The 72,089-nt window shown below is 37.7% G+C and overlaps 1 pseudogene across 1 annotated transcript; it reads right to left on the bottom strand.

The window, feature by feature from the left end:
• Positions 1-44,276: 44,276 nt before the first annotated feature.
• Positions 44,277-60,176, bottom strand: LOC309592481 (cytosolic beta-glucosidase-like; annotated as a pseudogene). Its single transcript has 5 exons — positions 60,039-60,176; positions 55,680-55,752; positions 50,807-51,034; positions 45,073-45,827; positions 44,277-44,411 (listed from the first exon to the last, which is right to left on the bottom strand). The product of its transcript is annotated as a cytosolic beta-glucosidase-like (transcript).
• Between the last annotated feature and the right edge of the window lie 11,913 nt (positions 60,177-72,089).

Consider the following 72,089-nt stretch of genomic DNA (forward strand, 5'->3'; position numbering starts at 1 on the left):
CTCAAGGATAGAGAAGTTATTATTTGCATATAAATATATATTTGCACATATACCAGTGAACAGATATTTGGTTAACAAAGTGAAATTCAAACCCTTTTCATCAGACTGCATAGTTCTCCTAGACTGGTCTGTGAAGTGTCTAGCTCTGTATAAAGTGTTACAAGGAGCATACGAACTGCCAAGAAATCAGACCAGAAACACAGTCAATATCAATGAGACATCTGCTTTCCAAAAGACTGACAGTTTTCTCTGTCAAGGAGATTTAGGCAGGTATTTAGTTAAATGTAATTATCGGCATCTCCTTTTGGTGTAGAAAACCAGAAAGCTTCCCTGTACATAGTTTCTCACGTTATTTTCTGATCCTATTCTAATTTGCAGTATCTAAACAGCTTAGGAGCTCGCTCTTCATTGTTCAAAAGTGAAGTTGCCTGTTACCATGCTTGTAACTTACTATAATGCCATTTAAAAGACGTGAGCTAATCTTTTCAAATATTCAGATGCTCTGTCTGAAGGACCTGGGGACACCAAATCAGGTGAGATCATCTACTGAATACTACTGATGGATTGACTGTGATTTCTTTCTTTCCCTATCACACTTAGGATCTTCTTCTGGAGAGAAGTTATCTGGAATTTTTAAATTTTTTTAGGTGTATTTTTCCACTTCAGTGGATACCAAAGCAGATAGTACTTTGTCACTGAGATCACAATATATCAAAACACCCTTTCCCCGCATAGTTCATGTTTGTTATTTTTAATTGTGATTTCTTTGATGCCTACCCTCCTAACCACAGAGGGAGCAATCAACCTGCTTTACAAATAAGGAGCTTGCTCCAGTCATTGGACTAGTGACCAAAAGTGGTGGGCATCCAAATAGCTCAAAGCAAAGCTACAAGGATCTTTCCTGGAAGCAAAGGAAGAGACCTGGAAACTACGTTGATCCTACTGAAAGTAAAAAGCTAAAAAAAAAAGAAGTTGTGAGATGGAAGAGACAAGACTGAGCTTATTGGTTACAAAGCGATGTGAAGCCACAGACTTTTGATAAAGGAAACTGCTTGCGGTTTCTCTCTCTCCCATTCTCGGAAAACAGATGGGATGTGCATTTTTTTGAGGGTGACTGGGGCTAAATAAACTAGATTATACAAGAATGTATTTGAGTTTTAGCACTGATTTCTTAGCAGAGCAAAAATAAACCAGAAAACCACAAATCCACAAGACCCTGGAAATTGGTAGATGGGAGCAAAAATATTAGAAACATTATTTTTATTGTAATGTATAATACCATCTGCCATCTTTTCACTGGTGTAGCCAGGACCTAGCAAGCCTCAGACTCCATTTTACTAAAAGCCTCAATAGAGATGTAGTATAGTAAAAATAAATGGAATGCAGAATAAAATTCAGTAAAGTGAGGCCGTTGTTGTTTGCTTGCCATTGGTACATAATGATGTTAATACAAAAGCCTGAAGTTTTGAGAGAGTTGACAGAATACATAGATTTGTATCTGAGGATACCTCTCCTCTCCTTTCCTCCGAGTCTCAGAATTAATGGTGAAGGTGGTTAAATGCAGAGGAGCTCATTAATCTGTCTGCGTCTGGAGCGTTTTACATAGATACCAAGCAAATCAATGCCTGCAAGGTAGTTAGCATTGTGCTTATGTAAGCAGCATTATACAGGCACAAAATCTACTGTTCTTTAGCTGCACAACATTTGAACTAATATTTATTTAATTTTGTGTAATAGTGTCAGTAGGCAGTCTGAAAGTGTTAGCCTTTTTCTGACGGAGCGAAGTGATTTGAAATCATAAAACAGCACTGTTAGCTGAAGATTTTTTTTTCTCTGAAAATTTCTCACTCTGAATGGAGTTTAAATTCTGAAAAGCATGTACACCGAAAATAAATACTGCACTTTTCCTCTGTTTCTCTGTGGCTACTGGAAACCCATGTGCAGGAGGCAAACTCTTACTGTCGCCCTTAATATGATTAAATGTTTTCTAGCCTTCCAGTTTATAAGGCAGGAAACTGTCAGTGCATTTTTCATGGCATCAAATAAATGCTGTACATCTTTAATTAGCAATGTATATCAGTGTTGAGGCTAATAGAGACATAAATAAAAGCTATGAATGCTGTTACACACTCAGTATAAAGCAAGGCATAGATGTAAAGATTAATAAACAAAGGAAATCAAAAAGTTTCTGTTGAGTGCCACGAACGGATACACTGAGAACAGCCAGTCTTTCTCTGAGGCATTAAGCTCAAAGCATTACAAACATGTCAAAAAATGAAAGATTTTTATACAGAACTAAATATTGTTCAGTGATAAAAATAGCTTTCTTCATTCTTGGTTAAACAGAAGAGAAGTACCTTAAGGGTAGTAGAGGGCCTTATCAGCAGAGAATAATAAAAAACTGATGGAGGCAAGTAATCTTTCTCATCTCAGAGAGACTACTATAGTTGTTACATTACACTTGTTGCAGTTTATCTATATGCAAGACTTTGCAGTATCTTTCAGCTTAATTTAGCATCTTAGGAATCCATTGTATCTTTTGGGGAAGTGACTCAATTTGGAGATTCCTCGTGGGTGTAAAAGAAGGCAGCAGCTTTCATTTCAGAACAGCCTGCATGCAGTAAACGTTTGAATGATGTGATGCAGTTGTGAGGCTTTTACAAATATTTGACAGCAGCAGTTGTACAAATCTCCAAGATGATTTTGATTAAAAAAATATTAAAAACATAAAAGGGTTGAATTTCATATTTGGGGAAGTGAAGGACTGCGAATATCTCTCTGTTTACTAGAATCTGTTTACATGGCTCCTATTGCCACAGACAGGCACAGGGAGCTTACTTTGCACCTCAGACGGGGTTCAGAGTCCCATCGCCTTTGAAGTCTGTGGTGCAGGCTGCACTGATTGTATCGAATCAGGGTGAGGCAGCAGCTCCTGAGAGGCTGAGAAAGCAAGGCTTTCCTGCTCCAAACAGAACTGGGCTCCTCTGTGTCAGGGCCCTTTGCAAATTTCTGCACACAACCATACGAGTTCATCTTACACGTAGCTGCCATCACTTCCACTCTCTAATCCAGAATAAGTCCTTTTAAGGCATCATGTACTGCTTTTGGTTGCTTATCGAATGCCATAGTTCAGCTGAAACACAGAAGTCCAGCTGTTTATGCCTCTCTCCAAGAAACTTTTGAGATTAACTTTACCATCTTTGCTCTTAGCCCAAAACCTGATGCCCCTAAAAGTGATGGTAAGAATAACATATTTATTGTGCTGTAGGCAGACTTTAGGACACCTTTGCCATATATACTCCAAAATGAAAGGTCTGTGACATTTATAAATGTAATCTCTCCCAGCGGGCAAACCTCACTGAGGAACAGATCTAGACTAAATGTGCTACAATTATTATTAAGACAAAGAATAAGAATGATTGTGAGATGGAGACTTAGTCTGAGTATGCGGAGGATGAATTTTCTGTGAAGTTATTTAGAGAAAGAGGCAACTATCTAAGGAGACAATGCAAATGCTTTAATTGCATAGTGTACAGTGTTTTGCCTAAGGTTTAGCCCCACAGTCAGATATCAGACCAATTGGTGAAATTTAAATACAGAAACCAAATACCACTATAGCTTGTGAGAAATAATTCCCTAACTAAAGGAAGAGAGGCATTCAGGGAGTCACTTTAAAAGCCAAAGCTATCAGTTATAAACAGGCAGGCAAACTATGGCATTTCCTCAGTAATAATGAAAGCACTTACCTCTCTTTCAACTACATGGACTTCTCTTTGCTCTGGACCCATGCATACTTCTCAGGAGAAGATAAATTCACATGTAATATAACACTGGTTTTCAATTTCATTGTGATGAACCCACAGGGTGGATTACATAGTCCATCCTGTTTTTTACAGAAGAGCTAAATTACACCATGCTCTCTATGTGGCCCAGGTGATATTGATTAGACCGCTTCAGAGTTCGAAGAAGAAGAAAAAAGAAAATGTAGTGAGTTTCCTCATCTACATATTTTCTTTTCATCTTCCCATTTTCTGGCAATAATTAGTTTGCAGAAGTCAACAAGACTTATTTATTTTCTGACTTGAAATACCACACTTGCATTTTTATAAGATACTTTGGGAGATCTAGGAGTGTATTCTTCACATAGAAAATCAACAAAAAGTCTTTGGGAACTCTCATTCCTTACTCTTTTGTTAGCTTGAATAACAGACATCATTGTCTTAATGCCTGTTGGCTTGCAACTTGCACGTACACAGTTATGTGAAAAAAGAAAGACCACAGAGCTATACTCCAATATTACAGGGCAAGCTGGAGTGAGAAATACTTAATACCATTCCAGAGATTCACTGGTAAAAAGCTGCAAATGAAAATTATTACAATGAGTATAAAATTATTATAAAACTGTCACATTTCTAATATTTCATATCACTTCTGACCATAAGCTCCACAGCTATAAAAGCAATATCTTTTACTCTTCAATGTGCACAGATGATGGTTTGCATTCTTCAGGGCTTATCATGCTAAAATGCCTTTAATTATGTCCCAGATAGCTTTTCAGAACACACTCTTAAACCTCTTCAAGGTCAAAACCTTCCTTCTTGCTGATCCTCAGATCATCATTCTATGATTTCTGTTTCACTGACATAATATCTCCACTATTCTTGGGAATCACTACACTACTGTGTAGGCCACGCCGGCATATGATTACATCAACTGTCCCTAAAGGTTCAGATGCTGTTTAGTGATGTCTGTTTCTCCTTCACTAATCCTTAAAGGTCAGATAGATTGAAAACTAATGTATGTTCTTACTTCATATTTGAAAAAGGTAGTAATATTGCTAAGTTACTCTTTCTTTTTTTTTCCCTGCAGATGGGGAGATGAATATCAAATATATGGTAAACAGAAGAAGCATCTTACAAACTTGTGTTTCTGATGACATATTGTAATGAAAATGAGAAAGAAATGATTGGTTGCCAATCACAACCATAACTAGGCACCTTGAGAACCCCAGTCTGTGTGTAGTTTGTGTTGAATTTAAACGATTGCTAGCTATATTGCACACAGTAATAGACTCTACTCCCAAACCATTAATTTAATCTCAGACACAAAAACTCAAAGAAGAATCTTCTTCATGGATCACTGCCCTTGTTAACAAGTATCAAATAGGATAAATTGTATATTATAGCACTGTCCACTAGCTCTGCTATATTTAAGTCTTCCAGTGTTTCTATTATTATAACACCCCTTTCTAAGGGAATGATAACATCCATCAGTTAAAAGAAAACTGAAATAAATTGAAATTTTGCCTTTTAGTACATATGCTCTTCATAAAATATTCTGGACAGTGTATATGCTGGGAACATTAAAGAAACAAACTTCAGCAATCTAAAGCAATTCCAAACTTCCCCAATCTTTATGACTTCTCATGCAGAGTCCTTCTCAAATACACACAAACACAAGAGGCCCATTGTGAATAAATTACTGCAAATATGCTTCAGTTCATTAAATGAATCCATAATACAATGTGCTTCTTAAAAAGTGCAACCTACCATACACAGTAAGATAAACAAATATAACACTGTTAAATATAAAATTAAGGACTATCTTCAAAACCAATCTGAACATATGTCTATATTTCATTCACATAACTATGAGTCAGAAAAGGAGCAGTCCTTTTGAAATGAATAACAGTCAGCATAACACTGAAATAAAATGCAGTCGACAGAAAAAATGACCTTAACTTTCATTTAAGACAATAGCTGTTTAACACACTTCCCAGTCCAAACAAATTTTCCAGTATTGATATCTTATCAAATAAATAACCAGTCATGTCTTATTAAATCCATATTATACAGGCTTTATATCATTATTCAATATTTTATTCTTCTGGTCACTTATAGGACAGTTTTGCTTACCAGCAATTTAAACAGTCTAGTAAATCTTAGTTAGAAACTGAGAGGAAATAATAATATATATTTTTGTAGTCTTTAGAAAATAGAAGTTAAAAACTCCCTTTCTTGGCAATAGAGTTACGTACTTAATTCTCTGTCCATTCTACTAAAAATTGAGTGCTCTGTAAAATACAATGTCAGTTTAAGTGTTACCTTCGACAGATAGATCTTGTCCAAAATGAAAAATATAAACAGTTTGCAAGATGCAATGTCAAGAAGAAAGCATAATGGGTCACACTGGATAGTATAATAAATCATTACTGAATTGGTATATATGGATGGAGAAACACACACCAACTCACTATACTTGCAAACTACTCTCTTCCTAACTTGACTATGACTTGCCTTGACTATATCTTATATTTTCATATATTTTCCTTTGAAACCTTCATGGTCAGGAGCGAGTGAATCACTGGTCCCCATCTACTAATCAATTCTAGAGATAAATCTACAAAATGAATGAGTAAGATTTTTTAAAACCCTGATCATAGGGGTTTTGTTCATTTGGATTTTTGAAGTGTCAAGTTGAAAGGGACAGATTTTTACATAGGAATTGTGCAGCTCATTACTCAAAAGTAAGTAGTCTATTTCTATGAGAATTCCCCTTTTTCTTCCTGACCTGCAGTAATATTAAATAATTAGATTTTAAATGTCCTTTGTGCTATATATTTCTATATGATATGGTGCCCTTTAAAACCAAATATTATTTATAGGATGAAAAGCACAATGATTCCTGACCCAGAACTATATCATTAGAGGAGCCTGAAAGAAGCTAGTCCATCAACGTGTAGGATATTAAACTGGTTTGTTTGTCTAGAAAATACATAATCAGCCCTTCAAACTTTTGTTGTGTTACCTGTAATTAATACTAATTAAGGCTGAAGCTCTCAAATATGAAATGGTTGAGAAAATCTGCAGGGTTTGGTTTCCTATTTCTCAACTTTTATTTGAAAACAGCAGGTTAAATTCCGATCTGAGGAACATTTAGCCTCAAACTATCATGCAGATTGTTTTGTATCTATGTAATTGCCAAAGACGACTTTGGTCAAAACTCCTGAACACTTTTTATTGCTAATTTTGGCAATAAACCTGTTAATTAGTTAATTGTAAAGCATTAGTGAATCAAGTAAAAAGGATCCATCTGTTTATAAAATAAGATTTCTTCTGGGCATAACATTTACAAACCACAATGGTAGACACCATACCACCTATTTATTGATAAAGTCTCTCACTCCTTTTAGGGCTGGAATATGACTCTGAATGAGATTGGTAATATATCATGCACAGTTAATACCATCACAGTTTTAATATCATCAGGGGGGCTTGAGAGAGCAGCAAAGATCTATACCCCCTCTATTCTCTATGTCACTGATGTGAATCTGGCATAGACTGAGAGCAGCCAGAGATGTAACCATATGAAAGGCATTCAGTTTCCAGAGCAAATTCACAGTATCTCCAGTTGGAGAAGAATTTTAAGAACACAGCACATCTACCATTGCCATAAGGATTATTTCCATGGGCAGACTCAGAAGCCAAATGAAGCACCAGGTTTGAGGGAATTTTACCATTGACTTGAATAGGAGCAGGATCGTAGATTTTTCCAGGTGAATGCATAAGCGGTCTAGGAAGCTTACACTGCTGCTACTTATCTTTTCCATGACCAATTAAATAGGCTTCTTTTCTCAGAGCTGTCAGTGTGGCAGCTTTCATGAGCACTAAATTCATCCTTTAAGGAGAAAACTTGTTAAAAAAAATGTAATGTCTTTTCTGATTTAAAGATACTGTTAAAAAAGACCTCTTTTCAACACAAAAAATAAATCTCTTGTATATTCATGTGGATTACAGAGTAGTTTCCATATCAAAATATTACATTTCTTTTATCAGAGCAAAGTAAAGATGATACAATATTCTTGTCTGAGATTAAAAAATATATAAGAATGGAGTATTGATAGCAACATACAATATAAAATAAAGGAGGATTGGATGATGTACTATCGGAGCTGATAAGAATTATATGGCTTGTAGCAGAGAAGTAAAATGACAAAAAAAAGATAGAGACTGATGGCAATAGGAAATACATCTATAAAGGGGATCATGGGAGTAAACAGGGAATAAGTCTGGATAACAGCAGACAGGCATTTAAGGGATAATGTTAATTGAATTATGCATTGTAGCCAGGTATACTGATGCTTCTAACTGCTAAAAAAAAGCTGAAGCATCTTAGCCTGCAGTGGTAGCCTCCATTGCACCAGTCTTTCCCCAAGAGTTCAAAATCTGCATATAATGGGTTGTTAACAGCTGTTTTATTGGTGACCATTGGGGCCCACTTATTCCACTTCGGGTGCAAGGGAGCTACAAATGGGTCTCTCAAAAGATAGGGAATTAGACGAAGTTCAGAATGGGAAATCATATGAGACCTGCTCCAGAAGCTGTGAAGAGAACTATTGCACATGGAGAGAGAAAATGTTGTCTTTTCTTAGTGTGTGACTCATATAAATCTCATCATCTAAAATCAGACATCTAATCAAAGCTATTCAGCTAGACTGCCTCTAAGGTTAAAGGAGAGATATGGGGACACTTCCAAAGCATTATTTAGCCTTTCCATCTTTCCTTTCTGTCCTGGGTTGGAAACAGTCTGAAGGCCACTATTAATGTTGAGGTAGAAACCAAGCACAACATCAGTGGAGGAACCAGGGACCACATTTAAGAAGCAACTGGCAGGCTTTGAAATTAAGAAGAAGGTACTGCTACCACTGCGGCTCAGGCCCCTAATGCCGGCAGCTCACCCACGCTGGATGTGGCTCTGCCTTGGCAAGTGGTTAGACAAGGTTCGCTGATGCAGCCCGGGAGCCATCTCACTTCCTCTCCTGGAGGAGGCCAACCATTAACACCGACTGAAGAGCTGATAATTAAAGTGCCTACATTTGGGAGATCTTAGTACTTGCCACAATGCCTGCTTTCCAGATGTCTGACCTCTGCAGTGACATTCAGAGCCTGGAGCAAGACGCCTGGGTTGAAAGAGGGGGATCTGCAAAAGGGGATGTTATTTGGGGAGGGAGGCTACTGGAAGCCCCAGTCAGGTAGTCAGAGAGCTCAGAGCTTGCCTCCACCTGTGATTCCTCACAGCAGATCCTGTTGCAGGAATTAGGCCTCTGGGGATGTACAAGGGTCATATTTCCCTGTTGAGAAGCTGGATTAGCAATACATTTCTGCAGACCATGAAGGAGGTAGAGGTGGTGGGAACACCCAGCAGCACACCAAGCTGTGCACAGTTCTGCAGTGGGAACTGTGGCCAGACTTTGAGGCCACTAGCAAAATACAGCAAGACCAGGCTGTGACCTCACAGCAACTGGCATGAAATGAACCCACAGAGTGAGAGGTAAACACCTTCCTGGCAGAAGTTTCTTTACAAACATTTAATCAGCGAGGCTGCTAGTCAGGTATGACCAGTCTGTGTCTGATCTTGGATGCTAGACCCACCGTCAGGTATCTGCTGAGGAGCAATGACAAAATAAATTATTTGTTAGAAGGGGTAAGGAACAACTCACAGCAGTAATCTTCAGTTGGAAAAATGTCCTTTTCACAGTGTCAATATTTTAAATGGGGAAATATTAATTTCATCTTAAAACACTGATACACTTTTGACGCAGCCTGTGGAAGGCTGCAGTCAACTGGTGGAGCTGCACTGCTATGGATGGTTTGGGGAGTAAGGGCATGGACACATATACAGAAAACATGGGTGGCAGGATGAAACTGAGAGGCTCATTTTCAAAATCCTAACTCTGGGAAGGCATAGTCAGGAATATGCTTCACTGACATTTGAAGTCAGCTTTAGTTCCTTGTGCTTCCTTGAACAACAGCTCTCAGTCCAGGTTTGGTAAGAAGGGGGTACAGCATGCTGCTTTATTGCAGCCACCTGGAATGGAAACTCTTGTTTAAAAACAAAAGAAACAACACCCCACTCCAAAACACACACCAAAAAAACCCATTACATGACAGACCTGTTTCACAGTGGAAGACCAAACCATGCTGCATCCATCAGAAAAACTGATTTCAACTGATTTTACAAGTCACCTTAGGCGCCATAATTTGGAAGAACAATGAGTAATACTTCTCAAAATGTCGTTTTTTGTAGGCTTGAAATGCAAATGTTTTACTAGGTACTTTTCCTCCAAATCCTGTTGCACTACTTTATAATTATATAGTTTCTTATAAATGTTGGTGACTGAGAATCTTAATTTTCAATATAAGCATCATTTAGAACATTTATTTTAAAATATATTGGCTGTGATTTTTAAACAAGTTAGCGATATTTTAGGACAGGTTGGGAAGCTACCATCCTTGACATGACTAATTTAATACTGATCATAAAATTGGTAACAGGGTAAAAAGTATGGAATTACAGGGGGAAATCCACCAATGAGAGCTTTAACCTATTCAGAACAGTACTAATATAATAGACTGAACAAATCAGCTCTATAAATTTCCGTCAATGCAGAGTACCTGTACAAGGTCTCATGCATCAGCTAAACTTAAATGAGGTCCTTGTACAGACCCTGTGAACAGGAGTGAATCTCTCCCTAAACAGTTGAAAAACTACCTTTCATTCTGATTGCATCAGAAAATTAATTCTCTCCATGCTCCAGCAAAACTGAAACTTGTTCAGTCATCAACACAGTATTTTGAATAACACAGTTTACACTACATTCACAAATAATCTGGTTTCAGGCTAGGTAGAGGATTTTTGCTGTTTCCTTGGTAAAATCTGGTTAATAAAAATATTGACATGTGCAGTGTATCAACTGATGTAAGTAGGAGTTATATAATGAAATAAGACCTTGACAATAACATTTTTGAGGCACATGAAGATATACTAGTACAGAAGAAAATGAAGAAAAATTACTGAAACCAAGAAAGCAGAGCTTTAGTAAAACGCTAAGGAACAGGAAGGGAGACTGAATGAATATGGAAAATGCAGCATGTTTGGGGCTTTTTTTTCAGTAGGAACTGGAACAAAATGACTAATAGAAAGATATTTAGGCTACAGAGAAACTGCACCAGATCACCAAAAAGAAAAATAAATAAAAAAGCACAGGAGAGAGGCAGTGGAGCATTGAGTTTGAAAATTACTTTTGAAGAGTATTGAGTACTATATTCTTAGCAAGTCTGCTTGTGATGGGGCTTGGAGTCCCATTCCTTGGTTTAAATAACTTCCCACAAAGGGCCTGTATACTCCAGCCTCCTGCAGGAGGGTTGATTTCACTCAATATGCATATCGCATCCTCCTAATTATCCATCTCTTTGTATTAATGATGAAATAATATAATCTTCTATTTTCTCTAATTAAGTTTATTATGGAGACATTTTTATGTGCCTATTTTTGAAAAATGAAATTTCATTAAAAGTCAGTGTATCAGATCTTATTAATTCTATTACATTACAACATGAAACATTTCATCAGGAAAAAAAAGACTGAATCAAAAACAACCCTAGACTTTGATAATACAGATAAAAAAAAATCCAATGCATTCACTTTTCAATCTTATTTTAAACACTGCAAAACTTTCCTCATGCAAAGTTTTTAAATCAATAGAGAATGACTTCCCACATTCTCCTACAGAGAAATATTTTTTTACTTTGCTGGGGATTTTTCTCCCCTGAAAACACTATGAAATGCCAATGCATCTCACTAAGCCATTTTTTCTTCTTCTTGTAATTAGGAAAAACTAGATAAATAAATTGATATCAATTACCTTTGGGAAAACCAGGTTGGACTAAAAGACCTTTTAATAATTGGAATGGCAGTGCACTTTGCATGCTGTCAGTGCTCAGTGACAATTGCTACAAGACAATTGATACACGGTGACGTTTTCTTTGTCATTGCTGGACAGTAGGGACTTTAGTGCCAACGATTTTCTGCCATCATCTGAAAGTGATAGGGGCCTATGAATGGTTGTAGTAAGATAAAGGATCCCTTGATATCCCATAGAGGAATTGCAATGTTTTGCTGCTCTCCTGACATGTTCCACAGCTGTGACTCCAGGGCACACACAGCTGAACAGTTTTGCTGACGTTCAGAGTCTTCTGCTTCTTGTGAAGCTACTGCTCAGCATTGCTGGTGCACTGCTTGCGCTAAGGACAGATCACATGGGGTGGCAGACAGTAGCAAAAATACTGGGCTGCTGCTGGGGACTGAGGGATTCTTATTTTACTGTTTTAGAAAAGAAAGTCATAACCCATTTGAACAGTTGTAGCAGAATATATAGACTGTGTCAGGAGACTGAAAATTTTACTTGTAAAACACACAGTAGAATGACTTGCAACACATACCTAATTGACTCAAATTGCTTATTTTGGTTTTCTGTAAACCACAAATTTATGTCATATAATTTCATCTGTTTTCCTTGTGCAGCAGTTCGTCATTCTAGAAGGAAACACAGTCCCTGAAATTATATATATAAAAACTTTTTTCAGCCTTATTTCTTATGCTGGAATGACTGAGATGATAGATAGTTTTAAAGGTTTAGGGAGAATAAAGGACTGTTTCTGATGAAACTTGATCCTGCCTATCCATTAACTTCGCATTATTAATCACTGCAGCTGGGGTCCGTAGACCACATTTATTCTCCCAGGGCAACCTAGCTCTCCCAAAGTCCACCCCCAAAGGTCCTCTCTCTTGTAGACAACCCTGTGTGGTGGGCAGACAGATTGTCTGGCATTAACAGAAGTTTGTTCAGGAGCATTGTATCCACCATGCCTCCTGCATTTGGCCTCGTAGATGATGAGAGCAGTGGACTTTGCTCTTTCCTCAATATAGCAGAGACATGGGCATACTGGAGACAATCCAGTGAAGGGCCACAAAGACAACGAAGGGACTGGAGCATCTCTCCTATTAGGAGAGGCTGGGAGAGCTGGACTGTTCAGCCTGGAGAAGGGAAGGTTTGAGGGGGGGGATTGTATCAATGTGTATAAATACCTGAGGAGAGAATGCAAAGACAACAGAGCCAGGCTCTTTTCAGTGGTGCAGGACAAGAGGCAATAGGCACAAACCCAAACACAGGAAATTCCATTTAAACATAAGAAAAAACTTTTTCACCGTGAGGGTGACCAAGCACTGGCAGAGGTTGCCCAGGGAGGTTGTGGAGTCTCCATCTTTGGCAATATTCAAAATCCGTCTGGACATGGACCTAGGCAACTGGCTTTAGGTGGCCCTGCTTGAGGGAGCATTGGACCAGATGACCTCTGGAGGTCCCTTCCAACCTCAATCATTCTGTGATTCTGTGCATGCAAAGAATGAGTGGATAAATGCACTTTGATGATGCAAATTCATCATCATTTACAGGAATCTAGTGCTTCCTGGGAGCTAGAGGTTCATTGTAAGTAAGGCCAGGAGTGCCTGACTTTATTGCACAGTGTTTTGATGCAGATAAGGCATTCACAGGACATGTTGTCTGGAAAGAGGGCAGTAAATGATGGGGAACATTCCAGGACATGGCTTCCCCTGGGGCTGAAACAAGGGTATGCAGCCTGCCAGGCTGAAAAGGTCTAGAGCTATACCTGACATTTGTCAGTGTGACTGGGATCAGGCCTGTAGATCTACCCTTTCCCCAAGATGACCTTTGGAAGAAATCAATCCACTTTAGCACCTCCCCTTCCACCTTTCCAAAGTGCATTGCAATAAGGAAAAATATGGGCAAGAGACTAGCAGCATGCCAAAAAGAAATGCAAACCTGGCTGATAAGTGGAGATTTTCAGCAGAATTGTCCAAAGACATTAAAATGAAAAAGCAGCAATATTCAGGAGAAAGAAAACCCAACATAGACAACCATGAAATTTTTCCTTTGCCCTGCCAGCTCCAATGAGGATTCTGCGTCAATGATGGCAGTCACACCCACAATACTGGGCAAAACAGCAGGTATATCTTGTGTCCTGCTTGCAAAAGATGCATGTGGATATTTCTGCCTGCTTGCTGTGAAAAATTCAGTTCAGCAAGTAATGCAACAAGTGAAAATAAACAAATCTATGTCCCAAACAATGCAGATCCAGGCTAGTGGATAGGGCACTAGACTAGAAGAATAATTAAGCCTATACATACCTGAGTATGCTGGTTCTTCTGAGAGTTCACTGTTCATGTGTACACTATCTTCACAGGCAGCCTATAGGCTGTAAATATTTGGTTTTGTGGAAGGCAACATCAAAATCCTTTTAAGGCTCTTCTTTTTCACTAGGTTCTTCCATATAGCTAATGCTGGTCAAGTAGTATCTCCACAAGGACAAAGAAATACAAGGGGACAGCCAAGCTAGGTGCAATGTGCAGTAAGCATGTGGTTACACAACCTAAAGTAAAGGCGCCCTTAAAGGCAACTCTATATCACTTTCCTGAAGTTTATCAGTTGGTTTGCTCTAATTTTGTTCCAGAGTGCCCTCCAGAGGGTAAACGGTGACTGTGAAACTGCTCTTAAAATACAGCCTTGAGGTGGGCAAGGACATACCTCTCACTCTGCTCCTGGGAACCGAAGAGACGTAGACCCCTTCAGCTCTGTCTCCTCTTCCAAGCACCAAGTCTCTAACTCTGGCTGAAGGTCAGACTACATCTTTTTGCTTTCTCCATTACTGCTTCCTCCTTACTGTTTAAACACACAATAAAGCCCTGAAAGACTCCCAGAGAAATTCAACAGCCTTGCCACGGTGCCACTGAGATGATCTAGAGTGTTCCAGTCTTCTCCATGGGGCTGGCAAAAATGATAGAGCATCTGTGAAAGACCTGTACCTTTGTAGAGTGACAGTTTGAGGCCTGGTGGGATACCCTATAACATTTAAAATGCCACTGAGCATCTGTATGCATACATCTGAATTGCTCCCTTGTCTGTCCCTTTTAGTGGGAAGGATGGAATACAAACATATGCAACAAATTCTAGTTATGTTGCATAATGCATCACTATTCACACCAACCAAATAATGCAATTATATGAGATATTACTCATTTAATTGTTCCACGTCTTGGTACTCCCCAGACAATTTGGTGAAAGATGGTTTAAGAATTCTAGTCAAATTTTTACTTTGGCCCTTTGGACTCAAGCTACAATGATTTGCTCACATATGTACCAAATTTGATTTTATTTTTTTACCAGGAAAGAACTCTATTAAAAAAGCTTTCAGTATTATTTACAACAATAAAAACAGGATAGAATGCCTGCTGTCTTAAAGGCTGATAATGGTACAGAGAGTACAAACTGCAGTGTCAATAGACTTGTCTCTGTTTGTCTGCTTGAGAAGTAGCCTTTTTACACTATAGGGAAGCTAACCATTTCAGCTATTTCATAATATCAGTAATGAAAGAATTGCTCTTCCATTATAACCCCATTTTATGTTTAAAGCACAAAGCAGAGCCTCTGTTTCATTATAACTTAATTCCAGAACAAATGTTATCCTCTTCCTTTCAGAGAGTTATAAACTCTGTCTTTATTTACTTGCATGGCACAATTTTCACACATTTGACAGACCATTGCTCATGTTCTTCATTGTCACGGTATTAGTGAAATGTAGCATAAGCTCTAAATTTGCAACTGCTGCCCAATCAATAAGAAGATCACACCATCCGAATAATGCTATGATATGTGACATTATCTATTCAACTGTTCTATTTCTTGGGACTTGTGAATACTGTCACATTGAAAATGAACACCATTTGCGCTGACAGATTTTTCCTCTGTTCAACACTTTTAATGAATATATTTCAAAATGAGGTACCAGATTAAATAAATTTCATGTCATATCAAAACAGAGATATTAACATTATTTGTAGCAGCAAAGTTCCAAGTAAATTACACTGAACTTACATATGCAATGCATTTAGAAAGAATAGGGTTTTCAAATAACATAAATCTTGTTGGATGTCAACTTGCCACAGCAGTGATATGTAGACCTTATTTCCCATATTTTCATGACAAGAACAAAAGTGCACTTTGGCATAGTTTTCTAATGCATCAAATTAGTATCCAAACCAAAATTTACTGCTAACACAAAAGTTTACTAAGGAAGCTCTGTAAACTTCAGTAAAAGATTCCTTTTGTTGCCCAAACAAGGCTATTATTATGCATTCTTGCCATAAAATCTCCTATATAGATATTTTTCCTGTGGCCATGGTATTTTAATTTGTGCACTGGATCTAACAGCCTTTTTGCCTCCACGAGGTACCCTTTCTGACAGAATCACACCGTTTCTGGAAGAATGGCTTATAGATAGATTCTCATTGGATTTATCAAGTCTCATCTTACATGGTACAGAACACACTTACGGTACAACAGGAATTACTTGTACAGAACAAACCAGTACTGCCAGACAGGTCCCACACAGCATGACAATGTAGCAAACTTCTTGTGTGAGAAAGTTTAAAAATGGATTCATATTTTGCTGAGCATGATATCTTGGTGTGTGAAGGCTTTCAGTGTCTTCAGATAAGTGCATCTTTGTCTTTCAATAAAGACAGTCCTAACAGGGTTAAATGAAATTTATGGACAATAAGGTAAAGATTGACATTAGGAAGGATTATAGGAGAATGGTTTATCAAAACTTATATGATTGTGGAGTGTTTCAGTAACCTATTGTATTGTAAAAAATGAAATTGCAAGAAACATGTCATTCTCAGAGCTGTACTCTCACTATTTCTATAGTGCAAGCAAATCAATTCACATTCCATTAAAGTAATAAGAACTGTATATTGTAAAAATACGCTTACAAGAAAACTGGAAATATAATATAGAGTTCCCATCACAGACCCATTTATTTCTAGTGTAGTAGCAAAAAAAAATGTTTTCAGTTGTGTCTGACACTAGCTTAATATACAAAGGCATGTAAAACCTGCTGCAGGAAAAGACCTGAGGCTGGATTCCTAGGATGAGCTCCTAGCTCCTAGCTCTGCTAGCAGAGAGATCTTCCTCATGTCTGACTCTCTATATGTACAGTAGAACTTGTGAGATGGTCATTTAGAACAGCATTCTCCCAGTTAGCAAGGCAAAATCTGGAACTTCACAGCTTCTCGGCAGAGAAATGCCATGCTGTTCAAATGCTGGTAGGGAAAAAACATCAGCAAAATTCTTCTACAGGAAAGGTCTGACTTTTGTTTCATTTGTGAAAGAAGCAAGAGTGCCCTCTTTCTCTGTCACCTTCCTTTCGTAGTTTCGCAGAGAATAAGTTAAGGTTTCTCTCTTTCTTTGGGTGGTTGTTATGCTTTCTGAAATGGAAAAAAAACCATATAGCCATATTGGGATCATTGCAATTAGTGGGGCAGCCAACAAAGAGAAGATCACCTCTTACTTACTGCTCAAAAAAAAGTAGATGTCTTAAAAGATTAAGGCTGCATACTTATAAAAATTTCAGTGATCAGAAAGCTAATCACATCCTTAACTGCTGCACCATCTTTCCCTAACATAGCAATGCTTTTAGAAAGCCCTTTAGAAATTAATCTTTAAGTCTAGCCTGAGGAAGTATTTTTATGTCCTTAATTTTAATGAAGAGAAAGCAGCAAAATGTTTAGCATTATAACTAATGCCCTCTCTCTCATTTTGTCCACTTGTAAAACAAGAAGTTGGTACTTATGTATTAAGTGAAGGCCATAGAGAAATAGATCTTGATTACACGTATAAGTAGGTAGACATTTTCCCACTATACAAATAGATAAAATAAGACACAGATGTTAACTGACTCTCCTCACTGACTCTCCTTCCTTCCTAAATTAGGAAATAATTTATCAAACCCTCAAGAGGCAGTCTTTGAGAAAAAAATATTTAAAACTAAGTAACATGCACATTTTGTAAAGTCTTCAGGAGCCTGGTGTCTCCAACTCTATTTTAAGACTTCAAGTATAGTGTACCAATTATCCAGCATTTGGCAATGTCCATTTGCAAATTGGTAGAATTCCTCAACATTAGATAGTTCTAAGTTCATTTAAATCACAGGTTAAGAAGAAACAGATTGTGTACACCTAGAGCAGCTTTATATGCAAGGACAGCTTTTATATTTCTTCCTTTTCAGCCAAAAATCATGTCACAACACTGTTAGAACACAAATAAGTCAAGTTAAAGATGCCATACTGTGAAGTTTTTTTTAAAAAAGAAACTAAATCTTCAAGTAGACTTAGTATCATATTCCCAGAATGTCACAGCCCTGTAGGGAAAAAGAAATTAAAACATTTTAAGGCTACTTTTGCTTTTCATAGATCAGCAGTACATGTTTGCACCAGCCACACAATTCATTGTCTTATGACTTAATAAAAATGCTATGTACAGTGATTTCCTTGAACCTCAAGATTTTTATTCAAATATTAAAAATAAAGTGCTGTTTTTATTCTCTCTCTTTGTAATGTTTTTCTCTGAGGTTTATTGTACTTCAGGCTCTGTATTATAAGCCACGAAGGGCAATTACATCCTAAAGTATAGTGATCACTACTGAATATGATACTCCAGGTGGAGTATATAACTAGTAATTAGGCACTATTAATTCTATTTAGTTTGATTTATCATCTGTTTCTCCAGGAATTAAATATAGTGTTCTATTTGACATGTGTACTGCAGTTAGGAATTCAACAGCATGTTAGAAGAGATTGGTATGATAATTCCTTATTGGTCACTACGTTGCAGATTTTTTTAAAGTATTAACTGCGAATAAAATATTTGCCCACTTATATATATATAAATATTAATAACTGAAACTTTTGACCTTGATAAACTCTGATCACTAGTACTTGAGCTATCTTGAATCACTTCATTTGTGATATTCTCATTAGATAGTCAAATTAGCTCTAAAATATACCTTCTAATTGCCTCTAAAAAAATCCTGGTCCTCTGATGAGTTGACATACTGTTTTGACACATGTAGCTGAAATTTTTTTGTATGAAAGCTTTTTCAGCTGAAAAATCCTTTTCCAAAATGAAAATTTTCAGCTAAAATGTGGTTTTGTTTTGCTTTCCTAACAGTGAAAAATATCAGATTTCATTGTTATTTCTCTTATCTCATTTTTAAATTTCATTTTCATTTATCTTAATCTCCATTTCTTTTGTGCCCTTCACTTTTTACTATTACCTAGTTAGAAGATGTAAAGCAGTAAGAAGACAGGCAGCAGTCTCCTCATGTTACAATTATTGTAAAATAGCTAGTGTATGATTACTTATAATCTGCAGTAATTTTTTTCTATAAGTGTGTAAGATGAAGAATGAGGTTGGTAAGGGCATGCGAACCAAATGGCAAGAGAGAGAAGGAAAACATGGAAGTCAGGACAATGTTGTCAGTTAGTACTGTGGTCTTTGCTACCAAGGTAATATCCATATTCTTTGCTTCTATAGTGGTAGAAGCCACGTCCTGCATGTGTTATATTTAAGATAAATAAAAAAAGGGACTTAGAAAGATCCGAAATACCAGCCAGCCTTCAAGTTTGCCACGTGGCTGCTACCTAAGCTAGAGACATGAATTTCCAAAGTGGCACAATTTTTGATAGTCACTGAAGTTTCTCATGCATCGACAGCTGTACTTCGTTGTGTATCTCAGTGTGCACCAGTTCTCTTTGGTATCTGCCCTATGCTTAAGGCCAACGAGAATCTACAGTTAGATGCTCTTCCAGTAAATTTATCTCAGAGCCTTAATGCAGCAAAGGGACCAAGGTCAGAGTACCAAGTTCCACTGCCTTTAAAAGCACAAGCTGAAGTGGTATGCCTGCTATATCCATAGTTTGATGATTACAGTCCTCCACCCATAATAATCTGGCTGAAAAATAATTGGGCCAGGGAAAAAAGTTTTCTTAGCCACATTAGTTCCACAATCCTATTCAACAAAGTATGTGCCTGAGGAGTAAAGTGAGTGGTGGGGACAAGGCACTGAGGACAGGGCACTTGCTTAGACCTGCCCAGCTGCTGACAAAACAGAAGTGGAACTACAGGCTCCACTCCCCTTGTGATCTGGGCTGAAGGCTCCAGTTCAGCAAAGCGCTTAACCACACGTCCAAGAGTCATTGAGAAAGCAGACCTCTGTGTGCACTTGATGAAGAGCTGGCATTGTACATCAACTGAGATTCTGCTCCATTAACTACAGAGGACTTAAGCAAGTGCTTAAGGGCTACATCCAAAATTATATAGTTTGAAAAGCTACCTCTCTTCCTCCCAAATGCAGCCAGGACTCAGGATCTACAGAACTAAATAAGGCTAAATAGTTAGGTTTAGTGGATCACTCATGTTTTGTTGCAAACCAGCACAGATTCAGTGACCTTGTTAGAAGAAAAAAACTTTGTCTTTTCTTCCCTCCCTTATGGTCTGGTTGTTATATATCCCTGTGAGATGGGTGATGTATTTAAATCCTTTCAAGCTGAGGTATGACATGAATCCAGGTGTTCTACTTCCCAGATTACTGCTTTAACATGGGCCTATTAAATAATGGAGAAAATGCTGATACTGGTTGTTTCTTTTAAACAATGGCTACAGATGTATTCTGGAAAGATTATCAGCCGTGGCTACCTTGTTGGACACAGGCAGCTCCGTAAGGTGCTACACAGCACAGCTAGCCTCAGGATCCTTATTAGCTTGCTACAGGAAGATGTCTGCTGTGCTTGCTGGCTTTTCTGTGTCCCATTCTGAGGTCTCTAAATCTGTCTTGGGTAGGGTCTGAACTTGGGGATGGAGGAGCACAAATCCTGTCTCAGAGCCAGCCTTCGAGTCCTAGCAAACAGCCACTATTTGTTGAATTGGGGTCTACAGGGGAAAACTCACGACAGCTTTAGGAGAAATTTCAGGTCTTGCCACTTTAATCACAAATTAAGAATTAACTAATCACTTTAAAGTTAAACAACTTCTAAAATTACTTTCATAAACAGATGCACTATTAAAGCTGTTTTGTTTTTAGAGTGATTTTGGAGATGTTAATTTGTGTGATCAATTAGTAGAGAGCATGAGAAATACATGTGGCTCTATGCAAACATTTTTAATTTTTATTTAAACAGAACAGAAATGAAACATACGCTCTTTAGTACTCAGGTGACCTTCCAGATTTCCATGTACAGTATCTATGGATTTTTAAGTATAATTAACAACTTCCATTTCAGTATTTAAGAGCTTCAAGTTCTGTTTCTTTGACAGTCAAAAGCTAATCAATCTTGTTCTCAAATGCTAATACAAGCAATTAAAAATAACATTAATTGAAATACTGCAGGGGCTGTTAGGTTTTTTTTTTTTTAACCTCATGGCAACACTAATTTACAGTACTAATTAGTGAATTGCCCTTTGTATTATCAATCTTTAGAAGGGAGAACTGGCCTTTAAAGCCCAACAGAGAGATGCAGATGGTCACTGTACTTTCAGTAAGCTTTCATGCTAACTATCAGGATATTCACCTCTCCACGTAGACCAAACATGATGGATTATATTGTTTACAATGAAGAATATTAATTTCTGCAAAGAAAAATGCATTGCCCATTTGTTCTGTTGTAAAACATGCAAATATCCTTTATAGGATAGACGATATTCTGCCCAGTTGTCCTAATTAGAAGAAAGAGTGTAACTGCCTCATATGAAACACACGAGGGAAAGGTAAATGGACAATATGTTATAAAACTGAACAAGACAACCTACGAAACACAGATAAAAATATATAACACATTGTTTTTAAACAAGCATAATTAATTGAAAACTTTTTGCTGCGCAATTAAAAAACTGAAAAAAACCAACAAGTAAAATTAAGAACTACCAAGTAACAGTTAAAACAATATAACTATTTACCTTAACCATTTTCTCCACAAGATCCAGTTTAACATATTTGTATGGCCATTTTAACTCTCTAAACCAAGATACTTACAGTAGTTTCTTTGCCAGAAAATTACCAAAGGCTCAAGGGGACTTTGATTTAAGAGCAAGGTTGGGAGTCTTTAGCAATCACACTACAATCTACACAAATAAGAATGCCGATTCTCCTTTGTAGTACCATTATATTATCATTATAACATGTAAACATGAAAGTACACTTAGGTCCCTCTGTAGTCATGGAGGCTGATTTTTCAGGCAGTATTACTGCTGTGGACCTTGGAAATCTGATAAGAATTTTTAGCTTTTTAGTAACAGGGGAGTGGAAGTACCTCACATTGTATTTTCCAGCGAAGTCATCATCTGTGCGAGCAGAACACTTGCTATTATACTATGTACATACACTGGACTATAACAATGGGAGGGTGAGAAAAGTTATTGTTTGAAAAAGTAAGATGAGAGGTGAAGTGAAGGTAGATGACTACAGTAAGGTGTCATAAGTGTAGTCAATCCCCAAGGGTTTGTGTATGATAACAGGGGTTGCTATTGAAGCTCTGACCTTCCAGAAATGCAAATACTCCTCTGACAATAGAAAACCACACTGGGTCCTAATTGCCACCAGGAGAAGTAATCGGGATGATTGGCTTCCTGCCAATTATGTCATCCCTTACAAGCAGAAAGCATACATATGGGGAGACCCCCATTTAAAACATATAACACACTTAGGGCTCTGGATGTGAAACTACCAATAAAGCAGGCACCCTTTGAAAAAGAATATGAAAGCAGATTTTTAGGCCTTTACTGAGATTTCACTGCTTAAGCAGTAGGAAAATAGGATAGTAAAGACAGATAAGGTAATGATTAGTTACCAATCAATGTTGATTCAGGTAACCTTTATTTTAATTTTTTCTATCCTGTTCCTGAAGAAGAGTGTTTCTTAGGATACCCTGCTGCCCACCTTTGTTCCAGACAAACTTGTGTGTAAATAACCACAGTGAAAATCTGATGCTGGCTGCAAGTTTATGATCTGGTTCTTTGGCTGAAGCTGAAGTACCCAGAGAATAATGTAGTGGAGCCTCTCCAAAGTGCAGGTTGATGGTGGCCTTAAGGGATCACTATAGCTGCGCATTAGTGATACTGGGTATATCCACATTAACAGGGATCATGCTTTTAGCACACACTCACTCTCCTGTACACAGAGCCAAACTTAAACAATGGCATAAAATTAAACAGAAAAAGGTATAGTGTTGATGACATTCTTGACAGTGATGTGCCTGAAAAGGGGGCGTGGGAGGTGGGGAAGCAAAGAACAAGACAAAAATGCAGGGGAAAAAAGAGAAGATTTTACAATGAGATGAGGAAACCACAGTTTTGTAGTCTAATCTTGATCCCAGCACCACTCTAAAGTAATTGTTGCCTATGAACCTCAAGCTGTAGGTGGTAAAGTTAACTCTGCCATCAGTTGCATCAAAGGTCAGGAAGGTAACAATATGACAGAGGCTGGTCAAGTATTGAAATATTGTTGCAGCTTGTAGTTCATTCGATTCCTAGATCCTGAGAAACTGAACTGCATAGAGGTGACATGTGCCAGCTACTGGAAAAGAAAGAGCAATTGTAAAATTAAACATTAGTATAAGATCTGAATGTAAAGCACTTATTTTTCATCTAGCTCCTTCCCCATCTGTAAAATGTGGGATACTTAGCACTCTGAGTCTCAGAAAAGCAATTTACAGATGAAGCATGAAAGATTCTTCTCAAAGTAAAACCAAAATATTATTACTTTTTCCTTTTCCCCTCCCTCCCAAACGCCAAAAGGAGAAAAATAAAGTCTTGATTCTAGGAGAGCACCTTGATGTAACACTGGAACAGGTAAAGTACACGTGTCCTTTACAAGAAAAGAAGGGAACAAAGTCAACAACCTTACTTGCTTATATATTAAGTCTTCTGGTCTTTTGTGAACAGCTGCAGATTGCAAGCATTGTGTATAAGTGTAAAACAACTTGTTTTTAATCTAAGCATCAGAGCTGTGTGATTTTTTTTTTTTCTAGGAAGTTACAGTCTTTTCACATTACTTTTTCTTGTTGTAAATCCTTTACATTAAAAAAAAGTTCAACTTTTTTCTCTCCATTGTCAGAAGGTGGCAGCTGCTTAGCTACCACAATGAACCTCTTATCGTAAGTGTGCTAAAGCAAGGGCTCACTAACAGAAAATTTGAATCTATGTTAATATGTTTTACAGGGATGGAACATCAAATTTTTCTGCATTGCTTTTGTCTGAAAACTTTTTGCCTACTCCAGCTTAGATTGTGCCTTTCTAAATTGGGGTTAATTTGGATTGGCCCTAAGCCAGGCTGGTGCTCCATGAAATTAAATGTTCCTAAGATAGTCATCTGAGAGAGACTTCCCTTGTTTCTTCCCTCTTCTTCAAAGAAAGTGAGGAGCCAGGGCAGTGACTTGCTGCTGGTGTTACAAGACCCCATGTCAATACCGCACCGACATTTCAAAGAGGTAGGGTTTTGTTCCAGTTTGCTGCTGCTCTTTCTCAGAGAGTTACTGTGGGGAAGGGGAAGCATGTTATCAAAGTTATCAGAGGGATCACACAAAACATGCTGTAAATTGGGCAACATCAAAAGAAATGGCTGGAATCAAAATACAAGAAGTAATTACAAACGTGGAGTGTATATGGGTTTACATTTTTATATTCCAGTTTTAAATGACTCAGTGCCCCACAATGCAACACTCACTATTTATAACCTGTCTTTTTGTGAATATAATCCAGAGGATTAGTCTCTCCCTGCTGTTCATAAAGAATGTTGGCAGTAAGGTTGGCAGACCTGAATGTAACATTGTTTTACTTATGGAGGTTGTTCAACTCCCCTTTTCTACACTTACACAAGTTCTGGTGTACAGTGGGTTGGAGGACATTAAACTGGGTATAGTATTAAACTTCTCTCCCTTTCCTTCACCGTTGTCCATTAAAAACCAATCTATACATCATCCTTCTATTTCTCTCCTGTAAGCTAATGCATACAAAACAGTGTTTCCCCCTCTGCCCAGCTACATTTTTCCAAGGAAGGATTGGTTTGGGAGCCTAATTTGGGCGATGGTTTAGTGTTGTGAAATTCAAGTTGAGTAAAGCACATAATATCAGTGTTTTTTTTAATGGAATCTTTTGCAACTTCCTCTCAACATGACAACTTTTATGGGATCCCCATCTAAAGTGCACTGTGTGTATACTATTGGCTGCACACCAATTCCTAGTTACATTCTGCAGCACAGTAGACAAGCAGCATCCATGATTTAGCCTCTGTACAACCTCTATCAAACTGCTGTTTAAGTAATACATATATGCCATGACTCAAATTAGTATAATCACGTTACTGCTTGACTTCTCTATGCTTGTGTATGTTTTGGTGCAGATTTTATTACATAACTAAGGGAGCGTTGAAAGAGCTTCCAGCAACCCTCCATATCTTTGTCAGTTCATTAATAACAGAATGTATTGCATTCTCCCGTATCACATGTCAGAGGCTTGGCCATCTCTGTATTTGCCTGTCTACATAAATATGAGGGTAGACATGAGACAAGGCTAACAAAAATGATCAAGTAACAATTGCCTAGATAGCTCTTTGGAGATCTTCTTGGAAGAAGTATCGAGAGAAATTGCATGAAATTTTACAATGCCTCATATACCTTGGATAATCAAAACCAGGCAGAAATTAAGTGAAGACAACCTGGATTCCTTTGTCTAGTTTAACAAAGAAGATAAAACAAACCTAATCTACTTCTCTCTTCCATATTCCTAGAAACATAATCATGCATGTCACTAATTATACATATGCACAATTTTTTAACAAAATGTAACACAGAAAATCAATCTCTCAAGAATAAAGGATGTTGCTACCATAAGGCAAAGAGAGAAACAGAAAAAATTAGTCCTTAAAAACACCACTGGGTCCAGAGCTGCTACAATTGTGTGGATTCAGCAGTGGAAATATGGCTCTGGTTTTGTTATGGGAAAATATTGCCTGGGTAAAACCCACAAAAAGCCTGCTGTAATATGTGAAGTGCACAATGTTATGCTTTTCTTAGAAAATAAGCTGTTGAGGAACCTACAGTACACACCTGCCTGAGTCCAACAGACTAAACAGGGAAAGAAGTCTCGTCATTTGACTTGTCTGTTTGATTTATAATGTGCCTAAATCTTGGGAGAAAAAACTTTTGTGCATCCAACCTCTGTTCAAAACAGTGGTGCATGGAAAGATAACTGAGACTAACAGGGATGTCTGTTGGTCCAAGGAAGCTGGAACAGATGTGATAAGCAAGGCTCTTCTCTTGTTTCTACCGCTTTTGACTTAAAACTATTAAAAGGGAGGGGCAAAAGCAAATCTAATTCAAAGATGAGACATAAAAATAATATCCACAGTGAACTTTTGATACACTGCTGCCGTGGTAATAGAATGGTCTCCAAATACAGTGAATTTCATGCTGATACTTTGATTAGAAAAACACATTAGGAGCTCATTATTTCTAAGCCCTAAGCATGATTTTCTAACACTGCTAGCTAAATTGTGCACTAGCTCTTGTCTGCATAGGCTAGTCAAGACTTCTCCTTTTTTTTTTTTTTTTTTTTTTTTTTCTTCAGGAAGAGGGTCACCATTACAAAAGTCTATAAAAAATGTTTTTATTTCAGCTTCAAAGCATGAATACTTTCTGTTCTTGAAGGACATCACTGTAGAGAGGCCTTCCCTGCTTTTGTCATGCTTGACAAAATTTTGCTTATTTGGGATGTCTTTTTATACCAAGCACATCTAACCAAAACTGAAGAAAATATTCCACTACTGGACAGCGATTATCTTTCTTTAACTGGCTGCTGTGATACCTGGATACTATGATGACAGGCACTTTATAAATAGGCATAGATCTCCCTGCCCCTATCACGCCATTTATCACTGTGTTTGGAAGAACTTCTAATTACTCTGCCAATGTAGGTGGTCGCAGTAGCTGAAGGAGTTGCTTTAGGTATACTGCCAAGTATCTAATTTGTCTTGTCATCCTTCACATTAAGTGCCTGTTTCTTGTAGGGTCATTTCTCTATGTTCATTCTTCCTTGATACCTCTGTTACCTTTGACACCATAGGCCACTTACTACTCCACAAGAAACTCCACCCTTAGGTTTATGTGACATCAACTTATTGTTTCTTCATCTGGCTGACAGCATTAGAGAGTTAGTGCTGATGAATCCTCTATTTCTCCCCTGTCTCTGCTGGCACCTCTGAAGGCTCTGTCATCATTCCTTTTTCCCTCTTCCCAGCCACTGCCTAGGTGTCTCTGCCAGCTGTCCTGGACCCATTTATTTCCCAGCATTAATGACTCTTAAATCTGCTCTTCTGCCTGTCCTGCCTTGCTTCTGTGGTATCTTGTGCTGGACTCTTCATGGTTTCCTTAGATGTTGTATGCCTAAGGATGAACGTGCAGCCTCATCCATGCCAGCTGTTCTCCTTATCACCAGCTTATGCATGTGTCTCATGATCATTTTGACTACTCCTTCAGTTGTATCTCCTTGCAATCATTTCCTTCTAAAATACTGTTACCTCCCGTCACTGTTCTTCCATTTCCTCTGCCTAAATTTTACCCAAGTTCTTTCTCAATAGACTGAATTGAACTTTCTTTGACCCTTATTCTCCTTTGGCATTGTCTTCTGTTCTATTTGTTGTAAAAGTTGTTCAACAAGGCTATTCCCTACCTCCTTTCAAAATCAGCAAATCTAAAAAATGTAGAAGAGTTTATTTGTTCAGAATATAGTATATTTTTAAGCCATTATGGTCAAAACATTTGACACAATGAACACTTCTGACACTATCAAAAATGTTTACTTTATACCATGGTGGTAAACTGTGTCTCTGTGATAGCACTGTTCATATCTTCATGAACATGATATAAGCTTTTCTACTACCATGCATTTTACAGTAATTTCTAATTCTTTTCATCTGGAACTTGCAGCTCTAGCAACCAGTAACTTGGGAATGTTGTCTTCCAGCCTGGAGTTTCAGCAAAGCAGGTATCTCTATCTAGTCCCTCAAAACTGATGAGAGAGCAGAGATGAATTTTGAACCCGAGTGTTTTATGTTGTAGGCAAATATTCTCACAGGCCACATCTGACTACTCTTCCAGCTTCTGTGATGGTAGATATAGGGGAACATTTTATTTTGCAAATGGCAACGGTTATGGCATAAGGTAGGCAGAGAAAACTCTTTTTGATCCTCTCTTATGCAATTATATAGCTGCATAGGAATGGAAACAGTTGATTAAATGACTTATCTGACAGACAACAAGGGCATCTGGGCATATAGCAGGGAGTTTTGTAACTGGTGATGTTGAGTAAATGTTAGGTCATTTTAAGCACATTGAGTCAGACTTGAATCATCATCTTAGTAGTTCATTCAGCAACCAGCTGACCTGCTTTGCAGGTATGAAATACTGAAAGTCTACTGGTGACTGCTCAGAGATTTTAAACAGCAGTACTGCTGAGTATTTGTCACTTTCCTCTGTTTTTGCTTTCATATTGCAAGCTGCACTGCAAAGTTAAACACTGAAGATCAGTCAAGAAGGGTAATGAGAAATAGCGAAAATTTCCTGAGAACAGCATTTTCAAAGTGTTGTTGTGTGACAACTTTATAGCACCTAATGTCTGCAGGACAAGCAGATTTGTAAGTATCAAAGCAAACATTATCAGTGAGCCACCTGGCATATTAATAAGGGAAAGAATAGGGGAAAACCCTAGATGTAATGTAATAAACCTGTTTATTACAACTCTGCAGCTTTTATCTGCTTAAAGTCTTAACTGGAAAGTGCTCCAGGTATGGCTGCTGATGGCCAGGACCATGAATATTCAGAAGAGATGTGTAGCAGCCCTTTATCCAGGCATGGATAAAGAGACTGACCTCAAGCTCTGACTGTGCAGGAATCTATAGTAGAGCTTACAAGTGTAAAAAAATAAAACCTTGAATGAGTACCAGCATGGAGGGTTAATTTATAGGGGAAGGGGTAGGTATGCTCAGAGCTGAACTGTGTTCCACCATGACAACCTGACTGTCATTTTTTCTGTATAAAGCCCCTTGTGCTCTCCCTACCTTAGAGTGTCTTTAGAAATGCTCCCAGCTTTTTAAGATGCTACTATTAACAAACATTGGACTGAGCCCAGCCTGAGTTCATCTGCGTTAAGGATTTAATCTGAGAGACAGTTATACCTCCCACGCTTACTCTGCCTTTAGCATACTAACAAAAATGGTAGGATATACTATTTGCTATGAGAATACTTGTTCACTGCTAATCTCTTCTTGTCCCTTTAGCTCCTTTTAAGGAGGGGTTGGCTATTCCTTACCAATACAGCTGGCAATACTGGATTTTTTCACCCAAATTTGTGAGAACTAGAAACCCACAGACAGTGTCCCATACTTAAAATGAAAATGTCAAATCTTGGTTTTCATACTGATTTTACAGAAATTGCACACAACATTTGCACTGACCTAATTTTACAGTGAGTACAATTACTAACTTGCAGGTGTCAAGGTACTTTTTTCCTGTTGGATTGCCATGAATGCTCTTGTTCATCATCAACCAAGCTCATTCTTTCTGAATAAAAGGAAGGCTTGTACATTTGTACTACGCAATCAACACTTATTCAAAAAATAAGATTCCTCATAGACCACAAAGTGAAAACTATGAAATACACTTCTCTCTGAAAACTTTTGGAACTGGCATATTACAGTAAAGAGAATCTGTCTCACTACCAAAAAGCATTCAATCATGCAAATGAAATGTACAGGCAAATGATATATATGGATTTAAACAGATGTTTAATAATCAAGAGAATAAAAAAGAACATTAATTTAATACCATGTGTATTATTATGCCTCACACCTGGACAGAGTTAGCAAATCTGACAGAAACACAAAACAGAAAAAATTGACCTGAACAATGGAATGAGATTAGACTGAGGCTTAGATTTCAACATCATAAACTAAAAAAGCACAAGAGAAAGACCAAAAAAGGAAATAAAAATTCCAGTAATATAAGTGACAATCTGGGTTGCTAACACAGAAGCATGACATAAAGACAGCCATACAGCATCACAATTGTCACACTTTACAAAAGTCTAAATATTTCAATTATGTTGCTCTGTATGGAAATATGCAGAAAGAATCAGGAAATACTGTCAAAAAATACCTAAAGAAGATTTCAAAATCTGTACATCTACTGAGATTCAAAAGACATCCATTTCCTTTTGTGAATGATGAAGGGACGTAGGGCGTCCTAATAAATGGAGTGTATATTCATGTATAATTACATTTTGGTCACACTGAAGTTAATGGCAAACCTCCCACTGACTCTGGAATCCTGAATTTCACCTATGATGTGGCATGTTCAGATATCTTCAGACCCCAATTCATGCCTAACAATACCACTCACAAAAATGATCAATACACACTCAGATAAATTAGAAAATTCTGTCCTAGCTATACTGATACCATCCTAATGGAGACTTAAAGGTTGTATTAGTATAACAGGACAGATTTACCGTATCATGCCTACATACCTAACCAACATTACACAAACCACACTCTAATCAAATATGTCTGAACTGACATGAAGGCTGGGTTTCTGTTCTGATTTCCAAATTCTCATTGTAAAAGAAACAATTTAAGTTTGAGTGTGATTTTTCCTCATCACCAATCAAATGTATACTTTTTTTCGCAAAGCAAGGTTGCGGCAGGAGGAGGAGAAGAAACATTAACAGTCCAGCAACACACAGTGGCTTCCCCAAAATAGATGGATGAAGACAAGAAGAAAAATATTTTTGGTACAGAAACAGATTTTGTTTAAAGCCTCTAAGGAATTATTAAAACTCTAATGAATGTTTTTAATTAACATTCACAGTGTCCTTTTAAGTGAAATCATTTAGGAGTTGCAGTGGAAACCTGTTAAACAAATTGCTAGTTGGGAAAAAAATCCAACTCTGCCTGTTAATAGCTCTTCTGTTTCAAATGGCTCCATGCAACCCACTCGGCATATCTGGGAAGTGACAGTGGAATATTTAACCAGTATTTAGGTATTTTTAAAGAGGATACATGGGCTAAATTTACACCCAGATGGTGCAAACTGGTGGCTGCGGTGCAGATATGCCGGGCTACACTAGCAAACAGATGTCTCTGCACCCTGCACTAGTAAAGAGAATAGATACTTTAAATAGATCATTTTCTTTAATAGATCAATCTTCTATTGTTTTACAGATTCAAGTGTGCTCAGTGGTTTGGCTGGTAAAAAAATCAATACACAGATATGGTGTCATTTTTGCAGCTGGGACCAGTGCAGGAGAGCAGGATGCTGCAGCAGAATCTCTCCTTCAGCCAGTCCTCTGCTCCTCTAAAATCTCCCACAATTTATCAAATTCTGCAGGACTAGCAAAGTGTTCATTGCTCCACAAAGTGAACTGCTTCTCACCCCCAGAAAGAAAAAAAGGTCACCTCTGGAGCAGGGCTGCGGTTTTACTAGTAGGGGGCTAAAACAAGGGTCTGGTTTCACAGCGTTTAGCTTGCTTTTTTTTCTGAAATCTTTTGCATAACTATAGCAACCATGCAGCATATTCATACTTCCAGCTACCCATGACAAAGAAGGATGTCTCCTGTGTTAGAACACAGTTTGCCTTTGTTGCACACAGAACTGATGCTATCCTACAGTATGTTTTGTATGCAATTTATAAACATTGCTTATAAATTAATAAAACTAAGGTTCTGGAAAACCTTTTTGTTTAAGTAAAGACATTTTTCATATCGTATTAATCTTCTCTACTACAGCTTTCAAACAGGTGCACACGCTTTGCTTATTTAAAAGCAATAGATTAAGACTGAGAGAATTAAAATGGACTTTCCATGACTAAAACTGACTATGGAAAGGATGTAGCAGAACACTGCCACCTCCAGTTACAGATCATGCACAGAATATACTGTCTATATTATTCAGACACTTAGAATAAATGAAAAACAGTCACAAACTCTGGCAACAGGCTCAGACTGACTGCCAGTAAAGAGGCACATACACATTTGAGCCTTTGATCACAGCTGACTTTTAAAAAAAAATAACAAAAATTGATGCCACAGAAACAAATAAACCATCACTCCCCACATGCTAGTAACAGCATGTTGCCATATTAGTGAAATTCTTATGACTAGGGACTGTTCAATTAAGGACTCTAATCTCTAACTTCAATACTTTCCCCACTCGACTTACATTTGGTATACGGAAAGGGAATCTACCTTCCCATTTTCCATATGTCCTTGCTCTCTAGTTGTCTAGGATTAACTACTTCTGGAATACCTACAAAATTCTGGGTGATAGCCTATGACATGGGAAAATGCACAGAGGGAGGGAATGTCCAGGCCAAATCACAAGGGTCTGTGACCCACAGAAAATAGAGGTGGTGGTTCAAACCGAAAGACTGCACTAACGTGGGGCTTATTTTGCTAATGTGAAGAGAGAAGGGTTATCCAAATACATGTAAAACAATGAGGGCAAAGTTGCAGCTGGTGAGGTAAAGAGGATGACTATGGCTGTTGCTACCACTATTTATACGGGTGGTGAGAGGAGAGGAGATAATACCAGCAAAGCATGTGGAGAAGTATGAGAATTCATCTCCTGGGATCCAGGTGGCTAAAATCTCACAAAATTCCTGTACCTAATATTTCATGATGGCTAGAGCAGAGTTTCCAACCTTTATGTAGCCAAGGTTCATTGCTGCCACACTCCCCTTCTCCTTAACCTCTCCTTTCCTTCTAACCTGCCTTGACCACACTCCTGAGACCTTTGTCTTCCTGCTTCAGTCACTAAACCATGCTAGACACAACTCTGCTTTCCACCTCGGGCTGGTATTTTTTCCTCTGTCCCTTCCCCAGCCTTAGACCTAAGACTGGTCCTTGTCTTTTCCTTGGCTGAAATAGCATTGGAGTTTCCTTGAAACACATATTGCCTGTCAGATCAGCAATCACAACCATGCAACACTTGTTATTAATATGGTCTCATGTTCTGGGTATGATCTGTTTGGAGAGACAGTGAGAAATTCAATGCAGTTGAAAGGAAAGCAAAAGTGATCAAGAGATGGAAAAAATGAATTATGATTTAAGACCAAGAGAAAAGATAAATATGCATGGCTTGGTTAAGTATGTCTATGGCTAGAGGAGAGGAAACACGGCTACTGAGTGTTGTATGAATAAACACAAAAGAAAGAGAAATTATCTAGCGCAGGACTTGGAAACAGTAGCAATAATAGCAAGAAAAGAAGGAAGCATATTGGGATTAAATGACATATATTATACAGGGGAATTGCTTTCCAAGTCTGAGACTTACAATAATATTAACATTCCACTTTTAAAACAATTTGTGGAATATAATTAACCTTTTAAAAAATCTTTATCTTTAAAGATAAAGCCATTACCGCTTCACACCTATATATGATTACATCATTTAAAACCCTATCACTGCCTGCATAAATGATAATGATTCTCAGAGAGGAGAACAAGTGAGAACAACCAATCAGCATTAGTATGGAACATGTTTCCCTATTTTTCTGGACAAATATTGGGTGGTTTTCTCATGGAAAATAAGCATACTGTAAATGCAATTATGGTGTGAGATGGGTAGAATTCTTTCAGTCAGAAAAAAAGCAATGTGAAAAGATTTGGGGAAAGTATAAATATTCAAATTAAAAATCTCCCTGAAGAAACAGCTTGACTTTTCTTTACAAGATGAGGTATATATTTTCAAATTGTTTTGACTTAAAAGATTATAATAATTTAAAATAATCTAAATATTAAAATTGTATACTCTGGACGACACCATTCCTTTTTTTGCTTTGTTTTGTTTTAGATTTGTCTTTAGGCCAACAAAATAATTATTTATACAGATCTACTTCCACAAAACCAGTGTCTAATATTCCAAGGGTATACCTCAGACCAGCTTGCTTTTCGTGATGTATGGACAGTCATTGTAGTCAGCACTTTTAAATTTATAGAATTAAAAACTGAGAGATCGTAAGACCATCTAGTTTGACCCTCAGTGAATCACAGGCTCTTAAATTTCACTAGTTTCCCTGGAATGTATCTGAAACTTGTGTTTGGCTAAGGCATATCTTCCGAACTACACTCAGCATTGATGTGAAGGCAAGAGGTGTAGAATCCAGTCCTTCTGGTAATTTGTGCCAATGTTTAATCGCTTCCACTGCTAAAAAACGTGTCTGATTTCTCATTTGAATTTGTCTGGCATCCAGCCATTGGCTCTTTTTATGCTTTTCTCCACCAGATTAAAGAGCCCTTTAGCACCTAGTATATTTTCCCCATGAAGGTACCTGTACACTGTAATCAAGTCACCCCTCAATCTTCTTTTTGATAAGCTAGACAGATTGAGCTCTTTTAGAGTCCCACAGTAAGGCATTTTCTCCAGCCCTCAAATCATTTTTGTGGCTCCTTCCTGAACTCTCTCCCATTTTTCACTGTCCTTTTAAAAAAGTGGACACTAGCACTGATGAAATATTCCAGTGGCTGTCTCACCAGTTCCTTATGCTCTTCGCTGTACTTATTCATCCTCTGAAGAAAGGCAGAGCTAGTCAGAAGGCACCATCTGGTGAGGAAGTCTGACTGGTAGGGGGCAGATTTAAATACTTAAAGAGTAGCAGAGGGGAGGGTGGAACGGGCAAAGGACATTTAAAGACTGACTTGCTAGACTATGATCATTTTTAGTTTCCCCAGGAGGTTAGTGAATTCTTCTCCCTTGGACTCCTATTGCCTGTGTTTAGAAAGGTGAATAGCAGCAGACTATAAAATATGGAAAATGAAAATTTCATTGGGATTACACATGGATGAGGAGAATCAGCATCTGCCTGCTGGAAAACACAGGACTAACAGGGGTAAGGCAAGCAGGGAATAAAAAAGAAGAGAAATGCCATGATAGTCAAATAAGAACAGAAAAAATCCACACCAGTCAAAAGAATACAAAAGGAAGGGGGATTTCATTACCTTAATTGATGTTGTAACCTATATTAAAAAAGCATTGAATTACTGAAATCTCAGGATGCAGGTCCAGTATTCAAGCCGATGCCCGCCCTGCAGAGCCAACACCTGAGAGAGGAGACTGGTGATTTTGCCCCACTCCGGCTCCACAAATTGCATTTCTTAGTCAAAGATTCTTTTTAGAAGCTTATAAAGACGTGGAGTAAAGGGCAGGATGTAGAACCTGGGAACTGTTTACTTATGCACCCAGCTGATCATAACTGCTGGGGTAGCTCATGAGCAAAAGACTGCCAGACAAGCATAAAGCTTGTTGCTGAGATCAGAGGCGACAGTCTGAGTTGCAGATATAAAAGGCATGCAAGTCCAAGAGAGCTTTCGAATGACTGCTTCAGAAGCTGCAGAAGCCAGAAACACTCTCTTCCCCCGCTCCTGCAAGGACTAAAGCATTTGTCTCTGGCTCTGCATTCAGCCATGCTTATTCATTCTTTTATGATCCTTAGATTGGATTTCTACAATGCACAGTGGCTGAGGAATAAACTTGAAAAGTGCATGGCAGCTTCAGTTGTTACAGCAGGAGGCTACTTACTACTGTGAAGGTATTAGCCCAGGCAGAAAATATACCGCATGAGCTCTTCACTGTAAGTGCTGACCCTGTATTCACAGTAGCACAAGCATTGTTTTGCCTTTTTTTTTTTTTTTAATCTTCCAAGTAATCAATAAGAATTCATTATAAAGGACACACAGTATTTAAAAACATGGAATTTTGAACACCTTTTGTAAAATTCTGCTTCATGTAATTTCTTACACTTCCAGGAAAGGAGAGTGCAAAGTACTGTTGTTGGGTTTTGACCATCTAACTTTTTTTTTAGAAACATTCAAATACCTAAGGCACGTATGGACTACAGTTGATCCTTTCTGAAAAATCAAAGCTTGTCTTTTTCGCTTAAGCCTTTTACTAAAGCTCCCATAGCCCCTGCTAATATCCATATAAACTTTATCATTCTATACCAACGTTGCCTGAAGACCACCAAGAGCAAAAATTACACTTTAGCTGAGGAGACAGTCAGTGTTTCTAGGAATTCAAAAGTCTGCTATGCCTAACCTATTGGTGTCACCAAGGGAATAGAAACAAAGGAAGACTAACATGGAAGTATCTTAAAGGCTTCTTACTAACTGAAACACAGACGAGATATGGTGTGGGATGCAGAAGGAACCTTTCCAGACATCCTTCCCTTGTTTTGCAAACAGCCATTGCAGGGCATTTTCTTCTTTCATTTAAATGGCAATTAACCCCTTGAGCCCAACACTAGCAAATACTTGTCATGCAAGTCCAATTCACTCCAGATTTTCTCTCCCGTGTGAGATGGTAAAAAAAGTCACTTTTACACTGTGTAAATGTGCCAGGATGCACAATTTGAGAGTAGAACATAGAATGGCTACAAATACTAAGAAGCTCTTTCACGTGTTACTTTCCCAAAATAAAATAGTGATACCAACAGAGGGTTCCTCCTCTCAGGGAATAACAAGGAAAGTACATTTAACTGTTACATTATTGTAAGAAAATGAAATGTAACAGTAAATTCTTTTCAAGCATTCATGAACATGATAAAATTAATTCTCCTTTTGAGAACCGCATTTTCTTACATTTACTTCTTTCTGAAGGTAAATTGTTAGGGAAGTCTAGAAAACTTCATGTAGCTGGTCTTTTGTTACTTCTTTATGCTAGTAAAGAAGTAAAAGATGTGGGGATTTTTTCCAATTTATATATTCTAAATTGTGTTGTATCCAGATGGATGCAGCATTCTTAAAGAGGAATTAGGCCTTGTACTTATTTCACTATTTGATGGTTTGATTTTTCACTTCCCAGAAATATAATCATCCACCTTTTTCCTGGGCAAATTATTCCACCGTATAATAGAATTATTAACTCCTCAAAAATCTTCTGTTCAAACATCAGACTTGCCTCACTAAGGATAAGTGCCTTTAATATATTTGAAATAGTAACATTTGGTATTTAATTTCCAGCTACTGTATGAGTTCAGTAGATGACTTTCCCATTAATGTTTTTGATAGATGTATACTGTGCATTCATGTAGATCTTCATATTCTCTGATAGGAATGTTTATTGCAAAACATGTTTGTTAGCAGCAGGAATGTGACATTGCACACACAGAATCAGAACAGGAGAGCAGAAAAATCCAGGTACTATTCCTATTATTACCCCGTCTGCTTTTTGACCTTAGCTAAATTACACTGTACTTGTGCTACCTCAATTTCCCTAGTTTAAAATTGAGATCGAGATACTTCACTCCCTGTGTAATGAAGCTAAGTATTTCTTTATATAAAAATGGGAGATCCTTTAGCAAAATTGATTCAATGCAAATAAACTAATGCAATGCTATGGTTGAGAATCTGAACAGAGAACTATCAAAAAATGCAAAGGCAAACTCCCACAGCAATTATAAAGTAGGTCATATTGAATGTATGTGTTAATGCATTGAAGGAACACATACTTGCTCAGTAAAAATTGCAGTGGCTTTAAACACTCAGACATATGTGAGTTCAAATTCAATGCACAGTTATAGCCTGAAAGTTATATTTTCATTTAATAAGACTTTATAACAGATAATGCATTGTTTGCATTTTATCCAATCACTTCTGATACTCTGCTCTATTGATCAGTATGGTTTTCTTTCCTTTTATCTTGACTTTGTAGCAGTGTATACATAGAACTGCAATGACACTGCTTCATTTGACATTGTAATATTCCCTGTACAGCTGCATTTACATCATTTTCAGCCCTTTAGAATGACAATAACTCCCATGAAATCAAATGATGAGCTACTATTATCACAGAAACGTCATGAAAAATAATGAGTTTGAAAGCTGGATAGCCGTATATTAGCTATCCAAGCACTTCAAAACAGATTTTTTTTTAATATAGTAGACCCTAACTAAGGTTCTCTTCTCATTCATTCTCCTATTATTTGCACTGCTAAGAATGTGTCTTGGAAAAGATCCATTCTTCAGTAACTGTAAAATGAACATAGGGACAATCATATCACAGGTCCATCTACTTAAATGGTCAACAGCAGATATTTAGACAGAATGATGAGAAGCAGGGCATGAACACTTCCCAAGGAAAATACTCAGGAATCATCATTTAGGAACACCTTGAGATAAAAGTTGTACCAGCACTACTACTTTTAATAACTTTCTCACTAATTCTCTAATACCTTTTGAAGCAATTTTCATAATATTTTTTGTAATGAGCTCTGCGCTAAGAAGAAATATGTTTCCTGTTGTATATTAAAATGCAAGATCTCATTTTCTGGAATAGAAATCTGTGACTAAGAAGTGATAGGTATCTAAATAGAGATGTTTATTCTAATAAACTGGACTTATCGCTCAGCTCCAGGAAAGATGTATGCCTATATGGAAAAGCTTAGCCAAACTGTATTACATATTAACTTTTAGTTTCTACTATGATCGATCCTGTATGTAATCCTAGGAAAGGCATTTAGAATGCAAATAATGGGCCTGAGTTATTTAAAACTGAATTATCTTGAAAAAGGGGAGACTGAAATTAAAAACTATCTCAAAGACACGACACTAGCACAGTATTTTTTTATGATGTGCCTCTGTGGATTCAGTACATTTTCTCCTGAAAGGTTACTCTAAATGAAGCATGTGGCTTAGAACTGATATCAAACCAGATGATGTTATGTGCAATCCACATCTGACGAATTTAAACTCAGAATTTTCATAAAAGTCTGTTTGTTCATCATAAAGGCCAAAATCCCCCCTTTTAATTTGTGAGGGTTTTTTTTTTTCCTGTGGAGTTGCTATTATCTTTCATCTTGTACAATAAAAAAGCAGAATCAAAAAACCTACAGTAACTACTTCTGATGTGGGGATTATGATTTATATGTACAAATCATTTCCTAATGGAAATCTCTAATGTGCAGGTGAGTTATGGTTGCCTCTAACTTTCTGGCCACATAGATATGATTTGGAGACTAGAGACTGGTTAGTTGTTAAGATCCCCCGTCTCTGCTTGCACAACTGAGGCAACCAGCAGCAAAGCTGAAGACTCCTGAATTTTGCTTCTACAAATACAGTAGTACTTCTATCTAAGCAAAGCAAATCCTCTGTCTATAACAAAAGTAATACCCCAAAGGGGGTTCTAGTAGGGACTTAATCATGAGCTATCCAGCAGCAGTACAACATCCACAGTGCCTAAATATTTAGGTTATCCTCTCTGACGTAACTAGTAGTCACAAAGCATCCCACACAGTATCTCTCCTCTACAGAGCAGGAACTATTCTAGTGCTGCAGTTGCTAACGCTTTTGAAAATTAACAGTTCACTGGGGGCTGGGGTCTGCTTACTTTTGAATCAAAGCACATCCCAGGTACTGCACGAGGATGTGAAATACTGGTTACATCCAGATTCCCTACAACTCCAACAAACTGTTGCACCACTCAGTCTAGCTACCCTTTTTCTAACCTTGCACACAAAGCTCCCATGTCTTCTGCAGCCCTTTCCTCGAGGACCACCTGATTGGCCCATAGACATCTAGCAGCTATTGCATAATCTTGCTTTTAATTTAATCTTTTCAACCAAAATCAAGACACTGGCAAGCAAGAAATCCACTCACATATCTTTGTTTCAGAGAGATGATCTTCTTCTGTTGGTGTACTGACCAGGGTCCTATTACCCTGGTTCCAGTAGAAATTTTCCCAACATGAACACAGAACTGTGTTTTGTTATCTTCAGTGAATATACTTTGGAAGGCAGATTACAGACTATTTTGGAGAAAGAAGATGTTCCTTCATAATTTTACATTGGAAAACTGCTGGTTGAGAGTAGAAAAAAAAAAAGTGCTCACTTTTGCATATTAAAACATTCAGATTAAAGGATTAATGTGAAAAAATGAGGTATAAACTTTCAGTAGCAAGAAAATACTGCTACAAATGGTCATTTCTGTTGTCTAGAATCTTTCCTAAGAAATTATGTGTGGCTATTCCTGTCACAATGTGAAGTTGTAAAACCAGCATTTAACTGGAACTTTATAGAATCATACTTATGTATTCTGGACCTTTAAAAACTATATTAAAAATCTGATAAATACATTGTTCTACGCTAGCTATATCTTTACGATTGTAGGGGTTTCTAGTTTTGGTTTTGGGCTTTTTCGGTTTTTTGGGTTTTGTTTTTCTTTTTAAAGCTTTGAATCCCTCATAGCATTCACAACAAATTCAGCTTGATTTTAACCTTCTGCAGTGACTACTGCAAAGCTTCTTAACTTTTACACTATAATGCAGTCAATGTATTTATAGTTCTTGAAAATGTCACATGGCAATGTTATGCCAGGGACAGCACATCTTAGAGACGCCTTAAGATGTCTGCATTGTTGTATTCTATTTGTAGAGGCATTTTGGTCAGCAGCAATGAAGAAATCGAGCTGCTACTGCAGCTCTTTCAATAACTTTCAAGCTTATAGTTGACCCAAGGGGCTCACATTATGACATCCATATTTAATTTAACAATAAATCATATTTTCATGGGCTACAGTATTGCATTATAACCTCACTGTTTTATGTGCATGGGAATGCAGCAAAAGCAGTCTAGTAGGTATCTACAACACAGGTTAAATGGTTAGTTCATGAAAGCAAGGTCAAAGTGTACAGTGACGACAATATATAAAAGGTTTTATAACAACTCTTAGAAGTCTGAGGGAAAAAAGGACAAAAAAACCTGTCCAGAAGGGACTGCATTTACCATAAGATGCATTTTTTTCAATCCTCTTAACTGCACCACCTTTCTTACTGTCAGTTTTAGTTCTGCTCTGCACTTCCCATTGCAGTCAGCATTCTCTGTATCTCATTTTCTCTTCTGCTTCATTCAAGCATATTTAAGGAGAAAATTAGCACCATCTGAATCTTAAGCTTTACCCATCCTTTTCTCCATGCAATAATTTCTCCTATTTGCCCTGCATTTTTTACTGTTGACCTTCTAGCTGACTGCAAATTAAATGTTCATATGTTTTCTATTTACTCCCAAATCTAGTCCTTCTTGTTCACATTTATTCTTGCTCATCTCTCTCTTATTTGCCTCTGCCTGTATCACATCACATCATCCTCAACTTCTTTACTTTCTATTCCTACTAACTTCAACTCTCTTTCAGTGCCTATTTCTTGCAGCCTTCTGCAACCTAAAATTCCTTTAATTCATTCTTTCCTCCCCATCAGCATTATTAATAATCTTCTACCAGCCAGATTACAGAATAACTTCATTGCTCTTCTCCATCAGCTGCCTCTGGCAATAGTTTACCCACTATTTGCGCTGCTCTCCTCCATAGACTTTATGAAACTCTATTATCTCTTTTAGAAGGTTCCACTTTTCAAAACTAAGTAGTTTCAATTACCTTTTTATTGGCAGTCTTGATCTTTGGTCTAGATGTCATCCTTAACATACATTACATAAAATTAAGGAAGAGCAACTGTAGCAAAAATCATTTCACTACTCTGATGCATGTTCTCTTTTTACCTCTCATCCAGCCTTCTGTTCATCATCTCTTCATGCATTGTATCTAAATTAGATTTTCAGTTCCTTGGGGTAAGAAGACATCATTTTCATTTATCTGTAAAGCACCATGCATGCTTATGGCTCTGTAGAGATGCTAAATGTGTATATCCACATTTATTAAAATATTGATGCTTTTATCTATTCGTATAGTGCAGAGGCAACATGGCAGCAGTTGTATCCATTTAAAAACTATTTTCCATCTATAATAGCTATAATGTGATATATTTATAGTAGCTGCATGCTGTTCACTCTCTATTTCCTAGTTCATACTTATGTTGCTCTTTCTGGTCTTATTAACTAACACTGCCCAAAAAATAAAAATCTCAATTTTCTCTGACAGCATCAAAATATTTTTCTAAAAATAACATACAGTGGTTTTATTACTCATCCATACTGTGTGTTCACAGTTTTAGTGGGTGAAGGTTGCTGTACCAACTCAAGACTGCTCCTGTCATCCAAAATCTTGTAATTTAAATAGTCCTGAAGATAGCAAAAATTTTAGGCATTTTGGACACCAGCATTCTTGCTACCTACCTTCAGAGGTATTGAAGGATCTGATTTTCAGAGCACTAGAGCACAGAACTTTCTAAAACACAAGGTCTTGAAAAGGGAAGCTCCTTATTATTTTGAAAATTTTGGCTGACAAAATTAACATAATTAGTCCAAGCATGTATTCTAACAGCTAGGCAGGTTTTTAATGCAAAAAGATAAAATGAGTATACTATCAATCCAATTATACCATCTTAAAATATTTCTATTAACAAGTGCAGTAGCAGGCTGTAGATAGATATACTCTCCTTTGTAGTCAAGCATATTTCTTTATTGGTTAGACAAAAAAGTAAGTAGGAATGCCCAAATCCCACAGCAAAATCCACACAGGGCACTCTCATGACCCAGAGCTCATTGCATGAATGAGCCTGTACTAACCATTTCAAAAGTTAGCTCAAAAGATAAGGAATTATTGTAGAGTAGACACTGTATGCAGAGCAATTAAACTGTTCTGCTTCACATAACGCCTAATAAATGGTAACGCATTTAAGCATTGAATAAAGTGAACATCTTCGAATACCCTGCTTTGCAGGATATCTGAGCTGAAAACTTGCTCATTCGCGGGTCAGTACATAGGGAGTGGTCTTAACAAACTGTTTACGCAGAGTAGCAGGAGAGAAGTTACATGGGGATAATGTTACTGGCATTTCTTCATAAAATGCCTCACAGGTGATGGATTTAATATTTGCATACCGAGATCTGTTTCAACCAGCGTTTCACCATGCTTTTTACTGGATAAAATGATAAACATCAATTCAACTTAATGTCAAACCGCATATATAACTAAACCTGTATAAGGCTGCACTGATTACATTCAGAACACACACGTGTTTAAAAGCTTTGTTGGACTGAACAAATGGCAAAGATTCATTTTACCCAACTTTTGATATCTCCCATATAGGCATCTACCTCAGAGCTAGTCCCCTTCATTTCCTCACTATGCATGAAGAGAACTGTGTCAATAAATGCACAAAGGTGTGATTCATCAGACCTACTCTAAATGTTTACTTCAGGATAAGCCATTGTACACTGTAAAACAACTAGATTTGGTAAATGAATCCCATTTCATTAAACAGTGAGAATCGAATGTTTATTCATTTCTTTACATCTTCAGAGAAAGTCAATTCCAGATATCTTGTCCACAGCCTTATAAGTAAACAAAACAGTCAACGGCCTGACTCAAACACCATCCCTCCATAGTCTGCAGACCTTAATTTTTACTCCTTGATGAAACTGCTGCCCGATGCCAACTATTACTCTCTGGACATGGCTTGGGGCCAGACATGGCACAGCCCAGGAAGTGCTCTCCAAAGGCAGCTAGAAGATGGTCTGCCTGCTTCAGATAGAAGCAGGCCCTACCAGTTGGTTTCAGTGCCAGAAAATGGTCCTTTGCACCTTCTACTTGAAGAAAAAAATTTAATTGGCATGGATGACAAGTCTAAATTGCAACTTTACATGAAATGGAAGTAGATAGAAAGGTAGCTATTAAATGAACATTTTCATGAAAGTAAGGATAAAATAAAGAATATAAACATAGCAAAAGTAAAAAAGAAGCACAAAGATGGAAGAATGGCTACAAAGAAACTATTAAACTATGATATGACATCCATGATTGTGATCACTTTGGACAAATGTAGCAGGGAGACTAGCTATTATCTAAATGAACTGGCATTTTAAAATACAGTTCACTCAATATATAATGAGAAGATCTACTCCCTGTAAATTACCTCAGAGAATACTACCAACAGAAGGAAGGTAGGGAACAAATTTCCAGAAGATTGGAATTTGGACCAACTTTGTTTCTATCAAAACTAATGGTAAAGCATCTTCTGAAAAAAAGAACTTCACTGATGCTGAACACTTTTGGCCATCCTGACATACAGGCAGAAGCTGAGCTATAATGACTTAATAGCCTTGTAAAGGAATGAATTATTACAGGGACCTCATTGTGTATGGGAGGTTGTATTCTGTAAGGATATTATGAGATGTAATCGTCAGGTTTTCAGGTGCACTCAACTTTACATCCTTCACAATGAGAAGTATGAACAAAGAATGCTTTTGAAGATCCATGTAGTTGCTTTGCTCAACAAAGAACTATGGCCCTACAAAACTTAGTTTAGAAATAACGTATGTATGGAGCACCTTTTTATTTGTTTCCACTCCAGGATGGGGGAAGCTGGATTAAAACTACTTGCTTTCCTTCCAGCTAAACATTTTTTTTTTCCTAATCACATCACTTTACTCCAATTTATGTGAGTTTTAACTTCAGGAATCATTGGTTATTGCTGAATGCAAATAAGCACGAAGTAAAATTATATTAGGTTTGCACAATTGATCTTTCATCATTTTAAATGGAACCTTTTAAAATTTCCTGTAAAATCAGCCTGAAATACTCACATCGTTGACTGTCATCAAGTAGAGCAGGGTCACTTTGGGAAAACCCCTTCACAGTGATGTAAATTATAGGGTTATTATATGTATCCTAGAACAAGAGAGCAGAAGTTTTATTCAGAACAGATGTAAGAAAGCCCATAAAATCAGATGCATTACCCTCTATCTTTTCTAAGCTACAAACTAAAACTAGTTTTCATCAAATTGCACTGACCCTATTAACTTAATTTTCCATGAGCTGACCTTTTATGACTAACAATGGAAAAGCAAAACTGTGCAAATATCCATGAAGACAGTGAAATGACTTATTTTAATGAGAAGACTAAAATATCTTTCCTGCATTAGCATCTGCTTATTGTCACTGCTCCTTAACCCCTTGGTACTGGCAGCCACCACACGTCCCATTGCCAGGAGTAGACACATGCCAGGAAAGCCTTACTGCTGGCATCAGAAAGATCATTTCTGGAGTTCAAAAGGTGATATAACACTGGTGTGTCATTTCAAACTGTAAAATAGCTATCAAGTACAAAGGCAATAGGAAAATACTAAGGCTTCTACTCTTTATGGCCAGGATGCAAAAATTAAATTAAGAATCCCAAGGTGACTTGTTTATTTATATCTTGTACAATGTCTTTTGCCATCCAGATGGGCTCCTCAAAAAAAACCCAAATCACTATTACTCATTGGATTCTCAGATACCCTCTCTGGCCAGCTAATAGTGGTAAAATGGTCCTGTGAGCCTTAGGTCATTCCTTGATATAACACAGAAGTCAATGAAAACCCCATGGTACTACAGCCAGGCATAAAATCCCAGTTGCAACAGGCCAAGAAGGATCCATTATTTGCTCGGCTTCACAGTCCATTTAAACACTTAGCCTCTTGCCTGCATTTTCTTCATCTTAAGTTTAACAGTTCAGCGCAAAGAAGTCAGCAATACCCATGATCATAATTTTTTCCTCTTTAGTGAATTCCAGAAGCCTTGATGATAAGTAACCCTGCTTTGAATGCATTGCAGAAATCCAGGACTTCATGATGGCTGGATATTCACCATCAGTAAATACTGTCCTGACAAACCCATTTAAGGTAAAGGGCAGGTACCCTTCAGTTGCTTTTTGATCTGCTACAGAATTCACAGAGGTTCTACCAATCTGAGTTCAGAGCTATCAACACAAGTCCACGTTGTTTTCTCCAAATATCTTATCACAACTGTGTCAGGCTTTAGCATGGGCTTTTATCACATTATAAGCTGCCTTGTAAGCTCTCGTACCAATGCTGGGGCTATACTTTTTTCACAACCACCTATAGCAACAACATAAGGCTCATTAATACTGTTCACTCAGCCTCCAAATGTTCTGAAGTAATGCTTTGAATGAATATCAAAGGTCTCAATGATCTTTTCAGATCTCCAGCCACCTTCATCTTCTAAGGACTGAGGTAAGCCAAAGTGATACAGTGAGCAGGATGCCATTTCCCAGGTTAGTAATGATTTTGCTATAATAATTGACTCCTGAAAATATTAAAAGAAACAAAAAAGGGCTAACTTAATCACTTTATTACATTTTAACACATGAAGAAACCTCACTGCAGATTTTCTCTGTTAAGAGATGCAAATATTTCCTCTCAACTGCATGCTGACTACTGTTACAAGACCCCAGAGTTGGCAAAAATGCTCAGCACACAAAATCTTCCAACTAGGCACATAAAATGAAACGAGGATGCAAATTTTCAAAATAGATCAGTGGACAGCAGCTCCCCAGGAGAAACATAATTCTGATGGGTGCTGGTCACATGAAAATATAATCCTTTCATTTAAATGCCTGAATGGCAGCCTGGCTGCATGTACAGGATGAAAGCGTGTTGGAAAAATCCTGACACTTGAAAGCCTGACAGGTAAATTTGTTCTAATGAAAGCATTTCTCTCCTTGAGAACTGTGTCTTTTAAAAAGATTCGTGCCACACTCAGCAAGGTAACTAAGCTGATCTTTTATGATTTGAACTTGGTTAGCTGGGTGAGCTGTTTTCTCTAGACTGTTCCATTCTCCTTCACTGTCTGTGCCAGCATCAAGACAGAGAAGATACTATCAATGCCTTCAATATTTTGCAACGGTGTGAATTCAATGGTTCCCTCATTAGCTGGGGTGTCTTACCAGATCTACATAACATTTAAGGCTTTTCATTGGGCTCAATAGATTTTAGATGGAGTTTAGGGCACTGGTCTCTTTAGCCACCAACTTGAATGGCTTAGCAATAGTTTACCCAAGAAACCAACTCTCTTCCTTTTACACTGCCATTGCTGCAGACTGCTCAGTTCCTCTAACTGCAAGAAGGAATTAGCTCATCTCTCTAAAAGCTCATGACTTCCAACATTTCTCATACCCCCTTGATAAGACAGAGATCAACTTTAATTTCCTGGATGTGTTGTTAAAGCTGGCCAGTACTGGGGATGTATTTCTAGAGGCTTAAGAGGAATTCACCTTCTGTTCAGACTTAGCAGTGGCTGACATGAATATGTTTCCTAAAGGACTATTTTTATGCTGCTGAGAGGTCACTGTAAGTTTAAATATCAGCATACCTTAAGCTCTTATATAGGCATTTTTAATTTTGCTTACATCCAAACACAACTACATTGCTTTTAAGCCTTCTGAAAACACTAGATATTGCAAAACACATCATAAGCTCTGGTTCAAAGAGTATCAATTAGCTTGCTCTTTTACTTGAACTATCTGGTTTAGTGCGGTAATTGGAAAAGGCCAACAGTGGCCTTGAATTATTACTTGTTAAGCTAAGAGGCTCCAGCCAGGAACAGGTCTCCATCATGCTGGTGGAATGTACAGAACAGTCAGCCTTTGCTTCAGAGACAGGCTAAATACAACAGAGTGTTTAAGAAGCTTAGAAACCTAAAATTCGTAAAAATGTTGTGGATCTTAGACTACCACATATCCTAACAAGACATAGGTGCTTATGAAACGTCTATCCCAAGGCCTTGCTGTATTGAAACCCAGAACTGAGAAAGGTCTAAAGAAGTTGAGAGCACAGCAGAAAGGAGGAGGAGGAGGAAGACTAAATTGCAAAGGTTAACAAAATGTATGCTTAGGAGGTTATGTATGGTTTAGATTATTATTCTTAAGAGTTTCTGAACCAGAGAAAAGAAGGAAACTTGTTCATTAGTAAATATGTCTGTACTATATTGTACTATAACTTCCCTGGCATTTTCAGCTTCAGCTTGCTGTGTATTGGTATTTAAAAATGCCAACACAGAACCCCATACTACCTTTTTCTTAAAAGGACAGTATTAGACTTCAAATTATCCTAACTTCAAATGACTGATGGTAAGGATTTCCATCGAATGACTTTTTTAAGACAACATTTACTGCAGCAACCAATTATGAACCCCAGATTTAGATAGTGCCTTCTCATAAACAAACAGGTGCATACACATCCTTTAGCACAGCAAGACTCAATAAGTTTGTTTACAAAGTAATTCACAATAAATCTCACACATAGTTTTCTTTTCCTTCTGAATACAGCACCAGAAAAACACATTAAATTCTGAGGAAATACGTGCCTGTGCCTGAGAATGCACCCATGTAAAAGAGGAAGGAATAAAACAGAATTTCGAATTTTGAAAAGAAAATTCTTGCAATGTACAAGAGCAATTAGGAGCAAATACAGCTTGTTACTGTTACTTCTGAATAGGGACCTATTTCACTTCAGTGGGACTGGGTGTGTGTTAGCTGTTTGCTGGTGGGACTGCAAGGTTTACTACATAAGCTTAATCTGGGAAAAAAGAAATCCTTTGCTGGTACAGAATCCTGTTCTACCATATTGAGAGTAATGCTTGCCTATAAGACACTAGCATTTCACATTCTAATTTTCAGATTATAAATTACTTAGTACAATTTATAACATTTAAGCACAACCAGCTATCATTCATTTTTTACATCTCAATTAAACACCAATATTGGAAAAGATTTATGGTTTGTTTTAGGAAATGAAGAGAAATAGAACTGCATCCCTGAAAAATGTAAATGTCAAGTCAAATTTCCAGATTGTCTCATACCTTCCAGAATAGCCTGATCTAGTTTCTACAGCTGTATCTGTGGGTCAGCTAGGAGCAGAAATACAGAAGAAAATATTCTTCTGAGAAAGTGTATATAAGGGTTTTGTGGAGACACCCCAAAATTTTGGGATTACAGACATTAAGGAGCATTTTGTCACTGGAAACTGAAGGATTGTTCTTTTCTCCTTTCTGTTGTCTTCTCTGCCCATCCTGATTCCCTACCTTCACGCTGAAGTGAGGCATAACATCAAACTCTCCCAGACTCAATACCCCCATGTCTACTACTTCTGTCTCCCTCCACACTGACACCTAGTGGTTAGCGCCTAATTTATTCTGGTCAGGGCACCTTCTAGGGTAAAAACAATTGTACAAAAATACATGATATAAGTTTTAACCTAAAACCTGAGACGTCTTGGGAAATACACCTACAACATTGCTGCTTTAAAAGACCCTACCCCCACCGAGTTAGAAACAGAATGGTTTTAAAGGTTTTCAAATGTCCTACATCTTAGGTGTGAAATTGGTAGTGAATCAGTTCGTGTGAATGATTTTATTTGAAAGGACATTGCTCTAAGCTTTCTAATTCTTCACATGCTCTTTGTAAAAATGTTTATATAGAAGATGATGGCCTTTCCATGCTATGCAGTTACAATTGCTTCAACAGATCACTGCACAAGAGAAGTGAACTCCTGCCTAATGAAAGCTGGCCTACTTGGAGTTCCTCCAATGCCCTTTCGCTAAATGTAAAGTTCATAATATTAATCAGGCAACTGCTTATACTGGGGATCAAGTGAACATTTTCTGAAATTACAGCTGAGTTTTGTCAAAATGTTAGCTTTCCTTACCAAGTGCATTCAGAATGTCTGCTTGCTATCTCCCACTCTGACGTCTAAATAACAAAGCCTGCTCAGTAGGCAGCTCTGCGGCGTTGTACAGTGCCTGCAGCCCCAGCTGAAGGACTATCAGTACAGGAAAGAAACCACAAGGACTCAGCCAAATTTAAATTCAACACGCCACAAAAAGCGTTCCTAGGGAAGGGCAAGCTATGCCAGTGAAAGTGGGCCACATATTGTAAATTTTGGTGGCAAAAGGAAGGCTTCCATTCAAGCCTCTCCGGGATGCTGGCACTGTTTTTGCAGTCATGCTCTGCAGGGGAAAATGGCTGGTTGGTCTGTTTACAGCAGATTCACCAGCCCCCCCTTTCTGAATTCTTGAAACAAAGGCTCCTCCACTCTCTGGTGAAAACCGTAATCTGCAGGATGCAGAGGACAGACTGCTGCCTATTGAACAGCCAAACTCTACATGACCAAAATTCTGCAGAAAAATATTGTTTTTGCTGGTATCTTCCCAGTACAGATCAGGATAACCTGAAGAGCATTTTCTAAGAAATCCTTTCCCTTTGTAGCCTTCCACCTTTGCAATCTTCGAACCAGTGGAAGAAAAGAATTGCCAAGGCAAATAGTGCCCCAAAAGTACAAAGATATATATCTTCTTGGTAGAACTGAGATTCAGAGGTTCATCCAAATCTACTTTGCTTTTTTCTTCTTGGAACATTATCCTCCCAGCATATAAGAGACCTCAGCCAACCACTTTGATTCTCCCATCCTTTCTGGTTCAGCTTCAGTTGCTTTTATTCTTCACAGTTCTCTTTATTTCTTCTTTCTTCCATTCCCTATGTTCTGCCGGCAAAGGTGCCATTTCCTATCTTTTCCTAGTAAGTCACCTTGATCTTTCCCCCAGTCCATACCAATGGAATTAAAATAAACAAATCAGAAGTGTAACAAATTTTATATCCGACTTTTAGCAATCTGACCAGCTTGTTAAGTGTTGTATTCCTTTTCACTTTTACACTGTCTGCTGACATTGTGAAAACTCTTCTCTTCAGAGCAGGGACTGTCTTTTGTTAGTCAGAGAACTAAGTACAGTTCCTAGCTAAGCCTGAAGAATCCTCTCTAATTTGCTAAAGAAAATATCTGGGAAAAGTATGTCCCTCTTAGTGTAAAATAGTTGATGTGAAGTTCAGTACACCAGAGGATACTGATAAACTATCTAAATGCACTTGCCAAATAACATACTTGTCTATTGTAAGCCATCCAAAAATATCCTCATGGCTAGGATCCCTGTAAGTATAAACATTCTGATGAAGCAAAATGATTTAGAGTTACAATTAAAAAAACTGGAGTAAGCAAAAAGATACATAGGAAACATAATACTAATCCTATCCCAAAAGATTGTGCTATCCAAGGGGATCTGGAATATTAATTAGTAAGTTGTTGCAAACCTATAAAAAATCATCCCGTAATTACTCTGAAAAAAGTTGCAATTTCAAAGCTGCACTGCAGAATAGCATACTGGATTAATTATGCCAGACTGCAGCAATAACCTTGAATTAAAGCTGCAACCTTCTATTTTTAAGAAACAATTGCCTTTCTGGTTGATGAAACCTGTCGTCCCATCAGGTAACAGACGTGACCAGGAAAGAGAAAAGCGATAATGAGTCAATCCAAGCTGTTTGATACATTTCAAATCTTCCTCCCACAGAGTGTAGCTGCCACAAGCTACATCACCAGTCTGGTTCTTGAAAACTTGATCTCCTCCCTGATGGGTGAATGTGTCCCAGACATTAGGGCCCTTTCCATCTGCATTCCAGCCTTCTGCTTGAAAAACAAAACTTGGTCGTTATACTTTTGTCATCAAAAGACATATGTTGAACGTAAATATTTAACACAAAGTAGGCACAAACCCCTCAAAATCCTATGAGCAAAATGAGCAGCATTCCCTCCCCTCTCCTTATATCATTTAAAGTAAGTTAGGAACTTTCAAGCATTAGTATATATTTGCATTAGGTTTTGCATTTATTCATATTTTTGCTTGCTGCTAATTATTTGAAAATCCTGTTTTAAAAAGCATTCAGAGTTCTGACACTCTTCATACTTCCTCAGCTGAAAATCAGATGTTTGAAACTCTTGAGATATTACAGGTTTTCACAAAGGGCATTTTCTAATGCAACTTCCATCCATAAATGTAAAAGATCAGTCCATATCAAAGAAAGCCTTTAGGGTATGAGAAATACATTCAACAAATAGGCACTTATGGCTTTCTGGATGTCCTTTGAAAATCCTGACAGTCTGTTAAAAAGAAAGGAATGCCATTGTGAGCCATGGCCCTAGGCATATACAAGCTGAATTAATAACACAGCTCTGCAAAACTTCTGCTTTTTGCTTAGCCAAACATTCACACAAATGAATTCCGAATGCTCTAAATCCCTGCACCATTTTCTTCACTTTCATAGTTTTGGGAAATTTCTTTGTGATCCAAAATTGAGATAGACAGATTACCTCTAAAATATTAAAAATTTAAATGTTGTTTGAAATTACACAGTACTAACATTACATAGTATTTAAACCAAATAAATGCACCTTGCTTCATGACAAGCTTCTTTGTCTTTCCAGAGCAATGCTGTAACTGAGGCAAACATTTCATTTTTAATGTGGAGAGCTTTGTAAATTACACCCCTGCAAAGTGTGATTTTATCATAAAATCCCAAATAACCCCAAAATGGCCAACCTCATTTACCAGCAAGATGTTTCAGAGCCCCAGTGAATGCACTGTTGCAGGGTTACTCTCTAAAAACTAAAATGACATTGTGTGTTAAAATCATGTATAAATTAAATATCAGTTGGGTTGTAAGATGGATAACTATATAATAGCTACATATCAATCCTCAATAAAAGTGTTTTAATAATCAATTAGTATCATAGAAATTAGAGATGGAGAAGAACTATTAGGAGGTCATTGAGTCCATCCCCTGCCAACGCAAGATTGCTCCCTTAAGTATATTCAGTACTTAATACACATCTGTCTTATTAAATCTAAGTTTAATGCAAGGTTAAGCATATTGAAGACACTTAATTTAAAGCATTACTAAAATTTGTAATATCATTTCTATAACCTAGCTTTTCAAAGATCATTGTCACATTTCATGTTCTTTACAGAATTTTATTGCAGCACACGAACACCGATACATCTACATTTGGTTGGTCAGTAAATTAAACTCTTATATGGGACAACCTTCAAAGTAGGTCAAATTTTAGATCTAGACAGTTTGAGTTTCTCTTAATCTCGGATTTCATCACAGACTGTACTCTGTCTGCATACTCCTCAGAAAAATGTAGTCCTAAAAGTTTTCTATATCCTGCTTCTGATTTCAAATATGCCTGCTGAAATAAACAGTCATTTTGGAGAAGTGCAGGAAATAACAAATAACAGTAATTCTTTGGTGGTACCTAGAATTTAGAAGCCTTTAAGAGCAGGCTTCCTGCACCATATCAATATGACATAGCTCCTTTTTCACTACAGTGGGAGTGAAGGGAAGTCAAAAGATGCCATAATGGGCAGCTAACACACCTTCATTTAAGAATCAGCAGCTAGAGCAGATGCTGAACAATTTCTTTTTTGTCTGCCTTCCTCCAGCAAAGGAGGTGGGAAGGAGGGAGGGAAGCATTTGATTTTCAGCAGAGTATGACAGTACTACTCCAGTGGTCATTAGCCACTATAAAGCCCTGACTGGGGCTACGGCAAACAGACTCACTTTTGAGTATTCCTCATGCTGTTCAAAGAGCCCTTCTGTACAGTGAGAGTATCCGAGCTAGCTAAATAAAGTGTAGGAAGCAATCTAGCCAAGGCAACAGAAAGCTCCACATACACTGATATATCCTGCTGAGCCACAATTAGTCTGCACAGAGCTCTGCTCTGCTTCAATGAACTGAGCTTGCAGCTCTAAGCTTCCTCAGAAACCTCCATGCTACACAGCAGTTCACAGTGTAGACATACCCTGAGTTTTAGCAAGCTTCAGGGCCAGGAGAGAACAGTGATAAAGAACTGATTGTACATTTCAAACACATAGGTGAGACCTAGCTACCAAATCATCACATAACACGCCATCAAATGATTAATACAAATTATCATGAAATGTGATGCATGTTCCCCATTCTCTGCAGTTATTACAATGGAATAAGATAGAATGTTTTTCCCTTTCAGTGAAGCTAGTGAAGCAGGAATATTACTGTTCAGAGTATTTGAGTTTTCACGTACTTTTCCAAGTTAGTTTTTCTTCTAATTCCGTTGTGTTTTCACCCTTTGGAGCGGAATTTTCTTGGCCTGGTCTCTGCCCAAAAGATGAAATAGTGTTTGAATTAATGCAGTTCAACTATTTGGCATATGAAAGCAGAAAACCACTTTTACCATTATGAGAATTTTTTGCAACTTTTCCCTCTCTCTCAGAAAAAAAAAAAAATTCAAGCAGAGAGTTGAAATTTAGCATAGAAATGGCCCTCAGTAAGAAGAAGTGCTTTTGAGTGTTCTGGTGCAAATTGATTTTGATTTGACTGAGTCATGAACCTTTGAAATCTGCACTTTGAGCATGCAGAGTACAATTGGTATGATTTTTTAGCACTTTGAAATATACAGAGTGGAGAAGGTTGTACTGTGCATAAATACATAGCTGACAGTAAAAAATAAAGTAGCCCTTCAGCCCTTGCCTCCTCCACTGTGTATCTTGTGATATGTGCAGCAACTGAGTTTGGACTCTACAAGAACTATTGCTTCAATCATGCTGCCTCTAAGTCAGAAGCTGCACAGCTTCCAAAGCTTTCAGGAGGAGGAATTCCCTGTTGAGTTTCTTACTTCTGTGGGAAAAGGGTCATTTGAGTAGTGTCTAGACCACATTATAGATTTTTTTTTATGTTTCTCCCACTCAGAAGCCTTAGGAAAGCTCATTAAAAATACATTAAGAGAACATTAAAGTTGCACATCTAGCCACTCAAAAGGCAGGAAATTATAATGTCATTCTATATGCACACACAATCCACATTTTAAAAATTAGTCAGTAAAACTATGCGCATTGCAGGACTCAAGTTAGAATCTGGCCCAGAATATTGATTCCCCAGGAACACCGAGCTGTTCAGTCTATTAGGTGAAGCTAACTGAGCTCGTTAAATGGTAGCAAGCATGGGCAAGTACTCTCACTTTCAGCAATAACCAAGAACTAAAGGCTACATCCTCAAAGACAATTTTAGATCTACAACTCCCATTTAGGTACTGAAATCAATGGGAGCTAAGTGCCTGTATGCTGCAGGGTATAATATGAGAAAATCAGATCTATATGTATTTTAAAGCTCTCTAAAAACACATTTATGAAGGGATAAAGGTTGGGGGGGTTACGGCTGTAGGTATCCCTGTACCTTATGGGTTTGCATTCCCTACTCTGCCACATATTTTCATATCATGCTGGGCAAATCACTTTATCAGCACCTCTATTCAGTTGGGAACATGACACGTGTCCCTGGGAGAGGGCCTCCACAAGTCCAACTGTTAACCTCTTGGTTCACTGTTTTTCATATTCTTTGGAGATTAATTCCTAACTGAGGAACCCCTGTGAGTACCAATGTGTGATGAGGTAGTTCTCTCATCCAGTTTTGGAATAGTTGATAGTAATCTACTTAAATTAGCTCTAGAGAAAGGAAATACTCAAGAACTAGTGGGAAAATTACTTATTTCTGCTTCCCCGCCCTCCCCCCACCAATAGCTAGTGAAAGGTTCCTCCTCTATTTCCATTACCTAGCCATATTTCTGCAATTTGAAACATCTTTTACCCTCTTCTTGCTGCTAAGGCCAGAAGTGTTTAAACAGAAGTGCTACATGGATTTCCTTCGGCTGGGGCTGCACGGCTAGAAGGCGTGTCCCCTGGGTGGTGGATAGAGGATCCCTCTCTGGAGGGTGCACCGGATAAAATTGAAGAAGGTGCCGCGAACCAACGCAGCCTAAGGGAAGGCCACCCTGACAGAAAAACCACTGGCCCTCCAAGTCATGGGGGTTGGGCAGGAGGCCAACTACCTCCTCCCGGAAAAAAAAAAAAAAAAAAAAAAGTTGCAGAAACGACGAGCATCAACTTTCAAAAAAAAACCAAAATGGCGGAGATGGAGAAAATCAGTAATGAAGTGAGGAGGAGGAGATGGAACTGGATCGGTCATGTCTTGAGGAAAAAACCAACAGAAGACTGCGCTGTGGCCCTTGGGACTCCAGAGCACGCAGCCGCAGACCGATCGAAGTGGAAGAACGATGTTCGCGCCTTGTGTGCCTCCTGGCACTGAGAGAATTCAGATTCAGATTCAGCTACATGGATTTGCATCAGATGTAGCATCTACATAATGAGGCAAAGATCAAACACTCTCCTTCCTGGATCCAGACTTTTCCTTCACTTAAAACTTCCTTAACACTTTGGCAGCTAAAAATTGACACCTTCAATTTGATATGCCACTGTAGCTGCACCCCAAGCAAATCCAACTGGAAAAGCAATATCCTCTGGCACTGGCTGCACAGGACAGGCGAATACACAGCATTATGCAATGCTATGGAGATGTGGGCTTCATTTGCAGACATAGGTTTCTGGCTCAATCACTCTTCTACTTGTTACAAGCAGATTCTATACTGAAGACAAAAATAAACCCTGTGCAGCTTCACACACTGAAGGGCAAGCCATGCGCTTTGCATATCTCAGGATTAAAGCAGAGAGGTTCAGTCAGCTAACAGTGAAAGTGGAAAAGGCAGCAGTGGAAAAGCCTAGGATGGTCATGGTAAAAGGGCTCCACCTAGTACGAACCACTAGTACACAGAACAGATCCCTGTTCCCCTTCACTTCCCTCCCACCTCCCAGCCAGAGGACTTTGTGAACCTTCTACTCAACAGAAATCCTTTAGCCACTAAAAGTAATTTCCACTCCTTTCAGTAAGCTTCAAAAACCAGCAGCACCTCCTCTTCTCTGGCATCAAATTTATATTTTTTTCTCTCCCAACATCAAAACAACTGGTCTGCAGTAGGTGAGAAAGGATATGTTAGCCATTACATGTTTAGCAGTGGAAACCAATGAGTAAAAGAGGAAGATTTGTATGGGAGTACAGACAGAACACCTATCTTTCTCCTTTAACATCCCATGGATGCTCATTTTTTCTGGAGCAGCGATGACAACCTTATGGCATGTGTGCCAGAATCAGCATCTGTAAAACAGCCCTCAGGTCTCTTCCTCTACCTTCTGTCAATGCTGTTACTGCTCGCCTGTCAGCAGGCTGAGAAGAGAGCAGCAGCAGGAGGACGAGTCAGGGTACGACTGTAACAAGTGGGATGGGCTGAAAGTAGTTTACTGTCCCTTCCCAGAAAACTGCAACACCTGGCACACTAGATGGCACTACTGCGATTTTTTTTTTTTTTTTTTTTACTTACAGGAGTTTTTTTTCCCCATTTATTATAATACCATATTCACACTGCTTTTGCCAAGGTCAGTATTTGCACTTCTTGGACTGCTAGGCAATAACGTATGATCACTACTATTTTTTCTTCTTGTCTACTTTCTTGCACTTTTTTGATTTTGAAACCTTTCTGGGTAAGGACCTACTCCTGCAAAGCATTATACACATAGGTGATATTTTCTTTGATAACAAAAATAAGACAAACCTTAACATATACAGAAAAAGCCACTAATACAGTTAAAGCACATACTTTTGCCAGAAATACACACAACGAAAGAGTCAACTTCTCAGGAAAAAAAATCCATTGTAGAGATGCAGAGAAGCTGATTTAATTCCGAAGTGCACATTGCAGAACCAGACAGTGCAGATGCAATGCAAAATAAATCAGGCTTTCACAGCAGGCATGCATTTCCTCAAGTGTCTTTCAAAGGAAAGGTAAAAGCCCCTTGAATACAAAGGAACAAAGGGGGAAATGAGGCACAACATACCAACTTGTTCCCAAAACACATGCTGACACATGGTCTAGGCAAACATACATATCCTTTACGTGTTTTATACAGATGATCAAAAATTGATGCAATGAACTAGTTAATGTTCTCTGGTTCAAGCAGCCTCCTCAGACTTTCATTTGCAAGAAGGTAAGCATTGGACAGTTAACAGTAAAACTCATCAGGGACACCTTAAATCATGATTAATAGGTATTAATGAACCAGAGTAATAATGCATATTTTTTACATCATTAAATGTTATTGGTAGGTACCTTTCAAAATGTAAGTGACATTAAATCTTTTCCCAGAAAATCATACAATTCAATTTCACAAGAGATATAATAAATATGTAACTCAATAATAGGGGGAGAGGGGCAGACAGGAGATAGTAGCAATAAAAACCCAATAAAAAGTTTTATAAAAATGCTTAACCATAAAAACAAGGCTAAAAAGTGTCACTGCTGATTCCCTAGCAGGAATCAACAGAGACAGAGATGGGTTTTAGGAGAGATTGAGTGGGAGGAAAATATTCCATAAGCAGTCTGGGGAAGAGTGAACAAAATTTGCCTCAGAGGTTAAAGCAGATTCACAGTAATGAGATAGCAGGCTATGTCAGATAAGTAGGCTGATACTGAAAGATGCAGAGCTTCAAAATTCAGGGAAGCTGAGTTTATAGCAGCTAATCTCAAACTCTTCTGGCAACCCAATTTCTAGATTTGTGACCCCACTTCTGGTTGTATTTCTGGATTCATGAACCCACTCCTTGTTGCAGTAGCAGGACTTGCAATTATATTTCCATTAGACCCACTGCATGTCATGGCCCTTATGATGCACCCGCCTTCTAAGTCTGATAATTTTCCCTGCATCTAACAAATAACCTGACCCAACCTGAATTTCACTGTCCCATTGTTTTGCTCAACACATATAAGTACAAAACTATAAAGGAACTCCGTTCTACCATGAGGCAAATTTTTTCCAGACTAGGTTTAGGGTTTTTACATTTGCACTGACACAGACTATACAAAACTAAATGAGCTCAAGCCAAGTATTCCTAGGAAAAATCGAGCGGTTCTTGGATATCCAAATGTATTTGGATAAAGATATTTTTGGCAAGTCAATAAAGACCAAGAGTAATTGGCCCTGATGCTAAGGGTTGGCAACCTAACTTTATAAAATGCTAGGTATATTAAAGCGAAGGATGAACAGGCTTTGGTGTTCGGCCCTTAAGTTATGTGGGATTAATTATTATCAGAGGAATTGTCTCTTGTCAAAATGAGTTTTTCCTGACTGAATAGATGTTTCCTAATGACATATTATAAATATGTATAATAGTATTTACTACAGAGTTTAGAAATTAAACTTTGAAGGGGTTGTAAAAATTAAAATCTCTTTCCTGAAATTTTACACTGTGCAGAAACAGAAGAAGGATATAGCTGCTTTGGAAGCAAGACTGTATGTCTCTGAAACAGCCAAAGATAGAAGTTCACATATTCTGTGAGTTGTCTTTGAAATTGCTACTCATAAATTTAGCTTCCCTCCCTGGCAACATAATGGAACAGCTATTGAGAAAACAAATTTCTAAAACACTTTGAAGTCTGCCAGACAAACTTGATTTTTTAATAGTAACACAAAATTAATGAAGAGAGAGCAGAAGCTATACTGTCACATGTCTGAATTTTAGCAGTATACTGTTTTCTTTAGGATATTTTAGCACTGAGCTTAAGGTGTTCTCAATTAAGTTACAGAGACAGTTTCCACCTTACACTGTGGCTGCAGTAAAGGACTCCTAACTTTGATCCTCTAAATTGAGCCTTAATTAGAAGCCTCTGCTGGATTGTTGATTAGCCTTTCTTCTCCCATCTCCAATGTGTCAAAATTCTGTTCCCAAACTTAAATCAAATTGGAAATGAACTATCATGTTGACTGAAATGAAGGGTGATGACAAACAATGAAGGGTAATGATAAACAATAACTTTGAAGGGAGGCATTTAGTGCAGTACACAAAGATTAGTATTACTTCTGATCTCATTTAATAGCTTCAATAATGAGCTAGAAGAGGGAGTAAATGGTACATTAATGAAATCTGCAGATCTATTAAACTAGGAGGAGCTGAGCACACTGCTGAAAATGGAGAAATAATACAAGGGGTCACGGGAAGATTAGAAACACAGGCAGAATATTGCAATGAGATGCAGTTTAGAAAACAGAAGAATAATATTTGGGTAAAAAAATTAACAGATGGTAACAGGTAAAAAATCTGGAGTGCTGTAATGCTGGAAGAGATTTAAAATTAAGAACATCAGGAAAACTAGGCAAGAATCTGTAACTGAGCAGCAGAGAAAACCAATGAAATTTGGGCAAAACTATTAAAGAATAAGCAAAAAAGTAGTGACTCATCTTAAAGCAGCTCTACAACCACCAGGTCTCTACTGCATTTAGCCTGGGCACTGGAAAAACAGACTATCAGTCAGATGGTTAGAGATTTTGCAGCTATGGAATTTTTTCCTGGAAGAAAACTTAAAAGTAAGTCATCCATTTAACAGAGCATTGTCCTTCATGAAGTGAATGACATAACAGTGAGCCACTGGCTAAAAGACCGTAAAAGAGCATGAGACTGAAGAAATAAAATATTCTCCCACTGCTTCTGGTAATTGCATCATGCAGCTTGAATTTTTTGATATTGCTGAGGGAACTGCCGATGCAATGCCAGCTGCTATAAGCTTTCCAATACCAGATATATGTGCACAATATCTTGGCGAGCTAAATCCAGTTGTGAGCAAGTTAATTCCAGTTGAGGAGCTCACACAAATTAATCTGGCTGGGAATAACTGCACACAAGCTATAGCAGAGCGCCAAACTAATGTTACATCGCTCCCTGTACCAGAGACAGTTTCGGCAATTCTGCGCAGCACAGCATTAGGATGTATAGTACGTATGTAAAGTGATATTCCATATTGGCCATCAGTCTTCAAAAGTCCTTGGTAGCTCTTGGCTGTTGAAGGCATCGTCCTTTATTGCTGAGTGCCTCCATACAGTATTTTTAAGTAGGCTTGGCCGCTCAGGAGTTTGTCACTGTCACTACATTGCAACCCAACACTGAGTGTCCAGAGGTCAGGGTGCTGATCCACAGCTTTAAATTTGCACACTCCAGTAGAAAACCTGGCAAAAGCCCTTTCATGTAAAACCATGCTCTGTTCATTTATATCTCAGTATGTCCTGCCATTCCACGCTTCTGGATTGTTCACCTTCTAAGTGAACAATCTTAAAAACAATGAGCCATCATGCAAAAATGTCAGGATAAAAAAAGGAGGATGTATATATGAAAACCAACATAAAAAATACGAGAAGCATAGACAGACCCCCTGGTCCCTTGTGAATTTGTTTACTGAGACAGTGCCCCTTCACTGATGTTTCAGGGAGAGCTGCCTATGTTTTCCAGAAATTGAGAGTTTCAAGACATTTGTAGAAACTACCTACTGGCAAACTTGCTTGATATGATTTTGCCAGGAAAAGATCTGCTGTACCTAATCAGGTTGGCTGCAACTGGTTAGAATGACACTTCTGAATGATTTTAAACTAAACTTGTTAACATTTTTAAAATAGAAGGCAAAGAAGTCTAACGCGTGTGTGAAAGCAGTATAGTTTCCCTATTTATGTCGTAACTCTGTAGGCTATTTCACTACACAGCTGAATTTTCAAAATCATGTAGATATAATCTTTGCTGCACATACCAAGTTCTGCTTTAAAACCAGTATGCCCCATTTTTGTACAGTATGTACACTTCAATATTCCAGCACCTCATCCAAGAGTTACCTCACTCTGGAACATCATTTAAGTGTCCATAGGAATACAAATCTAGAGGTCAAATCTGACTATTTTGAAAATGTGGGCCCAGTATCTGGTTGTTTTGATGCTTCTGAAACTTCTCGCTTGTGAACAGCTAAATCATATTTACCCTTAGAAACCTGTCACATCACTTGGGTTTTATTCCCGGGAGATTATATATGTGATGTCTGTACTATTCTCCCACTCTAACACTCAAAACTTACATACTTCCCAGCACAGCACTGATTTGTTTTTGCTTGCTTCTGGCCCCACATGCCACCAACAAGAAGAAGCCAAAGCAGGGCAGAGCTTGTGGAGAGTGTAGCTCCCACCTCATGCACACACCCACCCGCAGCCCCTGCTGCCATTGCATTCCCAGGAGGTAGAAGTGTGTGCTCCCATCACATCCCAGAGTGGGTAAAAATGTTGCTGAGGAGTTTGAATGCTTACAGGGAAAATAAAGCTTTGTCCTCCACCGATATCAGTGGAAATCACTAGCCAGTGTCAACCAAATTTGACAGAAAATTAACATTTGTGAGAATACATGGCTGAATGAATGGATAGACTGATATTGGTGTTGCAACTGATGGAAAGCCTGAAAAGTAGGTGCAACTAGAATATTAGTCACCAGAGAATATACTCAGAGGAGACACATTACAGATGCTGATACTATGGGATTTGCTTCAAGCAAGATGCATAAAAAACCACAAAAAAGCAAAAATCAAAACCCTCAGATGAACCTGGTTTTAAAATTGAATGATCACAGAAGCACTTTATTTTTTTTTCAATTCTATGCAGGTTTTCTCACCAAAACACTAATAACCTAGAAAAATTCTTAACACTATTTACTGGTTTTTTTTTTTTCTTTTCAAGGTTTTTTTTATTATTTACTTTAACACATACATAGAATAAACTAGGAAAGAATTCTGCTCACACAAGCCAATTTTATACTGGGGATATATTGACTAAACCAAATGATTTCAACATTTATGATACGTATTAAGTCCTGTAAAATCCCACATTTTGTTTGCAGAATTAGCTAGAAATAGTGCAACTAGTTTTTATAGCAGTGAAACTGTATCTTTCATTTTCTTTTCTTGCAGAAATGCTGTTTCTAATGTCACTGACTATGACTAATGACATTGACTATGGCTTTAGCAAATATGCTTGAAAAGCTTCTTCCACCAGTCAGGATTAAGGAATCCCATTATATTAGTGCATTTACATAAAATTCACTTCCCTATATCAGCAATATAGAACTATCTACTATTAAGCAGCAGCACACTATGAGAGACAGTAGTTGATATTACTTTTCAAAAGATTTGTGCTACGCCATTATGCTGTAAATATTTTTTCCTTTTGCAAGAAATACTATCCATTGTACTCTTCATTTTTATCCTGCAAAATATTAGTGAACACTCTGCTTGCACCTGAAAAGGGAGATAAGTAGTACAGCAGTACTTTAATTTGACAAAGTAATCCAAATACCTATTTGGAATTCAGTAAATACAGGTTATTTTTCAAACAACTTGTGCTTTATATATATATTTTTGGTCTTCCAAACAGTATTACAAATGTGCGGTGATGTCTCAGAATTATGTTATTCTGGGAATATCACAAAACATGTACCTGACCCTGAAACTAAACTAATAGAATCAAAAGAAAAAAATCAATACAACTGTTCAACATAGCTCTCTCTTGCTTGATTTAAACACATAAATAAAAAAAAGATTAAAGGATATGGCAGGTATAATGGTGCAGCACTGACCTTTTTATCATCACAGAGGCTGTCTACTTAACAAAGAAGTCACACAGACGAATACAGTATCTCATTCAATTTAAGCCTTTTAGATCTTTCCTCATGTTTTAGCTTGGAACAGAGAAAACTGAACAGTTGCACAGTGTAGATGAAATCATACACATTTTCCTCTTCTGGTGAAACACTAAAGAATTTTATAAGCACACAACAAAAAAGTGGAGTTTATGGGTAAGCAAGTCTGGTTTTATATCCAACTCCTTTGTATCTCTCTCTCTTAACTGCCTCTTTCAAACTAGGCTGGTGAATAGACCTAGTAATGGTTGTTGTATTAAAGCTTTCAGCTGTTAAGTGATCGATATTCAGTAGAAGGCAACAGCTAAAGATGTGAGGATGTGAAGGCTGGGTGAACATACATACTGAGCTCTCAGAAATGTTTCTGGTTCCTTACATTCCCATGGAGGCCTGTAGAAAAATAGTGGGTGTTCACGTAATTAAAAGACTATATCATTATCGATGACATAGCTTGGGATGGGGGACACAAAGGCAACCTTTTATTTTCTAGTCTTTGAAAAGTGGATTTGCTAAATTACTGTTATTTTAGTAGAATACATATAGCAGTTTATTAAATGTATTTAAAAACTGTCTGCTGGTGGTGCTGCTACCCACATCACTTCCCTCTCAGTCTGAGCCAAGGCAAGAAGTTGTAGCAATAGAAAGCTGTTACCTTTTATGTGGACTATTACTACAGCTTGTCATTGGTTTCAGTTATTCGTTTCCTTGCCAAAGATTGAGTAACTTTATGTTGAGTTCCAAGTTCTGCAGTGGAGTGTGCTCTACTGATTATAAATTTTTTTTATACTCTGCTTCTGGCCTGCATTCCTGATCTTAGTGTCTGGGTTTTTTTTAAAACAACCTCTGGCAGCAGTAGGAAAATGGCAGGGAAAGTTTCGTTTGGCCTCTGAACTCTAGCATGCAACCTGCTCAGTCTCTGCAGGAACGGCCCAATCCAGTTAATGCAAAGAAGCTGAGAGGGGCTGAAGCGCTCTCAAAGTGGACTGAATGTTTGGCAGATTACACAACCAAACTCTAACAAGTTCTCCACTGAGCTTATTTAAAGTGTATTTCTTCCAAGGCTTATACTGGGTCCAAATTTTAATGAGCCTTGACAGATGCAGCAAGAGAGGCATGCTGACAAGCATGTGTCATTGGTGTCCCAATTTTGATTTGCTCCTTCAGTGTCTGGACATGCTAAAACTATCTTGCTTTCTTCCTGCAAAAATCTCATGTTTCAGACACCTCTGATCCATACCTGGACAAATTTGAGCCTGAAAAGAAAAAGGCAGCCAGACTTGCGGTCCAGAACAACGAGGAACAGATGCAATAGTTATTAGAGGTGTTAGCTGAAGTATTTGCAAGAAAAAAGTCCAGTTCTTACTTTGCCTAAGTCAGGTTAGAACGTGCATTTCTCACTAACCAGATGAGTGTCCTAAGCAGCACGTATTGGCTATCCTGCACTGAACTTACAAATTCCTCTCCCTTTTTTTGGCATTCTGGATATCTTATTGATAAAGAGTGTATCACAACACTGCATTCTGACAAAATATCTTGGTTCTAATGGATCTGTTGGGTTTCAACAGTAAAAAAAAGAGTCATAATAATCTCTGCTTTTTAAACCCCATCTTTCCATATTCACTGTTTTCTTCCTTTTAAATGTATTAGTGTGGAATTCCTCAGAGTGCAGTGGAAAAATGCAAATTCTATCATAGCTCCAACAAGTAAAATACAAAAAGATTCCCATTTTGGACTCTATATGGACACAGCCTCTACGAACAAAATCAACACAAGCTTTCCATTAAAGTCATTGGAAGTTGGATCAGGTCTTAGATTTCATCAGAATAAACCATTTAATCAACCTGAATGAAAGGAGAAGAAAATATAACACATGAATGGTACCCAAATTTTTTCCTTCAACAAAATGTCTTTTTTCATATAACTGTAACTGATATTTTACAAGGTGTTTTCTCAGTCTTCTTTCAACATGGCTGAACTTCCGTTATGACAATGGGACGTTAAATGGGTATTGCAAGTAAGATTGGGACTTTCTTCTTTCACTCTCCCTCTCACAATCAAGATTAGCCAACTCCTCATTAACATATGCTATATATAAGATTTCTAAGGGTTTTCTGAAGACTGCAGGTTCTGTATTACTCTTGCAGTTACAGCAGAGTCTTGGATTGATGCCTAGAACAGACCCAAGATGTGTATCTCTCAGCATGCTCTGTGATGTGCAATTGGTTATAAAGCTTGCAATTGTTATACAGCTGGATTAGTGCCTTAAGCATACCTTTGCCATTCAAGGAGAAGGTTTAAACAAAACAAAACCTTTGTTCTCCTAGGAAAATTTGATGAGAATGTCAGCATGACAAAGCAAGCTGGGAATATTTTCTTAAGAGAAGATCTTGTGATTAGTATAACTTTTGTTTCTGACAATATCTGGTTATTTGCATGGAATACTTCACAGCCATTAATTTCTCTAGGCATTGGTTTATCTTCTCCCGTATTTAAAAAAAAAAGGGTGATATTAATTTTTTGAACTTTTTTTTGTAATTTTTTTTCCCTTGAATGTGCTGAGTTTTCAAATGAGAAGAGTTCACAGATGGAACAATGGAAAGAGAACACAATAAGTAGGAAATAACACTCTCAGAAGACAAACAATCCTTAAAAAATCAACTGATACCAATTGTTTCCTGCCACAATACAGTAAGCATTCCAGTGCAAAAAGATTCTAGTGGTATTACGCACGGATCTTCTTTCTCTATCCCTGAAAAGACACTATACAGGAGAACAGAGTCCCTAGAGAAAAAAGAAATGATTTCTCAAAAGCCATACAAAAGATCAGTATCAGGATTAGGAAAACATTTAGATCTTTCATCAGGCAAATGTCCTTTTCAGGGTACAATACCTATCTGTACCTTTTCAGATCTACTGCAGAATTATCTGGCACTGAGCTCATTTCTGAGGAGTTAAGAAAATGTGCAGATAGGTGTTTTGCTTTACAATATACAATTATAAAAATGGAAAGCTAGAAGTTTTTTTTGTTAGCTTTAATTGTCTTTTATATTTATGTACATACTGAAAGTAAGTTTACAGCGCTGCTTTGTTCTGGAAAGCGTGTCTGTAGAAATGCTCAACAGAATATGAAACTTCGTACATTCCTTTAAAAACTATTAACGGAGCATTATAACTCAAATGTTAAAATGTCAGAAAGACGTGAAACACAAAATCATGCACCCCAGCTCTGCCCTTCTGAACATTTTGTATGCAGTAACCTGTATGTACTTCTGAGTGGATGCTGAAACACATCTTTTCATCCATAACTATAACAATAGCAAGTTTCCTGTACTAAATTTACTTTGTATTTTAAAAGTTTAAAAGTTGAATGATTGCCTATTAAAGTCAATACTACAGAATCTCAGCTCCTGTAGAGAAGGAAATCTTCAAGGCTTGTGTTCAGTATACAACCAATTCAAACACGAACACTGTAATGACATTAGAGATTACCTTTTTATCATTCAAATTTCTCCTGTGAATCTCTAAGGGAAAGAGGTGATTTTATAAAAGACGTAATTATAACTGCTTTTCAAGTGAGTTGTGATCACAATCTACTAAGACGGTTGATAAGTATTTGACTGTAGGACTAGAATTTTAACAGATGGGGAAAATCTATCTGCAGACAATAGCTGTTTCATTGGACAGCATCAACAAACTGCTACGCTTTTCCCATTGTGGTTTATCTCTCTCATTGCCCACTTAGCACTTTAAAATTTATCCTCTTAACAATCATTAAAACTTGAATACAAACTCTTCTCAAACTACGTTTATGTCTATATAGTGTAGATATTCATCACTATGATAAATGAAGGAAAGTTTCTTTGAAAGCTGGAAATAGCTAAAAAACTGTTTGGCTATTTGAGCCTAATTCAGGGAAATCTATGGAGTAATGCCATTATCCCACTCACAGCATCTGATACCTGTAACCTCCCATAAGTTCACTCATCCTGCTCACTTCTTCAGGCACTGTGTCTCTTTATGATTCTTTGACCATTGTGGAGTCTCTCCTAGGTGCTAGTTTCCTACTGCATCATTTAGTGAGATAAATGTCTGCGTGCACTGATTCTGAGACAGGAACCTACCAAGAAGAGAGGAAATAATTCAAGTTTCCAAACAGTGGCAGTCTCATAATTTCATTTGTTTCTTAAAGTTCTATTTCTTTCCACACATGGCCCATACAATTGAAAAAGAAACATAGCTTGGATAATCTGTATAACTCTACCAAATAGGAAGAGACTGGTAATAAAGCACTGAAAAGAACATGTCTAATACTAAGTGTTCTCTGAGCTAAATTTCAAAGTCTTCAGATATGAGTGTTGCTTAAAGCTTTCTAAGAAAAAATCCACAATCCTTCATGTAACAAAAAGCAAACCGTTACATGAATAAGATCACAAAGCTGGATGAAACGGTTTTTTTTTCTAAAACTTAATAAGTGACCTAGGATAAAATTGACCTTTGGTCAACGATCATATCTGAGAAATTTCAGCTATGAAGGTGAAAGTTTGACAAAGTCATAAATAACTGAAAAGGACAGAAAGAAACCATTAAGAAAACTATAAATGTCACTATGCTCTCCATCTGGAATACCATTGCTAGTACTTTTACAGTGCAGTACAGACAGCAGAGTAAGGTAATCTATGGAACAACAATCTGCCATTAATAAAGAGGAAAAACATCTTGAAGACTGGAGATGAGATCATGGATCATCCAGAAGACCACCTACTGAAGAAAACGACAAAGAGGAAAAGAAAGTCTGTTTTAGCCAGCTTCAGTTTCTTACTGGACTGACCCTTGAACCACTAAGTCATCAGTTTCCAAATATCCAGTTTTACTGGCCAATTACTCAGCAGAACATGACATGATCAATGATCTGAAAGTTTTCAGCTGGTTGTATTGATCACATATACAAACAAAACACAACTGTCAGCTGCTCTGAGTTTACTGCTGATGAAGTGATGTTTAAAACAATTAATGAATTAATGCTTGAACACAGATGAAAAAAGCCTAACTGATAAAAGTGTAAAAATGTTTAGTGCTCAATTAATTAATAACTTGCCTTATAATTGATTTTTTGAATTGTTTAACTGGCAAAACAGAGGTGTGAACTATAATTACCAGCTACCTATAATAGCTCATTTTTTGGATTTCTGTTAATTATTTCTAAAGTGAAGGAAGCAGGATCACTGAGGCTGCCAAACTGTCTTCAAATTATTGGTGCTAAAAAAATAAATATCAGAAAATGCCAATTATTACAAAATGTGAAGGCTGATTACTTTTTGTGAAAAAAGGCAGATGAGCAAATGCTATGAAACGCTGAGGCAGGGCTGAGGCACACAAAGGAATTACGGTAAACTAATGAGCTTCCAGGTGTCGGCTGAGCTTGGGTAACTAACGATATTTGCACTCTTAGCCTCAAGCAAATCTGAAGCAAAAAGTGTTAGATAAATCTTCAGGGAGAGCACCCTCTGTTAGCAGGATCAGCCCTAAACAAGACCCAAGTTTGCAATGACGTACCACTTCATGAAGAACAACCTCCCTCATTCCTCCTTGTCCTGATCTGAGAATAGGAATGATTTCAACTTTTAAAGGCGGCAATTTAATTTCCCTCTGACAGCAACAGAATGATCCAAGACTCAGTACTATCTTTCCTTTTCAGAGGAAGTATCTATAAAACAGTGGCCGCTTTCAAAAAGAGACTTGGAGTCAAATTCCATATTGGTCTCACTGGAAAATGTAATTTATGCCTTGCTTAGCCAGGTAAGATGGGAGGCAATCTAGCTGTGAGAAAATTAGGACCCGAGTTAAAGAAAATAGAAGGGGAGAGAATTAAGCATGAAAAGAACACTATTTAAAGAAAGGGTGAAAACTGAGAGATTAATTTACTGTTAGTTCCATTTTATCTCTTGTAAGTACATTTTTTAATTCTTTAAATCAAAGTTCTTCTGCTCTATGTGTGTTGCTATTATTTCCCCGGAATTTAAAATGTCTGTTTTGTTCAGCAAGTGCATGTTAGAAATCTTGGGCTATTAAAAGATGTTAACTATTATACAAAGGATTAAATCTTAACTAAGTAGTATTAAAAAGTGACTCTATAAACCTTTAGGTTATTGGTACTTCAAGATTTTTCAAAGAAAAGAAGACCAATATGAAGGATTAATAGTTAAGGTTATGCAAAATCCACTTAATCAGCATGGATAATTTTAGCTTTAACTAAAGCTGCTGGCAACTATGTGCATTTTGCTTTGGGGCTTTACTTTTGAAGAGAGTGATGAATGCATTTTTGAGGTAAATTTATCTTAACTGAGAGTCTACCTAATGCTCTTTAATTGCTGAAAAAGTGATTTTAATAGCATCTGTATTTAGGAGAGGAAGGAGGTCTTCAGCTGTGCATCTTTAAGACCCTAAAATAAGCATTTTATTTTCACATTTATATAATATACTGCTTGACTATAAAACAGGTGAGTTTTATAAACAATACAGTCATCAACATGGGCATTGTTTATGAAGAAAGGATTGTTCTCCTGACAGTACATTCCCTATTCAAAGAAGAGCCTAGGAAAATTGGAGCATACTCTGAAGATATGAATACAATGACTTGCCAGACTATCTGGGGCACAAACGGTGAGGATGAGGGTCTTTCACTGATAAGTGCTACCTAAGCAAGGCAGACATACAGAGTGTCAGCTCAAGCACCCCAGGCATTTTAAGCCAGAAATATAAACTTGCTAATACTTACAGGTTTTTTACCCAGCTCCAAAATCGCAAAGGATTAGATCATTCAATGTGAAGTGGATTAGATACAGTTACGCTCTTAGTTAAAACAAAATGATATGAACACTAACTTTGCTGTCCGGTAAGAGTCAGCTAAAATCTGACTGCATCTCAGATTGGTGGGGTAAGGTGTAGAGAAAGCAAGGGGATGGGCATTGGGTGAACTTCACTTTCTCAATTATGAAAATCTTGTGGGAGGAACTACCTTTATATTACAAAAATCACCAGTCATGGTCACCATTCTGTAATGGATTGCAAAGGGCTTTTTCTAGTGGGCAAAGTGGGAAAGCCTGGTAAAATTAGACCATTGATTTACAATGACATTATTGCAATTGGAGGTCCGAGTGAAATTCGGATGAGCACATCTATGTTAGCGCGCTGCTAGTATTTATACAAACAAGGTAATGTTATGTTAAAACATATATCTAGATCCTAGCATATTAGTATTAGAATATTTAAGTTTTCATAAGCTGAAGTCTTTTTAGGCACCTTCAGTATTTTTTTTTTCCTGTGTCATGAATAAATTAATTGTAATTCATGCAGATTTGCCTCCCTATGCCTGGTGTTATGGCCTGAGGAGGTCATCCCAACTTCCCATTTCTCTTAGGATTTTCACTACTATTACTTTTTCACTGGAACCTGTTTATGAGCTAGGATCATAGGGGGTGACATACTGGATTGGATTCAGCGTATCTACCTATGTGAGTATTCTGTGTGTGGCCGTGATCAGTACAAGACGCTTCAGAAGAAGGCACATGAACTCCCAGTGAGCAAATGAACTTTCTCTCAGTCTAAACTAATGGTTGGAGAAGGCTTAGGCCCTGTGGACCAAAACTGAAAATTGCATGTAATTAAGTCTGTTCACTCTATGCAAAATTAGGCAAAGCCAGTAACTGAACAAGAAGCCACTTTAAGGAAACACAGAATCTCAACAGCAAGTCAGGAGTGATGCTCTTCTGGCAGTAAATTTATGCTACAATGAAGGTTGTGATTAGCTCTGTGCATTTACAGAGGTTAGAGTTTCCGCTAACTAGTTTAAGTGCTGTCAGTGGTGGTGTGCTAGCAATTGTGCTTAGCAATCTACTAAAAATTCACATTAATACGTGGATGGCAAGCCTGCACTTATGTTGGTGCTGCCATGGCCATACAGCTGTCCACAGCTGTGTTGTAGGTTGCCTCTGCTACAGCTAGTATCTGCGAGAGCTAGTTTTCTAGGGGTTTTTTTTTGAGTGCAGCATAGATGTTTTGAGAGTCTTGCATGTCTTGGATATATGTCCCACAAAAGCATCGAATCATGGCTATATTAGAAATGCTTTCTTCCAGATTGTAAATGGCAATTAGATTGATTAAACTCAATGAAACTGAGATAATATGTATTGTACTATTTCCCTTGGCTAAACATCATCCAGTAATACAGTTCTGCCTGTTTAAAATCTTCCTGTCCCTGCCACCTAGTCTTATTCAGACATTGTCTTTGATTCTTGGTTTAGACCACTGTGTAGTAGACCGCTGTCTGGCACTCTTCACCACTCCTTAGAAGCTTTACTTCTTTGATGGAAAAATTGCTGGTAGAGATTTGTGGGAGGTATGACTCTGAAAATAAATTATGCTGATAGTTCACTTTAAAATCTTCCAAGATTTGGCCTTTCTGTTTCTCATTGTAGACTGGCACTTGGAGAATAGTAATTATGAACAATAAGTATCTGAGCCTGAAATATCCTATACTGCTGTAATTCAAATTTCTTCAGCTTCAGAGTATCACACAACCCCCATCACTTTATGCAGTTGCTTTTTTTTTTTTTTTTTTTTTTTCCCCAGGAGGCATTCAGAAAGGACCTATGTGTAATTATCTTAACATTTGTTATCTTGTTTTATATTCTTACTTATGTTCATGTGCCCAAATGCATTTCTATGGGGTAGATCTGAAAAATACTTTGAAACTCTCAGAGAACTATTTATCTGTGTGTGTTTGTACATACATGTTTATACTTCAGCTTCTCAATTAAAAAGGAAAAAAAGCACCCTTCTACATCTTCTAGGAAACATTCCTTAAAATACATTTTGAACTATAAGCTCTGACCAGACCTTCCTAAATCAGATGCTGTAGGGTTCTTTTAAGGGAAACTATTGTTACTTATGAATAAATCTGTTCAAGTATGCTATAACAAGTGGGTTTAGTTCTAGAGTAGAAAGTTAAGTATTTAAATGCATTATCACTTACAAGGAAAAATTGCAGACTTAAGAGCCCATGTAACCCTCTGTATCCTTCACTGTTTGTGGCTTCAAAACACCAGCATCTCAAACAGGCTGCCAGTTAGCTGGAATATAAAAATTGTGAAATTAGATTGGATGTATCCTTCCCAGCAACTTTTGTAAAAAGTGCCTGGCACATCACTTCCTCAGAAAGAGGTACTGGTGTGTGTGGGCTTCCTAAGTGGCAGAGTATTCAAAA

Source organism: Platalea leucorodia (assembly GCF_965183815.1).
Source record: "Platalea leucorodia genome assembly, chromosome: 6".
NCBI classification, from domain to species: Eukaryota; Metazoa; Chordata; class Aves; order Pelecaniformes; family Threskiornithidae; genus Platalea; species Platalea leucorodia.